The 67591-nt window shown below is 56.8% G+C and overlaps 1 protein-coding gene across 1 annotated transcript; it reads left to right on the plus strand.

Moving 5' to 3' along the window:
- Positions 1–1399: 1399 nt before the first annotated feature.
- On the plus strand, positions 1400–59965 carry RUNX3 (RUNX family transcription factor 3). The gene is made up of 7 exons (XM_036257076.1): positions 1400–1523; positions 1701–1846; positions 35427–35701; positions 37519–37675; positions 45001–45105; positions 54735–54893; positions 59421–59965. Exons 2-7 carry the CDS (start codon positions 1789–1791, stop codon positions 59963–59965), a joined length of 1299 nt encoding a protein of 432 aa, XP_036112969.1. The 5' UTR covers positions 1400–1523; positions 1701–1788.
- The last annotated feature ends 7626 nt before the right edge of the window (positions 59966–67591 follow it).

A 67591-nucleotide genomic window follows, 5' to 3' on the forward strand; every position in this document is an offset into this window, starting at 1 on the left:
GCCTTCAGACACCATCATGGGCCTGAGGCTGGTGCGGGGGCCTGGTCCCAAGTGTGGGCTCCCTGGAGAGGTCAGGGGGCAGGGCCAGGCTGCTGAGGGTTTGCTGAAGTCTCAGGACTTGGCTTAGAGCCCTCTAAGGGTGCTGTGGTCACGGCTGATGCCGGAGCTGGTGAGTCAGATGGGCATTCCAGTCCCACTCAGAGCTCTGTGGCCTTGCACAGTTGACTTCAACATCCTGGGCCTCGATGGTCTGGCCTATGAAATGGGAGAATAGAGCATGCAAGGGAAATAGTGCAAGCCACCACCCTCCCCCGTGCCTGAACGAGCTTCTGGGAACATGAAGTGTAGGGTTGACTCATCTTCCATGTCTTGTGTACTTTTGAATCCCTCTGAGCCCCATACCCTCTGGGATGGGACAGACTCAAAAAGGGACTGACAAAGGCACATGGAGGGCACAGCATGAGCAAGGCCTGGAGGCAGGAAAGCCCAGGCACGTTGGGCTAGAGCAGGGGACCCAGAGGGGGATGCACAGGTGAGCAAGATGAGCAAAAGGCCTTAATGACAAGCTCGGCCTCAGAGCCCCAGCTCTGCGGAGCCCTTGGCACCGTGCTGCTGGCTTTCACAAGGAAGCCCTTCTGGGTGGCTAGGCCTCGGTGAGGCGTGAGCTGGAGATGCTGCTTCATGTGTTTCCCATTTGTACTTAATCCCAGCTCCCATAAAACCCCCCTGAAGTGCCACCCAGCCACACGTGCGTGGACGCCTCTCTCGGCAACAGGGGTGAGGACAATGGCGGTGTCGGCACAGCCAGGAGTGGGAGGCGCAGAGAGAAGCCCTCTGCCCGCTGGTGGGCCCAGGCTCCCCGTGCCCGGTGAGGTCCCTGCAGAGCTCCTAGACCGCCCGGGCCAACGCTGGCCTTAATTACAAAGGAGTCTCCCACAGGATCCAAACCACCGCCCCAGCCACCCCCATTCCAACTGCTTTCAGTTCTGTTTCTGGGCCGCGTGCTGAGGCCAGCCCCACAAATAAAAGCCATCGCTTTTTTCTCTCTTTCTGTTTTTTTTCCAGAAAGAGAGAAAGGAGCCACAAGATCCTCTAAGAGACCGTGACATCACGGCCCAGGTGACCGCTGCACAGCCAATGGGCCAAGGCCGCGAGCTGGCTTCTTGCATCCTGTGAGCTGAGGTTGGGTTGACACTGTGAAGGCCTGGTCCCTCAACCACAGAACCACAAGGCCAGGCCCTCCGCTGCCTGCAGGGCCCTGCGCGGGCGCTGGTTGGCTCCCGGTCCTCCCCACCCCCGGGCCACCCTTGCACCCTCCGGAGCCTGGCTCTGCCGGGGGCGAGCCTCATTCATTCATTCCCGTGGCGCTGATGCTGGTCTGGCTTTGCGCTCACTGCCCCGCGAGCTCTTCCGCCCTGGCTGCCGAAGGCCCCTTCCCGCCATCTAATGATACACTCTGCATACGCTTCTGTTGAAAATTTGTGGCTAGACATTCCTGTGGGACCGAGAATCCAAATTCTTGGGTACAAACAGAAACTTACTTTCCTTGGGGATTTTTTTTCTCTCTCGCTCACACACACACTCTCGCGTTCTTTCCTTTTTTCTTTTTTGTAGCAGTGGGGGTGGGGGGAGAGACAAAACAAAACACACAAAAAAACAAACAAAAAGCAACACCACCACCACCCCTTTATTTTCAAAAGTAGCTAGGAAAAAATAAAACAACAGCCAACCAAATCAATCCCAACCCACCCCTGAAGGGCCGAGTGCTCGCCTTCCTCAGAGCAGGGCATGGCATCAAACAGCATCTTCGATTCCTTCCCGACCTACACGCCGACCTTCATCCGCGGTGAGTAACTATCGCCCAGGGCCCTGGGCTGGTCCTTTGGGTGGGGAGCGGCGGCCAGGCCCCGGGTCACGTCCCTCCACCGACTCTCCTGGCTGCCTTCAAGCTCACAGCCTGTCTCCCTAAATCCGCTGGCCTCTGAAAGCCTGAGGTGGGAAGAGGGCTTGGTGGCCTCCGTGGTCTCCTGGAGCAAAGTGGACTTTTATCCTCAGCTGGTGGGGACAGTTAGTGGTGGGGACAATAGGTACCGTAAGACCTCAAGACCTCAAAGAACAGGTCTTGGAGGGTCCTGGGGTACAGAGGATTTGGGGGGTGTCCCTGTCACCCGTGGCTTCCTGCGTCACTAACAGGCTCCTGGGTCCTGCAGCCACAGCTCCTGGCCCTCCCGGAGCGCCTGGACCCTCCACCTGGCTCAGGCAGACACAGACTCAAGGAGACACTTAGTTCTCCCTGGGCCCGGCCAGCTGCTGAGGGCCGTGGGGCGGCCGAGAGCCAGGCCACCCCTGCCTGAGACCCTCCTGGGGACCTTGCCCATGTCCCCCGATGACCTGGGGTGAGGCCAGCAGCGAGAGGAGGAGGAGGCTTTTATTGAGAACGTGTGTAGCTCTCGGTACTGAAACTGGACGGCATGGGGGGGAGCAGGCCTTGGGAAGGTTTGCAAACTCGGTTATAGAGGACAAGAAAGGGTTCCTGGGCAGCGTTTGCCTCCATTCATGGCCTAAAGAGACCCAGAGGTGTGGCTTGAGTGGATCAACAAAGGATAGGGGTCCGGACCCCCAACTTAGAACCTCCGATTGAGGCTGGAACTCGGGGGGGGGGGCTTTCCTTGACTCTTTCTGGTCTGTGGGGCTGATGTGCCGTGACCTCAGACACTCCCGACCGCCTGCCTCCCCCTTTCCCAGCCAGGAGCCCAGATGGGCCTGAGGCACCTGGGATTGGGGGTCAAGAGTCCCTGAGCTGGAGTCTCAACTCCGGGGCTGCCTTGCTGAGTGCCCTGGTCAAGTTGCTTGGCCTCTCTGTGCCACAGACAGAGGCCCTGGCTGTGACATGCTGACGGTCCGAGGCTGGGCATGGGCTGTGTGTGAAGGCAGTGCCTCTGGCTGGACATGGACACAGCTGCCTCCCCAAGTAGAGGGGCTGAGGAGACTCCAGAGCTCCAGGGTTTGGGGGCTGGTGTTGCTGTTACCCAGCTGAGATGCTCAAGTCCGTCGGACTAGCCGTCTGCCCTTCTGCCCGTCTGCCTGCCCTGCAGCTGGCTCTGGTGGGACTGAGGCATATTTGGGTGCTTATTGCCCAAAGGGCTTGCCTGATGGCGGGCGGTGCCTCCTCCCTGGAGAAAAGCTGGGGCAGGCTGCAGACGGGGACCGAGGGGGACCGGAGGACCTGCCATCCCTGCAGCGGGGACACTCCCACCAAACCTGGCTGTCGCTGGTGACAGCAGCAGCCCCAGCCCAGGAGCCAAGAGCCGTGGGCTCTTTCCTTTAAGCCGCTCCTATTATAACGCTGCTCCTTTGTAGTCCTCGGAGCTAATTAAAGGCAGTTCTGTGGCAAGAAAATAAGAGTTTATAAAAACCATTTGCTGGGTCTTTGCAATCTGTATTTCCCCCTCCATGAGCAAAATGAAGAAACGTAGAGTTTAAAACCAAGGAACACTGCGAGCCGGGGCTGACCCACCTAGGATGGGCTCCTGACGCTCTGTAGCCCAGGAGATGCAGACGGCGGTAGGAAGGGAGGAGACAGCTGGAGGACGGTGGCCCACTGTGCGCCCAGGGACAGGAAGCCACTGGGCAGAGCAGGCTGATCCCCGGTGGATGGGGACACTGATGTGCCTTGTGGGCCTGGGGTCTGGGGTCTCAGGCTTTCCCTGCAATTCCACGGAGAAGTTCTGTCCACCCTGTTGGTACCCTCCCTCCTGCCCAAGTCTGTTCTCCGTGCTCCGCTTACAGTCCCTTCAGGCGCTCTGTCTCCTGGATTCTGTCTCCGGAGGCTCACAGGGCTGTTGCTGCCCATTCAGTGCCCACAGAGATCCAAGCCCTGGTCCTGCCGAGCTCAGCTCCGTGCTGTCCCACACAGGGTCCTTAACCCTTCTGCTCCACGGACCTTTCTGGAGTCTCGGGAAATCTACGGACTCCTCAGAATTGCATTTTTAAATGCATAAAACCACATTCGTAGGATGACACAGAAAACCAAATCTTTGGGAATGTAGTTAGCAAACTGTACGAGAGCAAGGCTGTGAAGCTGTGGCCATGTGACCCTTCGGTAACAGTGATGAAAGGTCTCAGCAGCTCCAGCAATCGCCGCGACACAGTGGGGTTGGGCGATGAGCACACCCAGTATTTCAAGATCATCTTGACAAGTCCAGTGAGACTGGACAATATCTGTGATTTCCACGGTGACAAAGTCCGTGGGAAAAGGTGCTCATTTCAGTGAGTGGTCAGTGAAAGGAAAGACGTCTTTGTGTTTCCTGCCCAAGTGCACAGACCCCCTGAATTCTATATGAGCAGAAACTCCAGCAGGAGGTGATGGAGCCAATGAGTCTGGGACATCACCACCCCTGGAGAGCTTTTAAACACCTGGGTTCCCAATTCCCACCTCTGACTGTGGAATCAGAATCTCTTGAGTGGGCGCCTGGGACTTTTGAAAGTCCCCTTAAGGTGATTCTGACACACAGCCTGACCAGGAACCCTGTACTCTGCCTGGCTCTGCCACCCATGTGCCGTGTGACTCCATCTGAGTCACTTGACATCTCTGGGTGACCATTCTTTCATAGGTAAAAGGGGAACAGTGAGTTGGATTTGATGCCCAGCCCCCAGTGTGGCCTTCTCTATCTTCATGCCCCGACCCACCCATCCAGGGTGGTTGCCAGCACCAGCACCAAGCTACCTGTGTCCCCACAGACCAAAGGGAGGTGGCTGCCCTTTTGTTTGCACTGGCAAAGGCAGGGGATGCTGAAGCACCTTACCCATTCCCCTGCCTTAGGGCATCCACACCCACCTAGTGACAAGGGGCCTGCTCAGGCGACTCTCGGAAGCAGTAAGGCAGAACCCTGGATCCCCTGAAGAGTCTGACTCCTTGTGAGTAACATCCGACAACTGCCCCCACCACGCCTCTTCTAGGTTTCTCTGACTCAGAGAGCAGGGAGCATTCATTTTGAGCCAAGGACCAGCACTCCCTCAGTTCATTGTGGAGAAGAGGTTCGGGAAGAGGGCAGAGAGGCACGTGAGTCCACCCTGCAGGAGAGGGCGAGGAGGAGAGCGGGAGAGAGCAACGCTTTCCCCCCAGGGCTGGCAGACAGGTGGCAGAGTTGCAGACACTGAGGTGGAGGCCTCTGGGGAGCTGCTTGGCCCTCAACCCTTCATCCTCCTCCCATCTCTGCTCCTAGGATGCTCCCAGGCCGGACGAGGGATACCCGTTCCTCTCTTTGACAAATGGGGAAGCTGAGGCCTAATGGCTGTGACTTGGCCATACGGGGTGACTGTGGGCAGGTCCCCTCCTCTCTTTGGGCCTTGGCTTCCCCTTCTGACAAATGTAGGCAATGGCCTTAGGATGCCTGAAGGCTCACCCACAGCTCCGGCAAGGGCTAGCACCTCTATCCTAAAGCCCCATGAGGTCCTCTCTGCATCCTCAGGGGCGACCTCTCACAGCAGGTCCCCATCACAGCACCCCTAAACTCACCCCATGGGCAGAAGTGCTCCCCCAGGACAGGGAGCCAGAGAAAATGGCCCTCAACTACGACATGCAGGATGTAGAAGAAACTGGAGAGGCCGTGGCTTTCATTTGTTCATTCATTCTTCGGAAGCGTATCAAGGAGCAGAGTGGAGAGACCCCGCCTTGGGCCCTGGAATCAGATTCTCCGGGTTCAGGTCTCGACTCTGCCTTTTACTAGCTGTGTAGCCTGGGGCAAGTTACTTCACCTCTCTGTTTCTCTGTTTCTCCATCTGTGAAATGGGGCTGATGATTATCCCCCTCATGGAGCTCTGGGGAGGATGAGGAGCAGGCTGCCTGGCACAGTCAGTGCTCAGTCAGTGTTTCCAGTACTACGAGCCCGGCCTTGTGCTGGGGCTCGGGTACTAGGGTGATTGACGAGGTCAGCTCCCTGCCCTTGAAGAGCTCACGGGCTGGTGTGGAAAGAGACGGGTAAACTGAAAACTGCACTGGGGTGTAATATATGTTATGGGGGGCACTGGGGCTGGAGATCAAAGATGAGTACAAACCCACCTCAGGGCAGAGAAGCATCTCCCTGGAGAAGGGACACCCCGGAATCTAGCAGGGTGAGGAGGTGACCGTGGGGATGTCCCAGGCAGAGGAATGGCCGGGGCAAAGGTGTGGAAGGAGCAAAGAGCAGGACGATCGTGGGCGCCCCTGGGACGGCTGGAGGGCGCACACGGCGGGGTGCTGGGAGACCACCAGGCCGGCTCCGCTGCTGGCCAAGGTTCTCTGAGCGGCGGGAGCTCCTCCCCGAAGGTGCCTGGGAGAAATGGAAATGGCCTCCGAGGTGAGGAGGCCTCTGTGGAGGCCGGGTGGGCACAATGACCCTGGGCAGTCTCACTGGGATGGTCTGACTCAGAGGTCACTGGACAGGAAGGAAGCTGCCCAGACCAGAGCGGGGTCACTGTCCTTCCCTGAACTCTGGGCAGTGGCCAATAGCAGGGGACTCTCTGGGTTCTAACACTGCAAGTCTCGAGTCCCAGGCACCCCAGGATGGCTGGTCACCCTGAGTAGTGCGCCCATGGCGGCCACCCCCACCCCACCAACCCCGGGAGATTCATGGACTGACCACCAGCCATCCCGCCACCACTATGGCGCTCGCCTGGCGCCACCTCTGCCGGGCCCCTTTGATGGCAGCTCCTAAGGCCTCCCTGCACACATCCGTCTCCCCAGACCACCCTGCCTGTCCAAAGTGCCCCCCAGGCTGGAAGGAGCCCCCCACCGGCCACAGGGTCTGGGCGGGCCTGAGCGGGCCCCACACAGTGGGACTGTGTGTCCAGGCCTCACCGCGCCCACTACGGCCAGCGGCCCCACTGGTCACATAGAGGGCCCATTGACAGTGCGGCCTTGAGGTGGCCGCATCAAAGCTGAGGCTTTCTCAGTTACCTGAGGGGGTGGGGAGCTACCCGAGGGGAGGGGGGCCGGGAGATGGATGCCCCTGAGCAACTGGGCCTGAAAACCTGATCTTCCAGAAGGCTCTGAGTGGCAGGAAGATAGCACCGTCCCCCGACTCCAGCCAGTCCAGACTCCTCCATTGATGGGGTAACGGAGGCCTGGGCTCAGGGTTCAGTGGGGCAGCGAAACGCCAGCTCCTGGAGATGCCTCCTCGGCAGACCCTTCCTCAAATCCACCACCCGGAGTGGGTGAAGAATCTCACCCCATCTCCAAGACTGAACTCAGCCCTTCTGCCCAGAGTCTTCCCGGGAGCACCTGTGGCCACCAGGGAGCCTGGCATTCTCTGAACTTCCTGTCCCCGGCCAGCCTGGGGCTCAGCCAGTCGTTCCCACCTTAGTGCTGAGTGCCTGTCTCCCTCGGTGCAGATGCGGGGGCTGGAGGGCCGGCTTTAGCCAGTGGATTTGGAAGTCAGGCCTCCATCACCGGCCTTGAAACAGCGCCTCCTGGAGGAAGCACCTGGCACAGCGGGGTTAGGAACCCAGGGCCTGGGGCTGGGAGTGGGACTCAGTCACACCGTGAACAGTCACAGGAATCAGGAACTGTGAGCAAATTCAGGAGAGGCTCTGAGTTCCAAACAGGGGTTGAATTGGGCAGCAGGAAAACTGACTTTTCTCAGCTACCTGGGCACCGACCCTCTGCTTTGCACATGGTTGAGGAATCAGACCGGATTTAAGCTGTTTATACTGGGGTGACCCAACGGGTTAATTCGCCTCTTTGAGTCTGTTTCCTCCTCTAAGATGAGGCTAGGAGCACGGACCTCACAGGCTGGTTGGACAGAGTGAGGGGACCGGCCCTGCAGCCCTGCACACTGTCCCGGTGAGCCCTGAGCACATGCAGCCTCCTTGGGCCCTCGGCCTGCCTCCGGTTTGATCACTTGCCACTTGGCAGATGCTCCCTCTCCGACACTGACCCCCTGGTGGGCACAGGGGACACTCTAGGGGGACTGTCAGTGCCCTTGTCAATAGCTTCCAAGATGGGGGGAAGCAGAGGTGCTTTTTGGGGAGGAGACCCAGGCCTCACCACTTTCTCGCTGTGTGGCCTTGGACCAAGTGCTTCCCTTCTCTGAGCTCAGTTTTCTCATCTGTTTAATGGGGAGAACAAACAGTACCCCCGTCGAGACCTGTTGGGTGGATTTAATGTGATAATGTACATTACGTGCTTCTTACAGGGCCTGGGGCAGAGGCAAGCCCTCCAGAAATGCTATATTCACTATGTAATAAATACTATGTTACGTTCTTCCTCCTCCTGGGCTGAAGAGGCTCTCTGACTGAGCGGAACGGGGAAGGTGAGAGACCTGCCCCTCTGGGGCGCCTTCCCAGGCCCTCCCTGCTCCTGTCCAGGCCTGCGAGCGCTCACCCTGCCCTCACACCCGCACCTCCACTGGTCAGAGGGCGGCCCCAGGGAGCAGGAGCCCGTTTCTTGCCAAGTGGAGGGAGGGAGGGAGGGAGGGTGAATGAATAAATGAACGAACAAATGACTGGCCAGCCCCAGAGGTTTCCAGCTTCTCCCTTCACTTCCCCTTCGCCGTCTGGCTTGTTCTTTGAAACGCTTGCTGGTGACGCCTGAGCTCTCAAGTCCAGTCGTCCAATCCGAGCAGCGGCGTGAAGGTTTAGGTTCCTCTTTGGGGTTTTCCTTTGCGTCTGGGAAAAGTGTTTTTGGCAAAAGGTTCAGACTTACATGTGGGCGGAAAAGGCAGACGCCATAACTTATGATTTGCAGAGGTGACCAAAGTCTGCCCCCCTCAAAACATCCTTCACTGTGACACAGTGACTAAAATGCCACCATGAGCACTCGGCCCCTTTGGGCTGGCGCATTGCCCATCTGGGCTTTACAAATACAGGCCCGTTCTAGTCATGGGCACCTCCTGTCTCCCAGTCCACCTTTGTTAAGAGAGGAAAGGTGACTGGTGTTAAGTGAAGAAAGACTTGGACACTCAAATGGACAAGAGGGTGAGATGACAAGGGTAAAAGAGGGCCATGCCCCCTCCCCCAAACTCAACTTGCCTGGGTGCTCGGTGATGGAGGACCAACACTCCACAGCCCCAAGGAGTGCCCCCTCCCTGAGGGTTTTCCTTCAGCCCTCCCTCAGTGAGCTGAAGTTATGATCCTGCCCACAGAGAGCAGGGGCAGAGGGCTAGACTCTCCCCACCCACAAAGAAAGCAGGAACAGTAGGCTAGACCTTCCCCACCCATGGAGAAAGCAGGGGCAGAAGGCTAGACCTTCCCCACCCATGGAGAAAGTGGGACAGAAGGCTAGACCTTCCCCACCATGGAGAAAGTGGGGGAAGAAGGCTAGACCTTCCCCACCATGGAGAAAGCAGGGGCAGAAGGCTAGACCTTCCCCACCCATGGAGAAAGTGGGACAGAAGGCTAGACCTTCCCCACCATGGAGAAAGTGGGGGAAGAAGGCTAGACCTTCCCCACCCATGGAGAAAGCAGGGGCAGAAGGCTAGACCTTCCCCACCATGGAGAAAGCGGGGGCAGAAGGCTAGACCTTCCCCATCCATGGAGAAAGCAGGGGCAGAAGGCTAGACCTTCCCCATCCATGGAGAAAGTGGGGGCAGAAGGCTAGACCTTCCCCATCCATGGAGAAAGTGGGGGCAGAAGGCTAGACCTTCCCCATCCATGGAGAAAGTGGGGGCAGAAGGCTAGACCTTCCTCACCATGGAGAAAGCGGGAGCAGAAGGCTAGACCTTCCCCATCCATGGAGAAAGCAGGGGCAGAAGGCTAGACCTTCCCCACCCATGGAGAAAGCAGGGGCAGAAGGCTAGACCTTCCCCACCATGGAGAAAGCAGGGACAGAAGGCTAGACCTTCCCCATCCATGGAGAAAGTGGGGGCAGAAGGCTAGACCTTCCCCATCCATGGAGAAAGTGGGACAGAAGGCTAGACCTTCCCCATCCATGGAGAAAGTGGGACAGAAGGCTAGACCTTCCCCACCATGGAGAAAGTGGGGGCAGAAGGCTAGACCTTCCCCATCCATGGAGAAAGTGGGACAGAAGGCTAGACCTGCTGACACTCCTCCCACAGCTCTGCGCACCCTCTGTGCACATCTTAGGAAGATGTGTCAAGTCCAGAATGGTTGGAGTAAGGGCCCCATGTTAGGGGTAGTGGGAGCCCCAGAGGAGAGCCCAGCCCTCCTCCACAAGCACCCATATCCCTTCCCAAGGGACAAAGACCAAGTCTACCTTAGAAAAAATATTGGAAGGAAAACACTAAAATGCCACAGCTAATGTGCACATTACACTAATACCTTATTTCTAATTCTTCTGGTGATTGTGTATTTTCCAAACCTTTAAACACTGAACATGTATGACTTGTAGATTTAGGGAGAAAACGGTTTTATTTTTCAAAGAAAGAAAGAGGAAGAGGCAGCCCCACCCTCCCAGGAGCAGGTGAGCAGGGCCTCCCTCTGGCCAGACTGCAGCCGGGAGGGGCCTGTTCCTGCCGGGCCAAGGCCCTGCTGGCCACCCCTCCTCTCTCTTCCTCTTCCCAGGTCGTGTGTCTGCCATCTTACCCCCTGGCCCGGCCCTGCCAGGCTGTGGAGCAAGGCTTTGCCCTGAGCTGGGCGGAGCCCCGCATACAGCTGGTGCTCAGGAAATGCTTGGGGCTTGCATTGTGGTCTGAATCTGGAGACAGTCTCCCCGGAAAGGGCTGGTCTCCTTGGATTCTCGCATTCTCAGGGTCTGGGATGTGATAGGGGCCAGTTGGTGCAGCTGATCATTCAACAGACCTGTGTTGAGCACCACACCACGAACTGTTCTACACACTGGGGATTCGGGAGCAAACAAAACCCACAGAGGGCTGCCCTCCAGGAACTGGCGTCCTGGCGACGTGGAAAGAGTCCACCTCAGGAGAGCACCCTGGTGAGAGGCCAGCACCCCCCCACTTCCCGCCCGTGTCCTGCCTATCGAAGTCGATCTCAGCCTTCTGGAACTTCAAATGCCTCCACTGCAGATGAGACTCAGAGTAACGAGGTGACCTGCTGAAACGAATATTTAAGAAGAGAAAAGGCAACGAGGGAGGAAGGGAGGAAGGAACCGCATTGCCTCCTGCAGTTCAGGCCCTTCCCAAATACTGTCGGAAGGCTTCCCAGACAGGGTGGATCCTGACATGGGTCTGGAAGAGGTGTCTGAGAAGGAAGGAACATAGGTGGTCCCGGCAAAGTGAATGGCGTGGCAGAGGGATGGAAGAGGGTGGGAGGAGGTGGGCAGGCCTGGAGGCTGGGCACAGTCTCCAAGACAGTCAGTGTCCAGGCAGGATCCGAGCTGGGCTGCAATGTGGGGCAGAGACTCCCATGATGCACTGGGCTGCTCTCTGAAATAGGCCAGTGCAGACGTGCGCCTCGAATGCGTGTGCGTGTGTGACGAGACCACAGGGACCTCCTGCACCCGCTCTCTAGACATGTCTGAGCAGCCGAAGCACAATGTTCTCGGCAGGTAGAGCGCTCCAGGAAGGAGCGCGTCTGTGGTCTGACAAGGACAAGGCTTGGCAGCTCAGAACAGCCAAAAGGAGGCCTAAGACGGGGATGATCCCAGGACCAGTGCCCGTGTGCAGTGCAAAAGGCAAATGTAGGGCCCTGTGTTCAGAAAGCATCAAGAATTTCAGGATGGTGGCTGCAGAACATGAAGTCAAGCATGGGGCTCTTAGCAAAGGACCCCGTGTGACTGCTCGGCCTGTGCTCAGGAAGCAGTCCCGCCGACGACAGCCCTGGGCTGGAGGGGCCCTGGGCCTGCAGACGTGCAAGTCTGCCTTTCTTTCTTCGCTCTTCATTTATTGACTTGTTCGGGCTCCCACTCTTTATGAGTCCTCAATTTGAAAAATAGTAATAGTAACTTAAGCCTCGGGCGACATCATACCTTGAAGATTTAGAAAAGCAAGAACATTAGGGGAAAAGTGAATCCATGACAGCACACCACACCTGCATTTATGTTGTAGCACCCCAAGGGACCCGGACCATTTAAAATTAAAGTCTGTTATCTCAACCCAGGGGAAACCGCTATCATTGGGTGTGTTTCCTTCCAGACTGTTTTTCTGAGTCTCTTCCCTCCATGGGTGAGGCCAGACAGAGACGTATGACATATGCAGGAACCTCATGGAGAATATTAATCATTGTCGCACATATATGTCAGTGTCTAGGAAGAGTCTAGAGCAGCATCGTCCCACTGTGATGATGGCAACATTGTGTCCAGCCCACCTGCGTGGTGGGAATACTCAGTCCTGGCACAACGGAGGGACTGCTGGTTTCATTTTAAATATTTTAGTTGAAATTGCCGCGTGTGGCTCACTGCCACCTCGTCGGACCACACAGATCTGGAAAAGTACTTGTCCACCTGTTAACCTGGGTTACCTCTTGGGGTGAGATTATGGAGTTGCTCATTTTCCAACTCAAAATGTTTGAAAAGTCATATATACAATAAGAACAGATGCCTTTAGTAATCAGAAGAAAGCTACTGAAGATTTTAAGTTTTTAACACAATGTTATCAGGAGAAAAAAACTTTAGGTTTTTTTAAAAGCATGTCACCAGGAAGCAGTGATCCGGCAGAATGGGATCTATTTTTATTTTTCCTATTAATGTACAGAAGAAAGAATGTGGGATTTAGAATCAGAATCTGAGTTTGTCTCCCGGATCTGCCACTTACTAGCTGTGTGGCCGCTCCACGAACCTCAATTTCCTCATCTGTAAGATGGGGATATCGACGCAGGTGACCTCCCCAGGCTTCTGCGGGGACTGAATCAGACCATAAAGGTGAGAACGCGGGGGACCCGCTAGGCGATGGGATCACCTTGTTACTGGAGATGGTTTCTGCAGAAGGAACCCCTCATCTCTGTGAAAGGAGGGTCTGCCATTTCCTAGAAACAAGGAAATGAGGGGCACATCTCCCAACGTATGTTCAGCAGATGTTATCAGGTGTTAAGCAAAATTCAGGGGGCTCTGTGACCAAACAAGATTGGGAATGGCTGTATCAAACATTGTTCTACAGGGTGTTTTGCTGCAGAACTTTTCAGAGCCTTTGAAATGCTAATCAACACAGGCTTCTCCCCCTGGGGGGTGGGCTTCGGGAAGACCACTGTGGTAGCAGAGAATAATCTGTCCAAGGATCTAAGAAACTGTACGAGATTTGAGAGGGAAATATCCTGGGTCCTAATACTAAAAGGAAAAGTACAAAATTGGAATTAGTAAATGCGTAATTGCCCAGAAAATATAAATAATGACAACTCAACTCTTAAATAGTTATAATATTAACAGTAAACTCTCACATGGCTCTCACTCATGCCAGGCACGGCCTAAGCGCTTCGTATGTCTTTGAGCATTTCATCCTCACACCCCTATAAGACCGATTGCTATTACCAAGCCCGTTTTATAGCTGAGGAAACTGAAGTCCTGTCCAAGGTCACCTAGGTGGGGTTCGAACCCAGGGAGCCCGGAGCTGGAGCCTGTACCTCACCACAGCGCAGTAGCTAATCGGGTGAATGAGTTGATCGAGGTTTTCCTGGATCAAGGAACATCCCTTGGCTCCTGCTGGCCCCCTCCTGGAAGCAAGGTGGCACTTCCATGAGCCTGGCCAGTCAGAATCTGGCTTCTCACGAGAAAAGTGGGCCAGTAATCACTTGAGGAGCAAGAGAGAGGAGACTTGTACAACACAGTGCATGGTCCACTCAGCAGGCACTTGATGTGTGGTGGTCCTCTCCTTCACCAGAGCATAGCTGGGGAAACTGAGGCACAGAGAGGGGGACATGGTCAGAGCTGGGCAAAATCCCATGGCTGGCCAGGTCCGCAGCAAAGGGCTTCCTTCTTACTGGGCTGGGACCTATGTTATGCTTCTCAGAACAGCACCTTGTTGGAGGCCTTTCTCCCTGGGCTCCTCTCCCTGGGCCCCCCGTCTCCCAGGGGCCCCTCCCGCCTACTGCAGGTTCTGTCTGACCCTGTATTATGCCCCAGGCCTACTGGGCATCCTGCCGAAGTGCCCTGGAGGTCCCCGCTCGGGTCTCCCGTGTGTGAGAGGGACATGCACACAGACAGGTCTCTGCCCCTGCTCATGGACCTCCATGTTTGCCTGCGGGAGGCCATGCCTCTGCCTGGAGTCACCTCTCCAACTGGCTGAGGGCCAGCATCAAGTTGGGCACTTTATATACATCACTGCTCATTCCCACAACCCCATGGTCAGTATTTTTGTCTGTATTTTGCAGAAGAGGAAAGTGAAGCCCAGAGAAGCAAAGCCACTAGCCAAAGTTCACACAGCTTATGAGTGGTGGGGCTGGGGTTCAAATCCAGGCTCTGCTCACCACTGCCACCGGGTCCCCCGTGGCACAGCCCTGTGCACAGAAGGCAGCTCCTGAATACACGTGCGGACGACACGCCGCACCCCTGCAGACTGCAGTGGGTGGCTGACCTCCCGCCTGAGCTGGGTCGCTCCCTCTGGCAGGCCAGCTCCACAGGCTGTTAGCAGGGGTGGTTCCAGGCCTCCAAGCTCAGAAGAGGGCCCCACAGTTGGGTTCGATGCTCTGCAGTTGCTATCTTGAAATTCTTAATATTTCTATTGTTGGACTGGTGTATTTTAAATGAAGTTGGGTGCATTGGTGACCCCACCATGGGCAAGGCCTGAGCATGCGTGCGAGTCTGGGGAGACAGGGGCTTGTGACCCATATGCCAAGTTTTAGCGTGGTGGGAAGCCAGGTGTCTGTGAGGGTGTGCACTCACCCAAGTACCCCCAAATCCAAGGAAGTACGACATACAAAACCCCATGACCGGTCTAGAGGCTGTGGAAGAAAGCGAAACACTTTCCTCCTTTTCCGTCAGAGGCCCATGTTTCCCTTTGGCTCTGGGTGCCGCCAGTTAGGTAGCTGGTCTTGACTGGGGATTGGAGAGAACACACAGGCCCCCAAACACATGGTGCAGGAGGGCGTCCAGATCAGCCCCGCCGTGTTGCTTTGATCCCAGCTGGTGGAGTCACAGTTCCCTAAGGGTCCTGGGGTGTCCAGGGCCTTGTCAGGAAGAGGAGACCCAGTTGAGGACTCGAGGACATGGAAGCCCTCCAGTGGCTGCCCTGAGCTCAGCAATGCTGCCTGGGGCTGCTGGGGGTGTGCAGAGGCTCATTCGGCCAAGTGCAGAGGGGAGCTGAGCTTCTAGCCCACCCTGGTCAGGCAGGCCCGAGGCCACCCCCAGCCCTAGCTCAGCCCCTGCCCCAGGGAGCCCTGGCCCAGAGTAACAGGCCTGAAGTGGTGGTTGGTGGCCTCCCCGCCCCTGTGTACGGTGGACCTGGTGGGGTGGCTTTTAGACACTTCAAGGCTGATGAAAAGCTCATGGAGGGCCCTGCTGAATGGGGAGGTGGGATCACACCTCAACAGCCACACCTGGACTTGGAATCAGGCTGTGATCAAGGTTGGGGCTTGGGTTGTGGCCATCCGGGGGCTGAGACTGGGGGTTTGTCTGTCTTATTTATGGCTGAGTGCTCAGGGCAGAGCTAGATCTGACTCCTTGGAGGTGCCTGGGAAATCCTGAGGGAGGCGTGAATAAGTGAGCACGGTTTGCCCAGGGGTCTGAGACCCGGACCCTGAGAGGAGGTGCACCTTCGGGTTAGTCAGACCTGGGTTTGAATCTTGGCTCTGCCACTTACTGCCCGAGGGAGATCTTTCCCCTCCCCGTTACTGTTTCCTCCTCTGTACAGTTGGGAGAATAACAGTACAGAGAATTAGGTAGGACAATATTTTAGTTCCACCGGCAGCCCTTGTGAAATGCTTAGTATGTGAGAATTAATATTATTCCATTAAGACCCCAAGACCCCCTACCCTTTCAAAGATGCTCACTCTGGCTCTAAGATTTCAGGCTCCAACAATTTTTAAGTGTTTTTCTGTATTTTCCAAGTTTTATTCATCGTGCTCATATTTTTTGTGTCACATGGGCGTGTGTGTGTGTGTGTGTGTGTGAGAGAGAGAGATTCAATTAATGTTATTTATTAACAGTATTGTTTTAAGTAGACAATAAATAAAAGGAGGCAAGTCCAAGTCAGTTCTCCTCAAGCAGTTTCTAGGTTTCCAGCTCCCTAGAGGCCCTCACAGCATTTGGGTCCTTTACCCTCCCAACATTCACCCCCTCCTTGCAAGCACCCCTCTCCCACATGCGCCCCTCCCCCGCATGCACCCCTCTCCCACATGCGCCCCTCCCCCGCATGCACCCCTCTCCCACATGTGCCCCTCCTCTGCATGCACCCCTCTCCCACATGCGCCCCTCCCCTGCATGCACCCCTCTCCCACATGTGCCCCTCCCCTGCATGCACCCCTCTCCCACATGTGCCCCTCCCCCGCATGCACCCCTCTCCCGCATGCACCCCTCTCCCGCATGCACCCCTCCCCCGCATGCACCCCTCTCCCCATGTACCCCTCTCCCGCATGCACCCATCCCCTGCATGCACCCCTCTCCTGCATGTACCCCTCCCCTGCATGCACTCCTCTCCCCATGCACCCCTCTCCCGCATGCACCCATCCTCTGCATGCACCCCTCTCCCGCATGCACCCATCCCCTGTATGCACCCCTCTCCCACATGCACCTATCCCCTGTATGCACCCCTCTCCTGCATGCACCCCTCTCGCACATGCACCACTCCCCTGAATGCACCCCTCTCCTGCATGCACCCCTCTCCCACATGTGCCCCTCCCCATGTGCACTCACTCTAAGGTTAGACCAGCACCAGCAGAGAGGTTCTGGGTAGGAACTGTGGGTCTGATGGGGCCTCTGTCACAAGCTGTGCCAGCTTAGCAACCAAAGTCTGGTCCCGCCCTCACCTGTGCCCACCAACCCCCCATGCTTACCCCACCCCTACCCCACATGGGAGCACACATCCTCACACAGAGTAACACACATCAGAGGCCGCACCCACTGCGACAGACAACCAACTTTTCAGGAACCCCTTGCCTGTGGGGACCAAGGGACACCTGGTGGTGTGGTCTGAGGGAGGCCGCAGTGGGAAGCTGCTTTTCTCTGCCCAGGCTGGTCCCTGCTTCTCAAAAAGTCCCTCCTCTTCCTGAGGTCCCCAGACACTTTCCACTGGTCCCTGTCCATGGGGCTCATGCCCCTGGAGGAAACCCAGGACTGATGGGACAGAGTGGAGGCCCTGCTCAGAAGAGCTTTCCTATCTGGTGGAGGCCACATCACCTGCCGGGGGGGGAACTGAGGCTGGGAGGATCAGGGTCCCCCGAGAAGGTGGAGGCAGAGGAGGTGACCTAGCCCTGGGGAAGTGCATAGAGGGACGGCGGTGAGCAAGGCAGGCTGTTCAGACCTCCCTGGGCTTGTTTCCTCCCCATCAACTTGGGCCAGTTTGGGACAACCAGCCCCAGCAGTCTGGTTGCTGGGAGCTCTGGGAGGCTCCAAGGAGCTCCAGGTGAAGGCCACACAGCTCCTGGCTGGTAGGGGGAAGAGGGTACAAATAAGGAGGGTCCCCAGGGACCTGGGTTAACCCCCTTGAACTCATTTCTGGCTTCTTCTTCCTGTGTGGCTGGTTAAAAAATAGCCTCCCATCTGCAGAGACTGAGGGGCCGGGCTCCATCTGGGGCTGTCAGATCCTCCCAGCACAGCCTGGGACTGAGACCTGCCCACTCCAAACCCCCCAAGACCAGGCTTGGCTGCCTGTGGCGAGGTGGCCTGTCTGGCTGTTCTTTCTCCCTTTGACTCAGCGCTCAGTAGCACCACTGCTCTGCCCAAGCCGCCGCGAGCCCAAGGGCTACCATCTGGGTCCCTGGTCTTTTTTACAGATGGAGAGGGTGCGGCACAGTGACCTCCCAGGACACACGTGGAGTCAGGACAGGGGACAGGATCGGGCCTTGCTTCCCAGTGATGCTAGGACTCTGTCCTCCTGGGTAGCAGCCAGTAGGTGTAGAGGGGCAGGGTCTCTGCACCCCCAGATTACAAGGCCCACGGCTCAGTGGTCTACATGGGCAGAACCAGTGGTCTAAACAGGTGCAGCCCTTGGAGGGCAGGAAAATTAGCCGCACGCCACGTCAGCCCAGCCTAGGGTGGACCCCAGTGCCTGTTTCCCTGCTCTGTGACCTCCGCTAGGCCACTGAGTTCTCAGACCCTCAGTGTTCTCGTCGGTAACTGAGAGACGGTCGGCCTGCTTCCAAGGGCGACTGCGAGGACACGCTGAGAGGCACAGGGCCCGATCGGAGGAGGGCTCGGCAATGAATTAACAAGCGTGGTGTCTACACGGGCCTGAGGTCACGAGCACCCATCCACGGTCATCTCTGAGGCTGTGTTGGATGGAACCGAGTGTCTGAGAAGGACACCATGATCCTGAGGCCATAATGTGAACAAACGGCTGATAAAATGGGTGTTTTCAGCCAAGGTGGAACCAGGGAGGCCTTGGGTGTAAACTGAGCTTTTCTTCAAAGGAGGTCAAATAATTTCCCTGGTTTTCCTGCCCGGCCCAGAAGGCCAAGGCTGCCAGTGGGCTGGAGAGCCCAACAGTGTCCACACTGGGCTCCCCCTTGAACTTGACCTGAGGAAGGGATCAGGGACGTGGCTAGGACGTGCATACCAGGGTGTTCCTAACTGAAATCCAGAAACACTCTACAGGCCAGCCACGAGGGAGCCCCACAGTGGTCCGGCTGGTGTTGGGGGGTCTCCACACCCCTATCCCCGCCGGCACAGGCACTTCCCCCGCCATCAGGAAGAGGATTACATGTTGGGGGGTTTCAAAAGCAGGTTCAAAACAACATGTACTGTATGTCCCCCACATTCTAAAAGGAGGAAGGCAGGGAGGGAGGGAGGAGAGAAAGGAGAGAAGAAATTAAATCTATACGTATAATAAGAACACCAGAAGGCTAAAAACCAAAATGTTAGCAACTATTCTGGGTGGCAGGATTATGGGTGGTTTTAATTTTCTTCTTCATAATTTTATTATTTTTCAATTTTTCTTTAATGAATGCGTATTATTCTTATAATCAGGGGGGAAAATGTGTTTTGTTTTAAGAGATGGAGGGGGTTTAGAGATTGTTCTTCCCCTTTCATAGACTCTAAAACTGAGACCCAGAGTGAGAAAGATGTCCATTCGTTCACTCACTCATTCATTCATTTATTCATCCTCAAATGCTCTGGGAACCCCCGCTAGAGCCAGGCTCAGTTCTAAGTTCTATGGCCAAAGAACTGAAAGTGACCCATGTCTGTTCAGAGGGAGGTCAGTCTTGGGGAGAAAAGGATAGAACAGCAAGTCCTTAACATGCATTCCAACAAGGGGCCATGGGCTAGTAAAGAGAGAGGGGCCCAGTCCTCCTGGGGCGTCAGAGATGGTCTCACAACAAAGGGAAATTAGGACAGGGCTTTGGTGTGCAAGCTGACTTCTGCAGTCAGAGAAGGGGGGGGGGCACCCCTTGCAAAGGCACCACGGGCTGTTAGAGAGAAAGAATCTGCTGTGTGGGGAGGAGTATGTCAGGACGTAAAACTAGAATGTTCTGTGAGCCAGGTTCTTCAAGGGCCTGCCTCTGTCACTTAATGGTTGTGTGGCTCTGAGCAAGTCACTGACCCTCCTGGGTCTCAGTTTCCTCATCTGGAAAGTGGTCTAACGACCCCACTGGGTTCCTGCAAGAACTGCGTGAGTGAATAATTGTAATGCACTCAGAGCAGTGTCTGGCATATAAGAAGGGCTATGAAGCTGTTCACTTTTATTATTTGCTATTATTTACACTTATACCTGCAGGTATTCTGAAAGCCACACAGAGTTTTAAGCTAGAAATTAAGGTTCATTCATTCATTTATTTATTCCATTCATTCAACAAATATTTATTGAGATCCTAGAATGAACCCAAGCACTTTTTCGGAGATAGAGTTGCCAGACAAAATACAAGACACTTAAAATGCTTGGATTTCAGACAAACCACAAATAATTGCAACATTTGGGACAATGTGATTCTAAAAAAGTGTACGCTGGTTATCTGAAATTCAACTTAACTGAGTTTTCTGTATTTTTATTTATTTATTTTCCTGTATTTTTATTTTTAAGAACCTGGCAACTCTATTTGGGAATGCAATATCAAATGAAAAAACCAAAACCCTGCCCTCCTTTTGTGGGGGAAAGATACAACATTCAGAAGTAAAGGTATAATTGCTCAGGCAGCAACAAATGTGTTGGAGAAATACAAATCAGAGAAGAGGGGTGTATTCGTTTTCTGTTGCTGCGATAACCAATCACCACGCTCAATACAACACAATTTATTACCTTACGATTTGGAGGTTCAGAAGTCATAAGTGAGTCTCTTTGGACTAGATCAAGGTGTTGGCAGGGCTGCATTTCTGGAGCTTCTGGGAGGGTCTGTTTCCTCACCTTGTCCAGCTTCTAAAGCCCACCCACTTTCCTAGGTTGGGGGCCGCTTCCTCTGTCTTCACAGCCAGCCACACTGGGTCAAGTTCCTCTCATCTGTCCGGTTCTCCGACTGGTTTTCCATATCACATCTCCCTCTGACTGTCCTGTCTGCCCCCTCTTCCACTGATAAGGACCCTTGTGATATACTGGGCCCACTCGGATAATCCAGAAAAATCTCCCCATCTCAGAGTCCTTAACCTTCACCATATCTGCAAAGTCCCTTTTGCCACGTAAGGTGGCATATTCACGGGTTTCAGGGGTTGGGATGTGGACATCTTTGGGGGTCATTATTCTGCCTAGCACAGAAGCTCACAGAAGGCACCTCCCAGGGGGTACAAGGACCTGAATGAGGTGGGAAGTTGAGCCATGCGGACAGAGTGTGCAGGACAGGATGTGCAAAGGCCCTGTGGTGGGAGTGTGACTGTTGTGCTGAGAACCAGAGAGGAGGCCAGTGTGGCCAGAGCAGGAGGAGGGCAGGGGAGAATGGAAGGAGATGAGGACAGAGAGAAGGAAGGGGCCGGTCACTCAGATCCCCACAGGGCTGACTGGAAGGAAGAACTGGTGATGCCCCGCCCCACTCAGGCCCTCCGCTGCCCCCAACCCCTGCCCCCGGTACCATCCTGTTCTGCTAAGCTGACAGCCATTCCAAGAGTGTTTACATCAAAGGCCAATTCCTCTCACTGCAGGATTGGGAGGAAGAGGGTTTCCCTGACACACCGGGGCTTCAGATTGGAAGTGTAAAGGAACTTCCGGTGTGCCAGCAGGAAACTGTCATGGTTACCAACCAGAAAGACTGGTAACATGTGAGACCAGGACTTGACTGAGGGTCAAGGGGGCCAGTGCCCTCAGGGACCTCACACTCAGGGGCCAGCCAAGCTCCCGAGATGGCGTGGAGGGGTGGTGGGTCCTGACATTGGATTCTCCTTGGCTGTTGGTCATCCTGTGACCTCAAAAAGCCCTGTCCCCTCCCCAGACCTGTTTCTCCAACACGAGGGAGTTGTTCTCAAGGATCTCCGAGGTCCTCCCAGCACTAACCACAGCGCTTCCCACACGCTAAGACTTTCTGATGTAGGGATCTTATATGTCAGACAAAACTTCGTATCTGGGTGACCTCAGGCAGGTTGCTTAACCCCGTTCAGCCTCAGTTTCCCCTTAGAATCCACCTCCCAGGGTGGAGTGAGGATGAGGAATTAAGCCCTAGAAGGTGCCCAGCACTGTGCCTGGCACAGTGAGAGCTCAGATAAACGTGAACCCGTCTGACAACGGAGATCCTAACCTTCTGGGATCCCAGAGCCCACGACCTTGCCCCAGGAGCCTGACATCGGCTGGATGTGGGATTCCAATTCTCCAGTCCCCCTACTGCCAGCATGCCCCCAACGCCGGCCTCCCCCACGTGCTGGGTGGCAGACCTACCCCATAACCACATGAAAAGCCATTCCCCCAGGGTGTCCCCACACCTGGGAAAACCGGCAGCCTGCCCGGTGCTGGCCCCGCCCGGTGGCTGGAACACCGGGCAAGATCAATGAAGCCCGGCTGGGCTCCCAGTGCTGCCACCTTGTTCCAATCAGCGCTGGGCGCCTTCCGATCCGGACCCCCGCCCAGCCCCTCCCGGGCCCTGCCCAGCAGCCCACGTTTCCAGCCCCGTGACCCCTGGGAAGCGGTGCCCACAGCCTGACTCCATTCTGGCTGCAGCCTGCCTGGACTTGGGCTGTTGAAGAACATGCTGAATAATGGGGTGGCCCAAGCAGCACCAGGCCAGAGGTGGGGCCAGGTCTAGCCTTGGCATCCAGGCACCAAGTAATGCTCCGCCCATCTCTGGCCTCAGTTTCCTCAGCTGCCAGTGGGCTACTTAAATTTACCCCATCTAACCCTGGCCTGGTGGCTCAGTTGGTTGGAGCATTGTCCCATACGCCAAAGGTGGGTTCAATTCCCAGTCAGGGCACATACCAGGGTTTAGGGTTCGATCCCCGGTCAGTGCAAGTATGGGAGGCAGCTGATCAATGTTTCTCTCTCTCTCTCTCTCTCTCTCTCTCTCTCTCTCTCTCTCTCTCTAAAAATCAATAAAAACATATCACCCCACCTGGGGCTGTTGTGGGAGAAGCAAAGCAAAAGAAACAAAGAGGAGAACAGGGTTTTAGAAGTGGGGGCCGTGCCCGGTGCGGTCGGGGAGAAAGCCTGTGGGACCGCCTTGCCCGCCGCCGTGCAGCGGACCCTCCTACCAGTCCCTCTCCCTTCCTCTAGCCGGACCTTCTCAGCCTTCAGATCTCAGCTCTGATATCACCTCAAAGAGGCCTTCGCCGACCACCCTGCCTGAAGTCTTAGTGACCACCCCCTCGCCACACCCGCCCACCCAGTCACTCTATCCCTATGCCCAGGCCGCTCTCTTCGCCATCGGGAGACTGTCGAGTTCTGGCGTGTTTATGTATCTGCCTCCTTGTCTGTCTTCTGCCTTCTCTGCTGGAGTCGAAGCTCCACGGAGCCCCGTGGCTGTCTTGTCCATTGCTGTAACTCCAGCATCTAAAACAACCCCTGGCACATAGTAGGTGCTCAATGAATGTTTGTTGACTGAACAAATGTGGTACCTCCTCCTCCATCTGTGTCTTATTTCTCCTTTTCCTTCAATCCCAGCTTTTTCCCCACTAAGTGCATGGCTCCCCAAGGACAGGCCTGGGAACACTTCCCCTGTGCTCCTGAGGTGGGCCAGGCCTCTGTGAGCTAAGGACCTTGAGACTCTCAAGCCCACCCCTGATTTGACTGAGGATCAGAAATGAGGCAGTACGAGGGCCCAGCCCCCACCCTGGGCCTGAGCACATTGTATGATCCCCTTCCAGAAGGCAACTCAGGGGCAGCCAGAGACGCACACACAATGCACGTCACGTTCTTGCCAGTTACAAAGCCATGCCAACAGTGAATGACAAAGAGTGCCCAGTGTCTGAGCCTGTGGCCTAGACATGCCAGGCGGGATTTATGAGCCTGCTCTAGCATCTATTCGGCTCTGCCCACATCCTCAGCACCTCCCCAAGGGCCACAGGCCTAGTCAGTAAGGAGGGGAGACAGCCCATTGCATAGGGCTGGCCTCACTCTGGGAGCAGATCTCCCTGACTGCATCCCCCAGCTCCAGCCTTCCACTCTTGCTGACCTCTGGTCCCTGGGGGTCATCGGTGGACCTGGGCCTATGTCTTGCTTCTGTGGTGTCTGTGCTTCCCATGGGCCGGGCCAGGCAGCACAGGCTGCCTAGGTCCAAAGCTCAGCTCTGACAGTCACCTGCTGTGTAACCTGGGGCAAGATACTAACCTCTCTGTGCCTCAGTTCTCCTAGTGCTATAATGGCAGTGATAACATAGGTGCCTGGGCGGATTAAATGGAATAATACGTGTGAAGTGTAGATAGCATTAGTTATCATAACTGAGGGGCCTGGCCCTGCTACAGACAGCAGGGCAAAATTTCAGCATCAATAGGTCTTGGTTCAAATCCCAGCTCTGCCCCCACTAGCTGGTTCAGGAGACTCGCTCAGTGAACTTCAGTTCCTCATCTATAAAGTAGTCCAGGGACAGGTACCTGAAAGGCTGTAGTAATATTTAAGAGGCTGGATAGGGAGCCTGCCCGGTGGGGGCTGGGGATCCAGAAACACCCCCCATGGGGGTTGCCATGATGAGGAGGGGCTTCGAGGGCCACCAGATGCATCAGCTGACAGTGATCTGGTGGACGGGACAACCTAGTAGAAACAGTGATTTGGCCGAGAATAAACACCCCAGCCCTGCTGCACCCCAGCACTTCTGTGACTATGCAAATGTAAACATTTTTGTCCATTCTTTTTTCAGAGGTTTGGGGGAAGGGCACTTTCTCTATTTTTTATCTTTTGCTTTTCTTTTTAAATATTTTATTGTAAAATATCATAACAGTGAGTATATAAATATAAATATTGTGTAGGGGAACATAATAAAACAGAAATTCATATACCCACCACCTAGCTTTTAAAAACCCCCTCTGAGAGGACCTTAGGGCCCCTACCAGTCTCCGCGCCCGAATCACATCTCCCCTGGGAACCACTCTCCTGGTCTTTGTATTAACCATTCTTTTGCATGTCTGTATGCTTTTTGCTTTCAATGTCATTTTCTATTTATAAAAGCAGAAATCTGGGGATGAACTAAAAGGCATTAATAGGGGATGTGAACTACTGGAGAAGTTCACATGGGGGTTAAATCTCCCCATTTTACAGATGAAAAAAATACTGAGGCTTGAGGAGGCTCAAGGTCACCCAGACAGAAGGTGAAGATGCCAGGGCGGGAACTCAGAGCTGGCACAAACTGAACTGCAGATGTCAGGTCATAAATGGACCTTTGGTTTCACTGTCTCATTTGATCAGTAAATGTTTACTATGAGCCAATCCTGCACTGAACACCAGTATCTGGTCCAGCCTCCTGCCCCTTCCAACACTTTGAACTTCCTCTACAATATCCTGGCCTCAGCTTGCATATCTCCCATGATGGGAGGCTCTCTACCAGAGGCATGTGTCTCATTCTCCCTCTAGCTGGCGCTCAGTGCTTCTTTTCCTTGTTTGTTGCCCAATACGCAGTGGCTCTAGTTCCGCGCCCAGCATCCACATGGTCCCCTTCCACCCAGGAGCTCTCCCCAGGTCTGGAAGTGGCGCTCTCAGCCCCCAAGCCTGCTCTTCTCCAGGACAAAGGCCCAGCTGCTTTAACAGTTCATCACGTGACATGGTTTCAATACTATTCCCCATGCTGAGGTCCCTGGAGGTATCATTCAGGCCCTACAGAGGGGCTCAGGCTGACTTGTCCTCCAGGGTGACAGCTGCTGTTTTGAAGCTCCCACTGCGTGTCAGCCCCTTCATTCCCCCTCTGAGCAGTAATTATCTCCATTTTACAGGTGAGGGGGCTGAGGCTCAGGGAGGCCATGCGTCCCTGACCCAGGGCTTTGAGCCCCCAGACTGCCACTCTACCCTCCAGCCCCGGCTGCCTCGGGAACCCTCTGCACAACCCCCTTGTTCCGCTACCATCCCTGGACCAGGAGGACAGGCTCTCCTCGCGCCCCGACAATGGGGGATGAGAAGGGTTAAAAGTCAGATGCTGGGAAAGAGTCTGGAGACCTGAGACCAACAAACTACCCAGAAGTCAATACCCCTGAATGGAGGCAAAGCGGACACTTCCATGGCCAGGTCTCCACTCCTGCCGGGCTGACCGAGATCACAGGTCCAAACGCTGAGCCTTCCACACCTGCCTCAGCGCGCGTGGGTCCAGCCCCAGGATGGTCTGTCTGCACAACTCTGACGTGCACCTCCGGCTGGGTGTGTGTCTTAAATGAAGGCCACTCTGCAGCTACACCAATGGGTCTGCGCGTGTCTCCTCGTGAGTGTCCTTGCACACATGTGCACTTAACTGTTCACACATGTGGCTGCATCATAACAGGGTTGGCCTCCGCGAGGGCTTGTCCACACAGGTGTGTGTGAGTGGCCAGTGAGTGTGTGAGTGTGCCCACGAGCACATGTGCATGCTGGGAGTGTCCACGAGAAGAGGTGTGTGCGTGAGTGTGGGCACGTGGGCATGCCCTGTGTGCCAGGGTCCAGTGGAGTCTTTCCCATCCTGGCTCCCAGTACTTGCCCTCACCTGCTCCTCAGATCTGAGAGTCTGACTCTTCCTCCCCATTTTCTAGCCAAAGTATAACCCGTGGAAAGGGGTCTTTATTATGGAAATGGTGCCACAGGAATCCAAGGCTTGGAAAGGCCTAAATGTGGATGGGGGGAAAGATGTTGCCATCACTGGGCACATTTTTTTCTAAAGCGAGTCTTAAGTTCCTACCAAAGATCTTTAGCTGTGGACTCCAGACTTGGGCACTTAGGGTGTATGACAGGTCAAGGTGGGCCGGGGTGAGGGGGAGGAGGACCAAAGCAAGGCTGGGCCCCCAAAGGCTTTCACAGAGAAGAGCTGGGCCTGCAGGCAGTCCCTTGGAGTCGGGCCAACTGCCAGTGAGCATCCTGGTGACCTTGAGCAAGTCCCTAACCTTTCCTCGGACTCCGTTTTTCCAGACCTGTCATAGATTAACATGGAATTCTAGAACATGGGGATCAAGTGTGGTCCAATGCACTTATCTCCCCGATGGGGTGTCTGAGGCCTAGAGAGGAAAGGGATTGTCCCAGGGTCACCCCAGCAAGAAATAAGGGGAAGGCTTCCCTGGAGCGAGCAGGCAGGTCCATGAGCCCGAGGCCCAGCCCAGGTTACAGGTCATGACTGTTCTTAGGCTCCATTCAGCCCCAACTCTAGGATCCATGGGGGGCTGGGGACTTGTTTGAGTTTATCAAGGCATAAGGCCCAACCGCTTCCCCATCAGCGCGGGCGGCGGAGGAAAACCGGAGCGTGAAGGAGTGGAGGAAGTCGCAAAGAAGGACTTGCAGATGTTTAGAACGGAGAGCTGCAGGGGCCAGGACTCCTGCTACGTCCCGGGCCAGACTAAGGCAGTGAGCCACATAGAGGGAGCTAGTAAATTTATAAGCGGAACAAACAACTATAAAACTGGGACCCGCCCCCCGCCCCCCAGCCCTATGGAGGCAGGCCCAGGCCCAGGTTCGCTGTTGCACAGCCTGGTACTGAGGGCTCGATTCGTCACTGACTGTGTCTGACCATGAGCACCTTCGCCTCTGTGGCCTCAGTCATCTCTTCTGTTATTTGGGAGTAAAAGGACCTAACGCGTGCATCGCCGCTGCCCGGGCGACGAAGGTGAGACACTGCAGAATGTGGAGTGGTTAGGGGACTTGCTTTAGAGTCAGAGGTCCCTGACTCCAAATCCAGCTTCCTTGCCACCTGGAAACCTCTCTGAGCCTCAGTTTCTAGAACTGCTCAATTCATAAGGTTGTTTTAAAGTTCATCTCAGACAATATAAGCAAAGCAGGTGCTCAAAAACACTACTCCCCAGGCCTGGGCACGTGGTAGGAGCCAGGAAACATGTGGCAATTGGCTGATGGGGTAATCTGTGGGCAAGACCGGTTACATAATTTGGGGGGGCCCAGCGCAAAATGAAATTGCAGGCCCCTTGTTCAATAAGTATTTAAAAATTCAAGGCAGTGATGGCAGAGCAGTGAACCAAGGGCAGGATCCTTCTGGGAGCAGGGCCCTGTGTGACTGCAGGGGTCCCAGCCAGGAAGCTGATCCTGCCTGCGGGACATCTGCAGCGGCTCAAACCCTGTTCACGTGAAGGGGCTGAGGCCCTTCCACTGTGCCGTCCATCACTGTGCTGAGGGCCACCCCCTTCTCCCCAGGGCCGCAGCTGGGATCGTGACTGCTGGGCCCTGCCACTCTCGGTGGCCATCAGAGGCAGCATAAAAGACCAACTGTTCTCCACCTCGTTATGCCCTGTTTTTATCTCCTGCCATGCATAGAGCACATAGTTGATTTCTTTCCGCAAAGGGCTGCGCTTTTTTTCTTTTCCAAGGGCGACGCTGGAAAGCCATGTGGCTTTTATTGCTGGCAGGAATGTCTGAGGCGTTCCTTCGCCACCACATGAAATGGAGCCGTAATCTTCATCTGCGTAAGGCCAAAGCCCCTGGTCTCCTCCGAGCCATCGGCCTCTGAGATTAATTAAGGCTTCACAAGGACTGACAGTCATTAGGACCTTTTTGGGGAGGTGGAAAATCCCTAATAGGACTGGCTGAGCCCAGGAGCCCCTGGGTGGGCGGTGGGGTGAGGAGGGCCTGCCATGAAGAGGAAGGCATTCTGGGACCAGAGTCCTAGGGAGGTGGCAGGAGGGGGTTCCAGACTCTGCCCCTGGCCTAGGTTGTGACCTAAGTGTCACCGTTCCCCTCCCGGGGCCTCAGTTCCACCATTTGATAAATGGGAGGTTTGGATATACTATCTCAGAGAACAGTTGAGTCTGACATTATAAAATTCCGAATCTTGCCCACAATCCTCTTGCCAGGATTCTAATTCTATTCCATGACTGTAACTTCAAGCATCTGATTCTCGTCCATGAGAACAGAGCCTGGTGGTCAGGAACGTGGGCTCTGGGGCCAGGCTGCCTGGTTGGAATCCTAGCTGCTCACTTTCCCAGCTGTGTGTCCTTGAGCAAATTACTGAACCTCTCTGTCTTCAGTTTTTTTACTTGGAAAATGGGGGTGATACTGCACCTCTCCCATAAGATTACTGTGAGGCATAATGATGTCTAAAGTGTGGAATGAGGCCTGGCATGCCATGAGAGCTTACCTGTTGTCAGAAAAGATTGATAGAGGTCAGGATTCTACTCCTGTGGTTCCAATCCTATCCCCAAATTTGGTTTCTTACTGGCTCCTATTTTGCTACCTGATTAAGGTTTGGAGGCACTTGGAACCTGGAAATCCTCCCGTCTTTCCTCCACCATAGCGGATGTCAGGGGAGCCCTTTCTCTCTCTGGCTGCCAGAGCTGAAGCCCATCCTGGGCTGGGCAAAGGGCACATCCTTCCCAGAACCCTCTTGGGCTCCACGCTGCCCAGGTTCCTCTCTCTCCCCACCTTGCCCATAGAAGAATCCTCTGATCTGACGGCTCTGCCAGCAGGCAGCTCTGCACCTACCCGCGGCTGTGGGTGGAGAGTCTACGGCACCGTGGCCTCCAGCAGGGCAGACGTGGCGCTTGGGTCAAGTCATGTTGAAAGAAGAGCCCTCAGGTTCTGAAGCCCAGACCCAAGAAGCTCTTTTCTCTCTGAGCCTCAGTGTACCCACCTATAAAATGGAGAGAATATAATACCTACCACGAGGGTTAGCGATAACTGGGGTAAAACTCCCAGCACATGGCAGAAGTCCAATAAATTAGAGCAAGTATTAGTCATAGGCTAAAGGGCTCTACCAGAACTATTTCTTTATTTTATAGATGACCAAAGTGAGAAGTGGGGAGGATGAAAAGAATTCCAGACTCAGTGGTGGAAGCTAAAACCAGAACTCACTTCCCTGGGGCCTGCCTTCCCTCCCTGTGCCAGGACCCCACTAAGACCACCTCTCTCTCCCTCCTTCCCTCCCTTTCTCCCTCTCATTCCCTGAGCCGGGCACCCTCTCAAGATGCATCTACAGTGGGGTGGGAGTGGGAGTTAGGGGTTCCTCCACCACAAGGACACAAGGACCTGAGGAAGTGATGAGTGGTCTGGGGGCGCTCCAACCCGTGGTCACAGTGAAACTCAGCGGGGCCCCTCTGGGAGCCCTGGTGCCTAGCGGGAGCGCGGAAGTGCACTCCATCATTCAGAACGGGACTCTGGCCTCCCCCCCCCCCCCGGGGGTGGGAGCACAGGGGTTGCATCCAGACATGAGGCGGTGACCTCAGGACCACTGTTTGGGTCCTGGCTTGGGCTCCACCTTCACCTGCCAGCCCCAGGAGGGCGGGCAGGAGTCTGGGCAGGCAAAGGTCAAAGTCCCCTCTTTGGGCCCCACCATGCTGCCCCCTGGCCTTGCCCAACCTCAATCTCAGTCTAGCTTCTTCCTTGGTTACTCACGTGACGTCTCTCCCCTTTCCTGGGCCCCAGTGTTCCCATCTGTAAATTGGGGGCTACAGCTGAGTCTACCTCTTCAGTGGTTCGGAGACTGAAGGAGAGCACACGGTGGGAGGGCCTCGGCAGATGACCCCGCAGCACCCTTCTGTCCCCCAGGCTGGGTTTGGAGGGCCTGCTGATTTCCAAGTCCATGGCTGTTCAACTGATTTTATTGCCCCTCGTTCCACCACCAGGGTAATGGCAAGCATTTGCCGAGCACTTGCAATATCTACACGCCTGGCTCTGCCCGGTATTTTATTCAATCAAGGACGAGGGTGTGCATAACCAGGTGGTGCCTCCGCTCCCCAAAGTCTGAGTCAGATGGAGCTTTTCACCTGCTCTGGTTCTTCCTAGCCCAGAAAACCCTGGGCAACGCGCCTCTTCGTTTAAGTGGTGTAACACCTACCAGATGCAGCGGCTGTGAGGATGGCACTTAAAGCCCAAACACAGTGCCTGGACATGGTGACACCCGAGCAAGTGTGACTGGCACCGTTCTTCCCATTACACCGACCAGGGCACCCAGGCTCGAGGTGGTGCAAAAGGGACAGTGGGCCAATGGCACAGCTGGGAGCTGCACCCTAACCACAGTGCTCTCCCCAGCTCCCTCTTCTCCCCTTGGAGTCTGGCCCTTTACAAACAAAAACCAAAAACTCTGTAATTTGAGAAGTACACTTGTCTGCCTGCATCCTCTGGGGTGAGGGCCCCCAACCCTGAGGCAACAACCCTTCAAACATAATACAGTTTCTTTACCACCCTTTCTAAATTTATATATATTTTATATGTAATATTAATATAATATATATTATATGTAATATATATGCAATTATATATGTATAAATATATATCTGAAACCCGGAGCAGGAAGTGCTGGTTTAATCAGCAGTATTGTCTTTTTTTTCTTTATTGATTTGAGAGAGAGAGGAAGGGAGGAGAGAGAAATATAGAAACATCAGTGAGAGAGAACATCTCTTGGCCACCTCCTGCATGCCCCCCACTGGGGATTTGACCCACAACCTGGGCATGTGCCCTGACTAGGAATTGAACCGGGGACCTCTTGGTGCATGGGTCGATGCTCAACCACTGAGCCACACTGGCCGGGCTTTCTTTTTCTTTTACACGAAATGACTGATGGCATTTTAGATCCAGTGAAGCTCAATGTCCCTCCCCTCCTGGATGGGGTCTTTTATCTTTGGATTTGTAAAATGGAGCAATTAGAACACCCTCCATTCACAGAAGAGGAAACTCAAGCTCAGTGAGGGACAGCAGTGTCCCACCTTGAGTTCCAGGCACCAGGCCGGAGGGTGACTTGGTGATATGTATCCCTCCGGAGTTGGGGCATGGAGGCCAGCGTGGGAGAAGTCATTAGTTTCTAGAAGACAGTCCTCTGTACGAGTCACTGAGACTTGGGATAAAGGGAATAGATGCCTCCTGGGGAAGGCAGGAGTGGGGAGGTGGCTAACAGTGTCAGCTGAGGCCAGTTCCTACTCAGGAAAGTGTCTGCCTGTGGGGGGAGGGGGGAAGAGATGGGGGTCAGTGGGTTTCTAGAGTGAGGGTCTGAGAGCCTAAGGAGGGTGAATTGTCAAGATCCACAGACAGCCCTGTGATGGATGCTGGAAGCCCTCCTACAAGCTGCTGTGGAGCCAAGACACGATCTTTACCTCCCCAGGCAGTCCCCAGGTAAACCAAGGGGGCAGGCGACCACGGACTAGGCTCCCAGTCCTGGCAAGCTTTAAACATGAGAATTGGATATTTCACAATGGAAAGTGTGAGGCCCAGAGAGGAGAGAGGACTTGCCGAAGGCCCCTGACAAGGAGTGATTAGGCCTTATTTTTACAGTATCACGACAGCTCGCATGGGTGGAGCACCCCCTACATGCCACGTCTGTGCTAAGCACTTTACACACAATTCTACGAAGAGACCACTATTATTCCCACCCCACCCCCACCCCCGCTTTCAGATAACGGATTAGGCTCAGAGAGGATTTAAGCGTGTCTCCCTAGATCAGAGTAGGTGGTGGAAGTCAAACTCGGGAAGTGGAACTGCAGAACCAATCTCCCTCAACTAGGGGACCTCTTAGGTTTTCCAGAGTATATATATCCCTTCACCCTCCCCAAGCACCAGGACTCTCCAGGAACCAGATCTGCCCTTGGAAGCTCTCTGGCCAGCAGCCCACTACCAGGAAAGCATGTAGAGCGCACTCCTAAACAGTTCCGGGGCAGAAGGAGGGCCATTCTCACCCCATGGGTCCTCCCCCAGGGGTGAAGGACAGGGTGGAAGGAGCAACCCCCAGAATCCCAGCTCTGCAGGCCCCAGGCTGGGTCCCTGTTTACCCAGCTCTTGGCCAAGGTAGGCCCAGACTTCCTGGCTTACTCATCCTGCTGCAGACAATTCAGGGTGTTCTCAGGTGGGAGTCATTTGAAAGAAAGCTGGGTGTCCATCGGTCTAGTGGAAGAGAGAGGAGATGGCTGTCCATACAAGATGGGGAAGGGAGAGGGTATCCACGTGTTCCATTTAAGGGAGTGGGAACTATTGAACTATCTTTCCAAATGGTAAAGAGGGAGGGAGGGAGGGAGGGAGGAAAAGTAGATGAGGGAGGAGAAAGTGGTGGGGGAGGAGATAGAGAGAGTGCCCTAGGTCTGTCGGTCTTGGATGGGAAAGAAGTAGGTAGATATTGGGAACGAGCTGATCTGTTCTGTGCATCCTCCTCACCCCTGCCCCCCCCCCCGCTCCGAATGGGACAGGAAAAGACTGCATTTCTGTCGGGAAGAATGTTCTGCTGGTGGGAAGGTGCAGGGACCCTAGGATGTTTGAGATGCGAACGCAGAACGCTCCAGTGTCAAAGCGTTCTGTCTGTCCATCGCGGGCGGGGAGGGCAGCCTTCGGTATGACACAAAGCCTTTGGTTTGTTTGAAATGTGGCCGCACAGATGGTGAGGAGTCGGACGGGACGTCTGTCCAGAAAGGGTAGCTCTTAAGGAGAAGACCCCCTGCGCCTGGACATGAGGATCGCAGCTGGCGCACATGTGTGCGCAGGCCCTGCAGGGGCAATACCGCGGCTGGCAGAGTGCAGGCGCCAACTAGCGGTGGCTCCCGCAACTGCTCCAGCTTCTCCGGCCCGGAGACCTCCAGCTGGGGACCCAAACGCCAACAACCAGGGTCCTTTGGTTCCAGCGCCCACCTTCAGTGAGCACCCTCGCGAGGGCTGGTGCCGAGCTGGGTTCCGCGCCAGGTGCCGAGACACATAGGAACCCCATTCTCAGGAAACCCGTTTGTAAACTCCCCGTCGGATGAGAGGGAGAAATCAGGCGGAGGGGCAAGTAAGGACACGAGTACAAACCGAAATCATTAGACGAATCGAATTTACAAACCCTGCGTGAAGTGGATCCTGGCCCCACAGCCGCTCCAGGGCAGCATGAGTCGACCGCCCTCCCTGGCCTCGAGCCTTACCTGGCCACGACGCGGTGGACCTTTCGTCGGGAAGCGCCCAGAAGTAGGACGCAATAAGGCCCAGGTCCCTCGCTTTCTTCTGGCCCCGCTGCTACGCCAGCGCTCCCGAGAGCGCGCGGGACTTGGTGTACGCTCTATAGAAAGTCCAGTGACGGGTCCTCACTATCCCTGCTTTCGAAATGGCCCAGGGAGCTGAAAGAAGGCTCCGAGAGGGGTAGGGACCAGCTCTCCCGATGGTCGAATTTGGTTGGGTGAGATTCCTTCTGCTCTGCAGTGCACGCTGGGCTCGATTTCGTTTGTCGTCGACGAAATGACCGAGGTCAGATACAGGGCGGGATCTTGCAGTCACCGTCGGAGCCTATGCTTCCTTGCTACTGAGGCTTGGAATTCGTCGTTTTGCACCTGTCGAGGGCCAATAACAACGAATACCCAGCCCAATCTCCAAAACGGCGGGGTCACTCAGCACGCGTTCGTTCCCCAGACACCAGGGAGTGCATCTGGGGCGATAATCCACAGTGAATGAGTCTTGACCTTTTCCTATTCCCCTCTCCTCTGTGGCCGGTCTCTACGCCCGCTTGCCTGGCCTAGGAGGCGGGAAAGGAAGGGATAGTTTGACGTGAAGCCCCGGGAGTGGGAAGGAGGACCCCAGGCCGGTGAGCAGATCGTGCCTCGGCAGAGCTGTCAGCATTCCTGCGGTGCGGCCGAGCGCACTGCCCTGGAAGACGTGGGCTTAGACCCGCGGGAGCCAGTTTGCATCTACGTGGAGGAAGAAAATCCCCTCCTTTGGAAGCCGGGGCCCTTAGCCTTGCGGCCATTCCCGTTCTCCGCACAGTTTTCTTCTCGCCGTGAATTAGCGTCCTTTTCCACGATGCAGGACCGTGGTTACAAGCCCGGGGGTTGGGGGTGGGGGGTTGGAGGATCAAGGAAAAGCACCCGCATTTTTCAGGCCCCATTGTGTTTTTCAAGAAGCCACAGGCCTCCACAACGAAGAACAATGCAGCGAGGCCTGCGCGATCCTGACAGTTGTTTCGACGGGGTAGGGTTGGGGAACCGGGTTAGTCGCCCGCAAGCCTGATGAGGGCCCGTAGGGGACACCCTTCCCTCTGTCCCCGGGTTGGCACCAGGGCCTCCGAGGCCGAGACCAAAGCCGCACAGGGCTGGGAGCTGCAGAGGCCGCTGGTGCGCGCAATCTGTAAGGCGGGGGAGACTCTTGGGTCAAAATAATTTGCGGGCGGGGCGGTGTGAAGCCTCTTTAGAGCAGCTCCCCGCGCGATGTCACCCGCCTCGGAGCCCCCGCGGCTCCCCACTGAAGGTGCAGGCACCACAGGCCGAAAGCAGCTGGAGTTGGGGAGGCCCGACCGCAGGCAGCAGAGAAGGGGGAGAGAAGGGGCGGCGTGGGTCGGAGACGGCGGCAAAAGAGCCTTCTGTAGGACTCGGACGTTTTAAGCACATTTTTAGCCTCGGCCCCGGTTCCCCAGAACCCTCGAGGAGCCCTGGGCTTTCGAGTTGGGGCACCGACCCCGACCGTCCTCCGCTAGGCGGGGCCTTCCGCCCCTCCCGGTGGGGCGGCCTTCGGCGGTCCCAGGTCCTCCCCCCGCGAGCGCTGCCGAGGTGCCCGCGATGGGGGCGCCGATTGGCTGCGAAACGCGTCGCTCGGGCCGGCCCCGCCCCACGGGCCCCGAGGTACTAACCCGGCGCGCGGGCAGCCGCTGCGCCGCCACTTGATTCTCGAGGATTTGTTCTGGGGCTGCGGCCGCGTAGTTTGTGGGGCAACCGCGAGCGGGCTGCGGGGGCGGAAGACGGCGGCGGCACAGTCCGCGCGGGCCGCGCCACGGTCGAAGCTGCCAGGACCGGCGCGAGGGGCGGCCGCCGAAGGGCCGCGCGCCCAGAATGCGGGACTAGCAGTCAGGCTGCTCGGGGCCGTCGGGGCTGCGCGGCTTCGCTGCGGGTGGACCCCGGCGGGGCTGCCCCCTGCGCCCTGAGGCCCCGGCCCGGCCGCTTCTGCTTTCCCGCTTCTCGCTGCAGCGGGGGCAGAGGAGGCGCCCGAGCCGGCTGCCCCCGGGGGAGCCGCGCCGCCGCCGCCCGACCGGCGCCCTGACGGCCGCTGTTATGCGTATTCCTGTAGACCCCAGCACCAGCCGCCGCTTCACACCTCCCTCCACGGCCTTCCCCTGCGGCGGCGGCGGCGGCGGCGGCGGCAAGATGGGCGAGAACAGCGGCACGCTGAGCGCGCAGGCGGCCGTGGGGCCCGGCGGGCGCGCCCGGCCCGAGGTGCGCTCGATGGTGGATGTGCTGGCGGACCACGCGGGCGAGCTCGTGCGCACCGACAGCCCCAACTTCCTCTGCTCTGTGCTGCCCTCGCACTGGCGCTGCAACAAGACGCTGCCTGTCGCCTTTAAGGTGAGTGCGGGGCCCGGGGAGGGAGGACGCCGTCCCTGGGGCTCCCGGCATCTCGGCTGCACGAGCTCGGGCCAGGGAACGGAGGGGAGGAGACGGTCCCGCAGCGAAAGCCAGGCAACGGGCCACTAAGCCCTTTTGGTCACGCTGCGCGCTCCACCCGGAGACATCGGCGTTGCCTCTTGGATGCACCCCGCACTGGTGACTTTTAGGGAGGTTTGTCCCCTCTACCTTCCGGGAACCCTGCGAAGAAACATTGATATAGAAACGAGCAGATGGGGCTCCCCTCTAACCCGGGTCCTTCGGACACAGCGCTGCGGGCAGGGGAGAAGAGGAGTCCAGGAACCAGGGCGAGGACACGGGAGGTGGGGTGCGGAGGGTGGATAGGGCCTACTCTCCTCTGCCGGCACCTCTCCTCCTGCACCGCTTCTGAAACACTTCCTGCTCACACCCTCAACCTCTGGCTTCAGAAACTTTATACTGGGCGACTCTGGGCCAGGATCAGAGACAATATCCTTAAAAGTTGCGCCTGGGATCCCAAATGTAAGGCAAAAGTTGGGGGCGCTCCCACCCCTGGCCCCCGTCATTCAGAGGATCTTTTTCTCTTTGCCAGGGAGTAGGCGACCGTTTCATTTTCATTTTTTTAAGGGGGCAGCGAGATGAAACGAAAACGCCTTGGTTTTCCCCTAAACCTCTCGCAGCTGCCGTGAGAAAGGGCAGGGCAGGAAGGGCCGGGTGGCTGGGGGTGGCAGGGCCTGAGGTGGCTGGAAACAAGGCTCCTGGCAGCTGAGGCCGTGCTTGCTCCCATTAAGAGGACTCCAAATTGAAAGAAAAAAAAGATGAGTGGCTCTTTGAGGTCTCCCGGGTGACATCTTAAAATACCAGTGGGGAAAATCTCCCGGGGGTCGGGGGAGGCCCGCGTGATTTTAATCCTCAGATCGGAGGTTTTACTGTCACTTGGAGCTTAAAAGGAATCTTTGAAATTAAAAGAAGACAGGATGTTGACAGGAAATCTGGCCTTTTTAATCAGACCCCAAACATTTTCTCCTTGAAATTTTTACCATCTGGATCCCTAGTCCCTGCACGCGGTGGCCACGTTCAAATGGCTGTGACTGTGTTTGCAGTCCTGATTCCTTTTCAAAAGGCATCTGCCTCTCCATGCTCCTTGGGGTGAGGGGTGGGGGAGACTCTACTAGGGGGGCATCTCCACCTCCATCTTGCAATTCCTAGCAGGTGCAATCTTCTGTTATCAAAAGCCCCTCCAGCACTTTAAAGAGGTTTTCTGTACAAACCCTCTCAAAATGCCAGTTTGTTTTACATTTTGCATTTCCCCTGCATAACGAATTCAGTCTATGCAGAGGCTGATAAACTGGGCCGAGGCCACATTTCAGGGCCAAATTTCATACCCCAAAGGGCTCTTGCATTATTATTGTTGTTGATATTATTTTTTACTTAGAGACTTGGTTGCTAGAGGCAATGTTGATTCCTCTTTTGCTCAAGCAAAGGGAAGAAGGAAACTGCACCCTACATCATAGTTACTGAGCTCATTCCCAGCCGTTGCTTAGATTTAATTGAAAGGATAATTTCGCAGGACATGGCTTAACCAGTTTATCTAGGATTATGGTACAGAATGTAGAGATCTTTTTGTTTTTGTTATATTTGGGGGAAGGTCTCTATTGCTTTAAAGCCTCTTCTCCGCCCCACATTTGAGAAATCCGCAGTGCGCCTGGGACCTAGGGGAGCTGCCCGCTCCAGCCCCTCCCCCCTTTCCCTTGCCTCCCCCTACCTTTCTAAGCTGACCCCACGCCCCATGCCCTCAGGTGGTGGCACTGGGGGATGTGCCAGATGGAACGGTGGTGACTGTGATGGCAGGCAACGATGAGAACTACTCAGCTGAACTGCGCAATGCCTCTGCCGTCATGAAGAACCAGGTGGCCAGGTTCAACGACCTTCGCTTCGTGGGCCGCAGTGGGCGAGGTGAGCGGAAGGGAGGCTGTGCCAGCCCAACATTGGCAGTAACAAAGGTTGGGGGGAAGGAAGTTGAGAATGAGACCTCGGGGGTCCCAATGGGAGCCCCCAGAAACAGGTCCGAGCCCAGTTCTGTGTAAAATAGCGGTTTGGAACCCTTGAGGGTGTTACAGACCCCTTTGAAAATGTGAGGGGAAAAGCCACAATTTTCTCCCAGGTTTCTGGGTTTGCTAACTCCTGAAGCCTGCCTTGCCTCCCCTTTCCTAATTAAGTGCCCTGATGTCACCAGCGATGCTGGGGGAAATAACAAGCTAAAAAAGGGGCCTTATAAGTCTTTCTGCAGGCAGTTTAGAGGACAGATCCTTGGGCTTCAGGGCCCAAGCACCCACACCATTCTCCCGACTGGGGCAGACTCTCCCCCACACTTTGAGGGTGCCTCTCCGCAGCTGTGGTCTCCCAAAGCCACAGTTTCCCCAGCCCTTTGAGCCTTAACGTGGTTTAGAAAAGAAACAAATGCAGTACAGGATGCTGAATACTGGAAAGCGTAGCTCGAAAGCTGCCATCTCCCACCCCAGAATCAAGGCTGGCGTGCCACCCTGCCTGTCTGATCTACCTTGGGCGGTATGAAGGAAGGTAGGACCAATGAACTATGGCTGCCGACTGGGGCTGTTGGGTAGGAGGAGCTGCTAGGACCTGAAACCCATCGCTGCTTCTGGGGGGAGAAGTCCTAGAAATCCTGCCCAGGAGAAATGGAGAACTGAGGGCTCGCTGGCCCTTTAAGACCAACCTGCTGAAAAGTGGGGAGTGCCCTTCCCTAGCACCTGGCCTGCCCATCCAGCTTTGTTAAGAAAGTACGCTAGGTTCCCTCTGCTCCCACTCTCAACAGAGGCCGAGGCAGAATTGTACTTTTCATCACCAATAAACAAGACCTTTTACGGTTTTAGTTCGCTCTGAGCTGCCAGCCCTGCTCGGAAGTGGGCATCTGGGCACCATTTTTCCCTCTTCAACCATTCAGTGTATACATACAAATGTCAAGCATATTTTGACTTTTCAGCATTAATTAAAACCAGGGCATTATTTGCATGTAATAACTGTTTACTTGTTACTTTTTATGAAACTGAAATAGTTTACATTCTTTCAAACATTTCCTGTTCCTGTTGGCTCCCTTCCCCATGCACAGATTTCTTTCAAACGTTGCCCTTAACTGGTTGCAGGTTGATGGATGGAAAATGTTTGCTTTTATGAATTAAGCTTTCATTGCTGCTCCTAATTAGTCTCCAAGCCCCCTTTGTCATCCCCAATATCTCAAGCCTTTTGCAACTTAATCCCAGCCTCAGCCCTGGGTGCAGAGTTGCTAGTGCCACTGGTTGGCAGTGGCTTGCTCGGATGCAGCTCCACTGTGGGGCAGAGAGGGAGACCCACTATAGCTGCAGCCCCGAGGAAGCAGGCAGAAGGGAAGAGCAGTCCCTGGAGCCCACTGCGGCATCAGAAACGTGGCATTGTACCCCCTCTTCTAGGAGGTGTGATATAGAAAAAGAAAAGAGCTACCTGAGACCTTGCCTGGCCATTCTGCTGCTGAAAATGGTTTCCTTGTGGCATTTATGCCCATAGACCTGTGCCCACCCGCAGGGCCAGCTGGGAGGGAGATGGGTTTTCAAAGCAGTGCTGGGCAGCACGCTCTTGGAGCAGGCACAGCCGCAGCTGGACTGTGGTTCTGGAAAATAGATGCAGGAGACTGAGGTTCCCTACGAGTCTCAGTGGTCCTGGGAGGCAGGAAGAGGCCCGAGTGGGAGTTCTGATGCCTGTGGAATTCTACGGGACTTTCAGATCTCGGAGGCTCGTGGTATTAAACAGCCTGGGCTCTAAAACGAGCCGACCTGGATTTCAGTCCCAGCTGCACCAGTGACTTGCTGGATGACATTGGGCAGATGGCTTAATCGCTCTGTGCCTCAGTTTTCTCATCTGTAAAATAGAAATCATAATGGTACCTCATGGGATTTTGTGAGAGTTAAGGAATGTGGTACAAGTGTCTCAGTTGGCACATACTGAGAGCTGGATACATGTTAGAGATTTTTGTTACTTCAAATGCCTGGGACTAGAAGAGATCTTTGAAGTCCCTTTGAGTGGTGACAGTCACTGATTCTCTGATTCTGGTGCGGTTTGGGCGGGGGTGGGGGAAACCCAGAAGGTGTGAATTGTTGAGTGGGAGAAGTGGAGGCGGTGATAGTGAGGAAGGAGGGCGAGGGGTCCTGTGGCAAGCAGCAGCTCATTGCTGTGCCCATCCTCCCACTGGGAAAGTCCCCTGGTGAGAACAAATCAGTGATTGACACGGACAGGTTGGGCCACTTCAGGAGTGGGGAAGGTTGGGATTTAGGACCCCAGAGCCTTTCCCTGGCTCTCTTGACTTCTGCAGGACTAAGAAGCCAGAGGGAAACTTCTGCTTGTTTCCTTGCTTTTCATTCCTCGATCTGTCTTAATTCAAGGAAGATTACCTTTCCATGAAAGACATAACACACCACAGAGCTCTCATGATTAGCCTGCAAGTGTGAAACAGGAAAAGGAAGGGAAGGAAACCAAGCCACTGGTATCTCCTGCAGTGATTAAGGTGATTAAGGCCGAGGTCCCCGCCCCTCAGTCATTTGTATCGTCCTGTACCATCTCACAGTGAAGTGTGTGATGACGTAGCCACTTACATGCAGTTTCAAAATCTGTACAACTCCATAGCCCTAATGAAAAAAAACGAGGGAAAGTGATTTTTAATAAAATATCTACTTGACTATGGAAATGCTGGGTGCGACCCCACCGTGTGACGAACAGGTACTTGCCCCTCTGACAGAAGGCCGTGACCCCACGGCAGGCCAGGCCGGCGAGGAGCGCACGACTTAAAGTCTCAACACCGCATCACCGTCAATGACGTGATTTTCTGAAGTTGTGAACAATCCATGGCGAAGTTCTGAGCCAAAAAAAAAATATCTAACTGTCTTTCCTCCTGGAAAATTCACTAGACGTTAGAAGTGTGCACAAATATTTTGCCTTTTTTTATGCAAAATCTAAATTTTGGCTCAGATCATCTTCATCAGCACGTTCTGCACAGACGGGGAGGGTGAAGACTTCACTGCTCCGTGCAGTGCTGGACATGGGCACCCCCAGCCTTCCTCTTGAGACCCACACACCCCAGTCTCCAGAACGCCCTCTAGAAGGCGGCCACGGGCCTCGGTGGAAGCGAGAGGGGCTTGAGTTCCCAAACCGTGAGATGGGACATGTGGTCGCAGGCTTAGGGGGAACACTGGTGCAGAGGAGACAGATGGCTTCCTGGCCAGCGTGGAGAAAAGCCCGAGATTTCCTGAGACGAGTCCCCTCCCGCGACCCGTCACCCCGGTGGTTGGGGCATCTCACACAGGAACCCTGGCTGAGAGGGACAGGGACTTGCCCAAGGTCACACAGCCAGACCCAGTTGTGTGTACTGACTGGTCCAGGGCCCCATATACTGCAGGAATGTCTGGGGCCACTCAGAACCCCAAGGGGCAGCTATTTCCAGACTAGAACGTCTCCCCCTCCAATCAGGAGTGCCTTGATTGACAATTCCTGGACGCCCGGCTGACTGCACGTTTGCCTGGGGTTCCTGCGCAAGGCTGTCCACCTCCTTTGTCTTCTCAGCTCCCACCTCCAGGAGCGGGAGAGCTGTGATGGATGGGTTTGCTGCTAGGCAGAGAGGGGCAAGGGACACCCAGGAGACAGCTTCCCCTCACCCCTGGTTCAAGGGGTCCCTGCCTCTTGGGTTACCTGCCACCTGCCCTGCCTTCCCACTCCCGCTCCCAAGTCCCAGCCTCTCCCTTCCTTCCTCCCCCCCTCCTCTCTGGGAGTACCTGGGACAGGTAGTGCCAGGCTTGGAAACAGAGGAAGCTGTAGAGGAGGGCTGGTGGCCTCAGGGGTGGCCTGTGGTTTGCTGCCTGGTGGGGATGGGGCTTCTCACAGCAGGTCCTTAGCACCTGTGTAGGAGGGCTGGCTCCATCACATTCTAACCTTTCTGGGCTCTGCCTGGATCCTATGTGACCTGGTCTGCTCATTGCCTCTGTCTCAGTTTTCTCATCTCTAAAGTGAGAGCAGTAATCTCTGCCCTTAATTCATTTAACAAACATTTACTGAGCACCTACTATGTTCCAGATGCTGTCCTAGGGGCTGGGGAAACAACAGTGAACAACACAAAAATGCTGGCCCCCAGGGAGCTTACAGTCTAATAATGAGAGACAAAATAAATGAGTATATGAATTATTAGAAGTAATAAGCATTTGGAGGAAATTCGAGTGGGAGGGGAAGAGTCTATGATGCTTCTGATTGAGTATCTTTCTTCGCCCCACAGACCCCTTTGACAGTCTCAGAATAATGTTTTTTAAGGAACAAAATAAAATACAAAGGATTACAATGGAAACCAATTATATTAAAACATATTTAGCAAGATGCCTTTTAAAATGGTGATAAATGTGCCCACTTTGTTAACTTATTAAATAATAAGATCTAGCCATGGGTCCGATGACGACCATGATTTTGAAGTTGTGACGAACATAAAAGATATTTAGAGAAATCTGCACTGTCTGTAATATGATATGTAAATGTCTGTGACGTCTGTGTGACAAGGTCACAGGGACTTCTATAACGTTCTGTGGCTTGTTGCCTATGTTTGTACTCGAGAGAGATGCTAAATTTCATTTAGAGGTTAGGGACAACCTCTAAATGCCGTTTTGTTTCCTATCCTGGTTCATGGCACACTCAGTTCTAAGAGGAGGCCACAGACATCAAGTTAAAAACTACTTTAGAGAAAGTGACAAGGGAGGGCCTCACTGAGAAGGTGACTTCAGTGGAGACCTGGGGAAGGAGAGGGGAGAAACAGGAGCACTTGGAGGGGGTGGGGCCACCAGGCCTGGTAGCCCTCCGGCTGCCTCCAGCTCCAGGCTGCTGTCCCCTCAGCTCCCCATCGCTGGGCGCCCTCAGCACCAAGGAAGTGGTGGATGGAGAGGCCCCGGGACCCCCAGAGAGTGCTGAATGGTTGGGGACAGGGGTCTCCAGGAAGGAAATGACCTCAGAGTGAGGGAAAGCAGTAGGAGGGTCCCCTGGAAGGAGCAGGCAGGGAGCCCAAGCCCACCTGCCTGGCATTTCCCTAGACCTCTGCACGTCCTGTTTCCAGAAACCGTGGTCTGAGAGCAAGGGGTCACATTTGTCCTCTGACTCAGGACTCCACTCTTTCCAGTTCCAGTCATACTTCAGTTTGGGCCCCATCCTGCCCCCGCCCTGCTGTCTCAGAGCCCTTGGGTCCCTTGATGTGGCCCCAGCTGCCTGGCCGGTTTACTTCAGTTCTGGAGTCTCCTGTTTGTGGGACTGGAGTTTTCACTTGGTCACTGGACCAACAGGTACCCAGAAAGAACCATGCGGAGAGGACTGTAAGCTGTCAGTGCTGCCCTGAGTTCTCATTTCCCGTGTGAGGCGGGGCTGTCAGAACCCACCTGCCGGCCCTGGAGAGTTGTTGGGAGCACAGGCACAGCAGAGGGGCCCACTGGGCAGCCTCCCCCGGAGCCCACCCGGAGCCAGCCCTGGGGGCACAGGTGCACTGGGCCAGTGGCCCCCGCCCTCAGGACTCCCCAGGCCCGTAACTGAGATCCGGAGATAGGGGTGCTCAGACAGGGGCCACGTTTGACTTGGATCAGCGAAGCTCCCCCACACCCTCCCAGTCTCATTTGTGTGGAGGCTTTGATGGTAACAGAGAAGGAGGGGGCGGGGTTCTCATTCCAGGGACGGTGCTGGGAAAACCAGGGTTGCCCTTTGAGGAAAAATCTTTGCCTTATACCACACCGACCAGTAATCCCCCAGAAGAGTCAAAGAATTAGAGGTGGAAAATAAAGAGAACACTGTTTATCAGAGACAAACCTTCATCTGCTTTGTTACATGGGGAACCTGCCCAAACAAAAATGCTGTAGGAGAAATCAAGAACCAGAGATAGAACTGAAAATGCAAAACAGCTTGGAGTCAGAAAGCGCAATGTAAAGACCAGCGGCCTGGGACACTGACCGCCACACGCAGGGCATGGGAAGCGTTAACAGGCTTATTACAGAGGACCTTTTAAAGGCACTAAAACCTTAATAGGAAACTGTAAAAGAACACGGAGCCGTAATTTGTGTTGGGTTCGGAATGACGATAAACATATAAAAAGCATCATTCTCACTAGTAACAGAGAAAGGCAGGTTCAGTCAGGAGTGTTTAAAAGATCTTCCGCCTCCATGCCGTGGTCACGATGCTGATGGCCCCAGGGGGACATGTGGCCTTACAGCAGTCACGGTGACCCTCCCTGGAGAGTCATCTCACTAGAGAGATCTGTGCCCCTGCGTATGTCCCAACCCTCAGATGCGGTGAACTCCCTCACTTCTTGGAATCTATGTTAAGGAAATAAGCAGAGATGTAGACAAAGATTTTCATAAACAAAAGGTCATTCTCGTTTTATTTCAAATGGTAAAAAAATAAATTATTATTTAAAAAGTTTTTTTCCTCTCTTAGGAATTTTGAATGGAGACTTTGGAGCCAAATGTCTATTTAAAAATAGAACAGAGTTCTGGAAATAACAGTTGTGTCTACAAATGAAATGTCTACAGCTCCCAAATCAGCCCTTTTCCAGCCCCAGCTGCACACACCAATAAGAAATTAGCAGCGTAGCTACCCGAGAGTAAGGAGATGGAGAAATAAAAGAGGAGGCGTCTGTGAGCTGCAGTATTTTGCAGCCATTAAAAATGAAGTTGATGAAGAATTTTTAATGACATGGAAAGGTGCTTAGGATGTGATATTAAGTGAAAAAAAATCAAGGTACAAAAATATATATTTCAGAATCACTGCAAGTATCTAAATATACATACCCACACAAATAGGATTAGAGGAGAAAACACCCAAATAGTAACAGTGTTTATCTCTGGCTAGTGGGATTATAGGTATTTTCTTCTTCTTTTTTACATCTACGTATGTGTTTAAAATCCCCATCCTTGCTCCCACCCCCAGATCGCAAGGGTCTCAGGAGAGAAGGAACAGCACAAACCAGATAGGAGGCAGAGAGGAAATAGGCAGGGCAGCTGGGGGGGGGGGGGGGCAATAAAGTTGGTGCCATGCCTCTCAGAGCCTAGAATGCCATCCCCAGCCGCTTGAACTTCACCCAGAGCCCCATCTTCTGCCCAGGTTCAAAGGAAAAAGACCTGCCCCTTCTGGAAAGTGAGGGGCTTAGGGAGGCAAACGAGGCGGGAAACCAGCATGTTGTGAATGGCTCCAGGTACCAACCTCCTGCCTTTTCCCCACTCCCCCAGGGAAGAGTTTCACACTGACCATCACCGTGTTCACCAACCCCACCCAAGTGGCCACCTACCACCGAGCCATCAAGGTGACTGTGGATGGACCCCGGGAGCCCAGACGTAAGTGCCAGAGCCACTGAGTCCCCCAGGTGGGGGAAGGAGGGTCCAGAGGGGGAAGGGCAGCAGCCGAGATCAGACAGATGGCACTGGGACCTGGGAGTACTCCTGTGGGGGGTTGTGGTCCTCTGCTGTACACCCCTAGACGCTGTGTGCCTGCCAACAGAGCCCCAAACCCTCTGTGCTGGCCTGGACTTTGGGAGGCCAGTGAGGAGGCTCAGATGGGAGAGAATGGGATCAACTGACCCCCTCCAGTGGGATGACTGCCACTGGGGGTTGCTGGGGAGTATGGACTTTGCATCCTTAAGGAAAGGAAGAGGTCAGGAAAGGCTTGAGAGAGAGAGAGAGAGAGAGAGAGTGTGTGTGTGTGTGTGTGTGTGTGTGTGCACGCGCCTGAAGGAAACCGGATCCTCTCCTTGGAAACCCTTTTTTTTAATCTAGTATGACTTACCTAAGTTGCACAGAGCTCAGGCACTCTGACTCCAGGACCCACCCTGTCAAGCTCAGGAATGCAAATTTGATTCTGCAGATATTTATTGAGCACCTGCTATGTGTAGGGAGCCCTGATCTGTGCATTTTAGCATCAAAGAAAGTTTGTGTTTAATTGCCTCTGCCTGCTGAAGGACCTGGAGTTTGCAGGTTTAGATTGGGGAACTGGAGGGGCAGCTGCACAGAGTGGGCCAGAGGCCCGTGTTCCTGGGTGAGTGAGGAGTGAGTGAGTGAGTGAGTGAGGAGTGAGTGAGTGCACGAAGCAAGGAACCAGCTGGCCATCTCTGGGCTGGTTGCCTCCCGAACTCTGAGCAGAGCTCTTGTCTGGACTGTCTCTCACTCGCGCGTGCTCGCCTGGTGTATTGAGAGCTGCCCTGTCCTTCTCTTTCTTTGTAATTGTGACCCTATGCAGTTAGGCAGCCCTCTCACCTTTGTTGTCTCAGGTGGGATCCCCCTGACAGCAGTGCCAAAGGGTCCTCGAGTTCCAGTGAGGAGAGAGTGCAGGCCTGGGGACCTTGAGACCCGGCCGAGAGCAGAGAGCAGATTCTAAGCCTCACGCTGTCTTAGCTTCGGGAGGCGTCCGGTGTCCCAGCGACAGCCTTTGATCCCAGTTCTGGGTGGAGGAGTCCTGGGGAAGGAGGCTCACAATGTGAGCGTGACTGCCCGGGCATGTTCATTGCGGGCCACTCAGGCCTGGCCCTGGACTGGCACCTCCATTCTTGGGAATCAAGTAGGCCTTGTTGCCCATCTATCCAATTCCTAGGTCCACTGCAGTGTCTGACTACTCGGGAAAGGCTCAGAGCTGGGCCCAGTGGCCCTGGAAGAGTTCTCTCCCGGCCTCCCAGGGGTACTTTTCACAGCCTCCCCTGAGCTCTGGCACATGGTCATCAGGCCCGAAGGCAGGCAGCTCCCAGCAGGCACCTGGTCTGGCCAAATTCCTGCTCAGATTGGACATGGATGTGTCCATGCCCTGGCCTTGGGCTTCATAGCCCCGGACAAGCCATGTCTCCTTTTTGGCCTCAGTTTTGTCATCAATGAACTGGGTCAGTGATCCCCAAAGTCTCCAGGTAATGGTGGCCAGGACGCCCTTGTGAGCCATAGGCCATTGTGCAGAGAGCAGATTCTAAGCCAGCCTGCCTGGCTGGGGGACCTTGGACAAGTTGCTGACCCCTCTGGCCTCAGCTGCCTCCTCCAGGAAGTGGGATAGTACCACCCACCCTGCAGGCCCGATGATCAGCCCAGCAGGCGGAGGGCCTCTGGCTGTGGCAGGGGGAGGCTCCTTCTGCGTCACTGGATTGTGGTGTTCTGCTATCTCTGGTACTTGGCCATCCCCCTGGGCTCCCACCGCCTCCACCATTAGGGTGGCGGCTGAGAACCCCAGGCCACGGCAGCAGAGGTATAAGTTTCTGTTGAAGGAGGTGGTGTTTTGCTCTGAGTCTCTAGGGGTAGAGTGAGAATGCACAGGGGCCTCAGTTGGGCTCAGTGTGACCGACGCCACTCACAGGAGCCATTCCGCCAAGCAGTGAGCGCCCAGTGTGGAGAGGCATGTGAGTGGGGCTCAGAGCCTGGTGGGAAGGGTCCCAGGGGCCGGCAGCGCCCGGAATCCCTCAGAGCCCTCCGTATTCAGCCCGCCCACCCAGAGCTGCCCACTGGCCCCACTGAGGCCCCTGGCTGTGGGTGGAGACTTGGCCCCCACTCAACCCCTTCGCCTGCTCTTTTCTCCTCGGGTCCCCCAGACCTGAGACAGCCCCTCCTTGGAGTGAGCTGTTGAGGGATGGGGTGGCATAGGAAAAGGCAGCAAGAAGGGAAGGCCAGGCTTGCTGTGTGACCTGAGGCAGGTGGCGTCCCTCTCTGGGCCTTGGCAGACCAGATGAGTGGTTTTAAAGTGACTTGTTCAAACAAAATCTTAGCAAAAGCTCATTTACAGAAAAGCGCAGCTGTGGGGTGGGGGCAGTTCTGCAGGTCTTCCATCCTGAGGGCCTGCTTGCCCTGCCCCTGCCCCACCCGGCCCTCAGACCAGGTCTCAGCAGCACCCTGGGTTCCCGTCTCAGCCTAACCTTCAGCCTGTGATTCTCCCCCTTTGCAGGCCTCAGTTTTCACACCTATAAGAGATAAGAGGCCACGCCCTGGCCAGTTTGGCTCATCAGTTAGAGTGTCAGCCTGTGGTCCAGGGAGACCCAGGTTCAGTTCCCGCTAAGGGCGCGTACCTCGGTTGCAGTTTGTCCCCGGCCCTGGTTGGGTCTTGTGGGAGGCAGCCACTTGATGTGTCCCTTTCACGTCGATGTTTCTCTCTCTCTCTTCCTCTCTCTCCCTCCCACTCTATCTGAACAAAAAAAAGGAAAAATATCCTCAAGTGAGGATTAAAAAAAGAGAGAGATAAGAGGCCAGCTGAACCGCCGCTGGTCTTCGAGCCCTCCCCGAGTGCCAGGCCCTGTGCAGCCTTCGTTCATGGATCCTTAGCGGCCCCAGGAGGAGACAGGCCAAGAGGCAAAGCCACTTGCTCAGGGGTGAGCTTCGGTGCACCCAGGGCTCCCCCTGGGGCTGAGGAAAGCCACCCACTTGGGAGAGGTCATTTCATGTGCTCATCTGTAAAATGGGGATGACATTAGTGTCTTCTCTGGGGAGTTCTTATGAGCATGAAACCAGCCTACAGCTGCCAGCCTGCAGGAGGTGCCCAAGAACCCCCATGGGTTATCACAGGATTTTCTTCTGGGCTTTTCTCCTGCTTTGTGACCCCAGCCCCGTGTAAGGACTGAGCTCTTGTGGGGTGTGGTGGGAGTAGGGGCTGGTCCAGGGAGCCAGGGAGTGGAGCCTGCAGATCCCTGAGGCCACTGTGGGTTCTGTGGCTGGGTCGTTCCCCTCTGGTGCCCTGCAGAGCGCGCCCGATCTGCAGCCAGGTGGGCGGCTCGGTTTGAAGGCTGGCTTGGTGGCTTCCTGCCTGTGTGGCCTTGGTTTCTGAGGTTCTCGATGCTGGTGTCCCTCACTGTCACTGGGGGCTAGTTAAAAAGCAGGTGGCTGTGTGAGAGCCAGGATCTGGGCAGGCGGCATGCAGTGCCTGGCGATCCTGGCGTGGACCACGCTTGAGAACTGCTCACGCCACGTCTTCCAGGCTTAGCAGGTGCTGATACCTGAAAGGGTAGGACCCAGGTTCTGCATCCTGCCTGAGGCCAAGAGAGGGCAGCCCTGGCATCTCGCCTGTGGGCCCTTCCCAAAAATGCACATGGAATGATTTCAACAAATATTTTCCTAGGCACCTACCATGAGCCAGGCACTGTTCTAGAAGCTGAGGACACCACAGTGAACCCAACAGATGGGCTCTGGCTCTCTTGGGTCTCACTCACAGGGGTGGGGAGAGAAGGTAAACAGTTCTGTTATCACCATGGCAACAAGGCCCCACCTGATCTGAGTCTTTCTCTCAAGCACCTCCTCCTCACTCACCCCACCCTGGCTTCCTGGCTGGTCTTCAAACTGGGTGGCCACACTCCTGCCTCCGGGCCTTTGCACTACCATTCCCTCTACCTGGAACACCCCCCCAGGCACCCCTAGATTCAAGGCTCTCTCCTTCCCACCCTGAAGTCTTTCCTCAGACGCTGCAGTGAGCCCCTTCCTGATCACCCTGTTGCAAATCAGACACACGGCAATGCTCCCAGTCCCCCTCGCGCTTCCGGCTTTAATTTCACCGCGAGCCCTTCTCATCTAAGGTGCTGTGTAGCTCACTCATTTACTTGCGGTCTTCCTCATCCCCCTGGTGTACACGTCCCGCAGGGGGAGAGTGTCCCCCTGCTTTGCCACCCTGCTGCAGACCCTGTAAGACAGACTCGGGCACTCAGTAGGTGCCCGGTAAATATTTGTGGGGTAACAAAGTGAACAAATGATTGGCTAATTTAACTTTAGGTCATATAAAGTCTTATGACTAAAAGTGAAACGGGGATAAGGGAGCATGGCAGGGCTGAGGGACAGGGGAGACCTCTTGAAGAGGTGACATTTGAGCAGGGACCTGAAGGAAGTGAGCAAACAGCCATTGTGGCTGCTGGGGGCTCGGGGGGACATGGGCAAGAATAGCTACCCGAAGTCTGCAGCTGGGCCTTGGAGGGATCTAAGGGTGCTACCGTGTTGTCCTCAGCTCCAGGTGTGGGGAGGGGGAGGGGGAGGGATGCCCCAATTAAGGAGAGCCAACTGCTCCTGACCCTAGCCCCCAGGTCCCCCACAACCCCCAGGGGAGTGTGCCAGCAGGAGGGAAGGGGTTAACCTCAGACCTCCCCGGTTCCCCTAATCAACCCCAGGCCGCTGGAAGCCCCAGTTGCAGCCCTGGGAAGGAGAAGCTTGCCTCCCTGCCCGCTGGACCCCCGCCAGCCACCTCCAGCTTTCATCTGCTCACAGGGGGCCGATTCACGGCAGACCACCCGGGGCCCAGCACCCGCCTGCGATTCCACGCGGTTGTTAAGAGTCGGGTGTAAATCTCCTGACAGGCCGCAGAGCGGGCCTAGGGCCCGGGTGCCCCACCCCATGGCTAGGCAGACAGTGGCTGCTGTGTCTGGGTTGTGGCCGCACCAGATCCGGGCCAGGCAGCCGAGGAGGCAGCTGAATGGCTTCATATGGGTGAAGGGCCTTATAATTGGGGCCCACATTGTTCCCCACCGATGACCCTGTTCCTGTGGCCCTGCCCAGCTCCTCTGCCCCCTGCTCTCTGCCCTTGTTGACCTCCTGCCTCCTGTCCCCCTCCACCCAGCTGAGACAGGACACTGAGCTGGCCTCTTGCCAGTCAGACCTCATTGCCAGGCAACCAGCTCTCCTCTCTTGGAGGTCTTGGGAAGCCAAGACCTTAGCAGCCAAGCTCCGTGCAGCGTGCTGACCATCTTAGGTTTGACCTTGACCACATACCTCCACTTTCCCATCTGTAAAATGAGGTGACTGTAACAGCCTCTCAGAGGGTCTTGGAGACAATATGCATGGCCCACGTGGCACAGTGCTTGGTGACATTGGAGGGACTATCAGTGATTTGAGCCCAGCTGCTGACTGGCACCTAAACCAGGTCCTGGGTGCTCCCCAGCCTCCCCACAAAGTGCTCTACTTTTAAACTCTGGAGTCTGTCCACTGTTCGATAGTATGATAACCATTTTATAGGTGTGGAAACTGACTCCCGGAGGCGAAGAGGGGCTTGGGTTAGAGATGGGTGTGCTTCGCGTTGGCCTGGCAGCCTGAGCTTCAGAGCAGGGCAGGGCTCCTGATAAAGTCCCCTGACACCCTGTCATCTCCTCCCCAAAGCCGTGCGGGGCTCAGTGTCCGGAGTGGGGCTCCTGGAGCAGAGCCTCTGGGGCTGAGTCCCAAAGGGCGGGAAAACATCCCTGGCCTGGGCTGTGCCTGCGCTGTGAGGCCGAGAATACTCGAGAAACCCTGGGCATAGCAGCAGCAGGAGGAGGGGATACAGGTGCACCCTGGAGCAAGCACCCCTGCCTCTTCATCCTGGGGCCCCAGTCTGGCCAGTGGCTGGTTCTTGCGATCTTAAGTCAGGGGCTTACAGAGCTAGAGGGGTCTCAGGGAGCAGCTTGTGCAGAGGGGAAACTGAGACCCAGCGAGAGATCCCCACTCCACTGCCACTATGGATAGCCACAGGAAGGAGGTCTGTTCTGCAGGCCCGTCCTCCCTTGGGCACAGGAAGTTCCATTATGCTCCCAGAAAGAAGGCCTGGGCCCCGTGGCACTGAGACTCTGGCGCCCTGGCCATGTGGCGCCACCTCATCTTCCCTTCGCCCCTCCCTGGCAGTGGCCCCAGACTTCCACCACAGCGAGGAAGCAATTCCCAAAGTGCTATTAAAACCCCCTCCTCCAGAAAGTCTGCCCTATGTGAGGGCAGAACCACACATGCTGGGAGCGTGTGCTCTGGGGCCAGTTTCCTGATCTATATCCCAGACCAAGCTCTAGCAGAGGCTCATCTTAAAGTCTCAGTGGCCCGATCTGTACAATGGCAGCAAACTGGAAAGTGCCCAGAGAAAGAACACTGGACTTGGAGTTCTTGGGTTCTGGATGGACAGTGCTGCTGTCCTGGCTTTGCGTCCTGGCTTTGCGTCCCAGACATGACTTACCATTCTGGTCAGCGTCCTGGTCGCCACCGTGAGGACGAGCATGTGGGTGGAGAGTGTTCACAGGACCTGTTCGGCCAGCACCACCACCTGTGAGGACGCCGTGGCAGGACACTGGCTTCAGGCGGGGTAAAGGGAGTATGACTTTGGTGAGGCCACCAGGCTGCAAGCAGCAGGCCCATCCTCGAACCCCAGCCTGCTGTGAACCCCGCCCTCTTTCTGCGGGGCCACAAGAGGAACTGTAAACGCCGTGTGCACGGTGTGACTCAGAAACGGGACCTGATTCGCCGGTGACGACCATAACAAGGCCTGAGGTTTTGCACCAGCTTTCGTGCTGCCCCATTGGCTCGCGTCAGGCTTGTGGCTGACTAAGACCCCCAGATCCTTGGCACCAGGCTGCTGCCAGGTCAGTGTGCGGTCTCCAGGTCCATCCGGGGCTTCCTGCCCGTTGAGATGGTCCTCGACGCATTGTCTCCCCGTTTGTCCACTCCGCCCTGCCTTTTTCAGCTGCCTGGGCAGCAAGGGCGAGATTGCCGCCGGGCTGAGGCCGAGCCTGTCCGCACGCCCCTGGAAACCACCTCCTGAGGGGTGCCCATTAGCCAGTTCTCTGTGGCTGAGGTTACGTAACTCGCCAGATAATGACATTTTGAACTCAGAGGTTACAGCTGGCAGCCCCTGGGCAGGACACGTCCTCCACAGTGGTCAGTTTGGTTTTTGTTGTTGTTGTTCAGGTTTTGAATGAATTGCCAACATATGAAATAAAAGAGATTTCATATAAAGTCAGGGTTATGGTTTCTCCTGGTCAGTTGGAAGCTCTGGCGACACCGGGACCACCCCGGTCAGAGCACCAGGTCGCTGGCCTAGGTGGTAGCTGTCCCTCTTAGAGGCAACACTCTCTAGTCTGCCCCGTCCCCACCCGTCCTGTGTGCCCCATTCACTGGACTTGCGCAGCTCCCATAGGGTCTGAATTTTCAGCCCTAGCTTTAACCGAGCTCACCCCCAACCCACATTTTCCGCTCTGCTGCCTAGGGTTCTGGGAGGCAGCAGCGAGGGGCCTGTCTGGAGGCCAGTGGTCTCATTCCAGCTGCCACGTGTCCCCTGGGCTCCAGGCCCGGGGCCTCAGAGGAGGAGGACGTGGGTTTCCCGGTCTCGGTGACTTGCTGAGCCCACTGTGGCCCCCAGGATGACCTGTCCCATTCCCAAGGACTCTCAGGTGCCCATTTGAGCTTGTGGCAGAGGTGCGGAGAGTCTGGGAGTCTGGGGTCCCGGAATCCACCACCTTCCCATTTTGAAAACCAGAAATGAGGCCCAGTCCTAGCCCTCTAACTCTGTCCGCTCATTCCCAGTGGTGGTCAACACTCCGGGCTCCAAGAATGCCATTTTCCAGGCCTCAGGAAGACGGTGAGGAGTTCTGTTTGACCTCCCACCTACTTTCTTCTCTCTGTTAATCTAGAAAATTCTGCAAGACTTAGGCAAGCCTTGCTTTCTCCCTTGGCCCCTCCCCACAGTCTTTTCTGAGACACGTCAGTCCAGATCTTTCCTCCTTCCTCACCCTGTGACCTCGGGCAAACCTCTCCACCTCTCTGAGCCCCCGTTTCTCTTGCCTGTAAAAAGACGAAAGGGCCACCAAGCGTGCCTGGCCTCCTTCCTCCGGGGTTGGGTGGGGCAGCATGAGCCAGCCTTGTGTTGGGCTGAGTAGTAGAACCCAGGCGTGTTCAGCCCGCTGCCTGAGCCGTTCATCCAGTGTCTGCCTTGCAGAAGTCCCCAGAAACGGAGGTGTGGACAGGGACGTTCCTGGGAGTATCACACCCAGGGGAATAATGCAAGAAATTTGGAAACAACTGAAGTGTCCATCGAGAAGATGGGCCGAGTAAACTTAGTGTCCAGTGGATGTGACAGCAGGAGCGAGGGCTGTCCCCTCGGGCTGTCCCCCTCGGGCTCCCTCGGGCTGTCCCCTCAGGCTTTCTGCAGGAACGCTGTTGTTTTCGTGGGACCGGCTCACCCTCCCCATTTAGAGACAAGAAAACTGAGGCGGTGCTCCGGGGCGCGCTACTGGAAAAGCAGGCTGAGACCAGGCTGAGACCTTCGAGAAAGTTCCCTGAGAAACTTGCTGTGTGTTTTCCATGTGTGTGAAGCCAGAAAGAGAAGGGAAGCCCTCACTGGGGACTTCTGGGGAGGGGTTAGGGTAGCTCAAGGAGCCATAGCCGGGTCTGTAGTGCTTTTATTTTTGTAGATGTTCACGTGTTGCTTGTGAAATGTAAAATGAGTCATTGGAAAGGTGTGTGTGTGTGTGTGTGTGTGTGTGTGTGTGGTCCTGTAAGCGTGATGTCTTTCTAGAAGCCTGAGGAAGGCCTCAGCTAGCTGCATGAAGGCCGGGACGTGGCCCCCTGTGACCCTGCCAGCACCTCCGGGCCTGGGAGAAGAGGCTGGGGCCCTTCCTCTGGGCCATGGCAGAGGGGTGATGGGAAATGCTGCAGTTTCTCCAGGTGCAGTGCCCCAGGCGGGTGCACAGGTCCCTGTCCCCAGCCTCCAGTCAGAGATGGGATCCAGCCCTCAGGGAGGGGCCCTCAGCCTTTTCTCAGCATCCTGGTGAATTTTCCTTCCGTGTGAGGCCCAGAGAGGAGAAGGCATATGGGTCCCATGGTGACTCAGGGCTGGACGGGGCAACAGTCCCATTCCAGGGCCACCTCCCAGGGGTGGGGGGTGGGGTCCAGAGGCTGGGAGCAGAGGATGGCAGCACTCCTGGATTCTCCCCCAACCCCCCAGGAACCTGCCGGGGTCACTTGCCCATGCCTGTTGCCAGTTTCCCCTGTGCCAAACAGTGTGCTGTAGAGGTTCAGGTGTGAGGATGAGTGTCCCTGCTCAAGAAGACAGGGCGAGATCATCAGGCCGTCCCAGGGCAGTGCCTGTGACCACGCTCTGTTCAGAAAACCTCTGGAGACCTAAGGGTTCTGCCTGCGGAGGCTACGGGTAGACCTCAGGGAGAACTTCCCAGCGGAGCGAGGCCTCGCTGTCGCCGCGTCCCTCGGGAACCAGCTGCTGACGGGCTCCCCATGCTCTGCAGGGCATCGGCAGAAGCTGGAGGACCAGACCAAGGCGTTCTCCGACCGCTTCGGGGACCTGGAACGGGTGCGCATGCGGGTGACACCGAGCATGCCCAGCCCCCGCGGCTCGCTCAGCACCACAAGCCACTTCAACAGCCAGGCCCAGACCCCCATCCAAGGTACAGCACAGCGGGGGCTGCGGTGGGGGGAGGTGGATGAGGACCGGGGCGTGGTCCTTGTGCTGCAGACCAAAAGCTCATCCAGAGGTCGGTCACTGCCTCGCCCTTGTGTTACGAAGGAGGCCGCTGTGCTCATTTGCTCCTACGGCTGTTTTCTGAGGGATGCTCTGGACCAGGCCTTTCATTCATTCACACAGCAGACGTTTGCTGACACCCACCACCTGCCAGGCCGCTGCCTGGGCCCGGGGATCAGCATGAGCAGACACGATTCCTGTCCTCCAGGAGCTCACTGTCCCCCAGGGAAGTGGGTGTTAATCTCCTAGTGCATCTGTTAAAATTGGAGCATGACTTGTCCAAAGAACCTGTGGCAGACATGACCCTGCTGAAGACACCTCGCACCCAAGCCTCGGCTTTCTCATCTGAAAGTGGGGTGGTGATGGGTGCCTCTGCCCAGGGCTGGGGTGATGTTCAAATGCTGGTACTGTGCCCAAACAAACTTTGTGAACTGTAAAGTGGTGTTGCAGTCCTGGGGAGAGACATAGCATCCCCGGGAAAGGTCCCGCGGGCCGAGAGGCACCTCCCAAACTGAAGGGAGGAGAAGGCCTCTGGTCTGAGGCCCAAAAAGTGGTCTCTATCCCCATTGCCTGGATGGATCCAGCAGGCATGATCAAAGCTAGATCTCAGGCAGGCCTTCCAGAGTAGACAGATGCCTGACACGTAGCAAGTGCTCAGTAAATGGCTGGTGATGAATATTTACTCTGCTCCAGGCTCTGTCAGCCAGGGGCTGGGGCACAGGAGGCGGAGTGCCCTGCTGGCCCTTGGGCCAGGCGGAGCAGAGCGTACCCGCCGGCAGCACTGAACACAGGCAGGAGGGCTGTCATCATGCACTGTGGGTGTCATTCCTTCTCACTCCTGCAGGGCTTGGTTGAAACCCATTTGGCAGATCAGTGATGGTGGCACTGATGCAGCCCCTTAGAGTAAAGAGAAGGTCCCGGGCCATGGTGAGGCGGGGAGGGCCCTCAGGTCCAGCTGCTCCAAGTTTGTGGGCTAGCAAGTTTGAGATGCTCAGCAGCTCTTGAGCCGGGGAGGGGAGGGGTGCAGGTGGAGGGGTGCTGGCGCTGCAGGGTCTGACCTCAGGAGGCCGTGGGAGGTACTCTGCGCTCGGGGCTCACGCCCGCCCCTGCCCGGAAGTGGTCTGTGCTCCTGTCTCCCACAGGCCAGCATCTGTCAAGGTACAGCAGCCTGACACTCCAGACCTTACCCTGCCACGGGTGAGCTGGGGCCCGGTGGGGTACTGGGGCCCAGCCAGGGAGCCCCAGAATCCAGCAGGTGGGGGTGAACAGTACCTTCCTGTTCAGCAGCTCCCGTGGAAGGAGAGCCCACCTCTGCCCCCCACGGTTGTGCGGACATGGCTGGGGACTCAGTGCCCTGGGGAGCCTGAGGCAGGCTGCCCACCCTCTGGCCAACCCCCAAGGGCCAGGTCTAGCCAGGCAGCAGGTAGAGCCCCCACCTCCACTCCGGGGCTGGGAGGAAAGGTGGACCTGTGTAGGGTGTGGCTGACCCAGGCCTTCCCTTTCTGCTGGCCCCTCCCGGACCACCCACAGCACTAGGCCTTAGGCTGCTTATGTGGCTCTCGATCCCAGCCAGACCTTCCCCCCAGGCCTGTCCCCTTTGGAGGGAGAGGAAGGGCTCCTGACAACCAGGACCCGGGAAGGAGTGCGAACTTTGCAATCAGGTGGACCAGGCTTGGAATTCTGCATCTTCCAGGCACTGGCTGTGTGTTCCTGGGCTAGTCACTTCACCTCTCTGACTCAGTTTTCTCTGTGAAGTAGGAAGAAGGAGGTACCTGGCACAGAGGGGTGTTGGCAGGGCTGGGTTTGGGGCCCTCTCACTGCTTCCCCTTCTGGTGGTACCAGCCTCTGCCTTCAGACCCCATCCTGGGGATTCCGTCGGGACACCCCACCACCACTTCTCCTGGTGCCTGTTAATAGCTTTGACCCCCAGCTTTGGTCACTGGCAAGCGGTGCTGAGGCCCCATCCCCTCCGTACCCCAGCCCCAGGCCCCCCCAGCTGCGGCCGCCCACAATGGGGGCTTCTAACAGCTCAAAGGGCTCATTCAGCCACCACGCAGCAGCTGGGGCAATTTGGAGAAGAAAATAAACATTTCCTTCCAGTGTTGGGATTGGCTGCTCGACAGCCAGCCAGCTCCGGTTTCCTGGGGCTACTGGGCTGGGAGGGGCTGGGGGGCAGGAGCCTCAGGGGTGCTAAGGGCAGACACAGCCTCACCACCCTGAGCAGGGGGAGGGAGGCAGGAGGGGACAGTAGCCGTCTGGGCAGGCCCAGCTCCGAGTCCAGAGCCCATGCAAACTCCAGGGACCACGCGCACCAGGCCCAGGCCCACCTTGCCTGGCTTTTCCCGGGCTGCAGCCCTGCTGTCTCGTCCTCGGGTCCCTGTTTGGGTTTCCTTTGCTTTGGTCATGGGGTTCCTGTCAGGTGGACAGGACTCACTTCCTGGGTTCAGAGCAGAGGAGTCAGCTTCATGTTTGGCTGTGTTTGGGGTGCCAGGCAATGCGAACAAGACCTCTGGGGTTCTGAGGGCGGGCAGCCAGGCCCTCTGGCCATCAAGGTTCAAGGCAGCACTGACCAGCCAAGGAACCTACTAGGGAGGGTACCAGACATTCCAGGAGGACCCTGCCCCCCGCATCCCCCAGCCTTGAGCCAGGGAGCATCATTCCAATTCCGTTCAGATCCACAGCCAGGACCAGAGAGCCCATTGCCGAGGAAACACTCCCCGGCTGAGTCGGGAGGGCTCCAAAGCCCAGAGAACTTATAAGTCTCACCCGAGGTCACACAGCGCCTCGGGCAGATCTGGGGAAGCAAGACACCTGAGGGCAGCTGCAGCCATCTGCCCTTAGCCAAGCCTCAGACACAACAGGCAGTGCCCACCTGGAGCTGCCCGGGGCACAGGCTGGTCTCCTTGAGTCCTCTTTGGTGGGGTGGTGTAGAGAGGGTGAGGCCAGACTTTCCCTTGGGGTCACTGCTGGGGGCTCATCCACCTCCCCACTGCTGCCAGAGCCACCCCCTTGGCCAGGATACAGGGATGGCTCAGGATCAGGGGATCATCTCTGCAGGGCCCTGAATGGGCCATTCTCCTGTGTGCCCAGAGCACGAGGTCTCCCAGCCACCACCGCAGGGCAGACCCTCGTCAGGCCTCTGCTCTCTGCCTGGTCTAAGCACTTCGCATGTATTAACCGATTTAATTCCTAGGATCTGTTACTGTCTTCATTTCTCATGTGGAAAGATTGGTGCACAGAGAGGTTAAGTGACTTGCCCAGGGACACAGCTAGTGAGTGTCAGAAGCAGGCTAAGTAACCAGCTGTAGGGCCACACAGTTAACCTTTGTTCTGTGCTGCCTCAGAGACGGGACAGCTACCTATCAGGCCCATATCAGGGCTCAGGACTGGAACCCTAGGACTTTGTGCCAAGTCCAGTGTACTGTGTGACCCTTACGCAAGTGCCTCACCCTCTCTGGGCCTCAGTTTTCCTACCAAGGGAGTTAGACTCAATCCCAAAGCCCCTTTGAAAGCTGAGGTTTGAGGGGGTCTGTGAATATAAAAGTAGGGGGCAGAGGCTAAGATGCCCTTGTCTTAGAGTCCAGTGAGGGGCCAAACTGGAGGATCTGGGGCAGGACCTGGGCCGGACACTGGTCTGTCATTGACAAGGGCAGGGTCCGGGCCACCAAGCCCCTCTGGCTGCCATTTCTCTTTACTGCCAAGGCAAATGAAGCCAGCCCTGGAGACACAGCCCAGGACAAGGAGTGTGGGGCTGGGGGCACACAGAGCTGCTCTGGCCTGGCCCCCAGCACACAGGCAGGAGCTCCGCACGAGCAGAAAGCAGAGCCTCATGAGGAGCTTGAGTCCTTTCTGCAGTATCTGGAAAATTCATCTCTCTCTGCCTGTTTCCGTATCTGCCGAAGCAAGCCCCAGATGCCCATCTCACAGGGCCGCTGCAGGCCTCTCCACCCCACGGTCTTGCCAGCTCTCAACCGGAGGGAGGTAGAAGCTGTCAGGCCAGGCCTGTCCCTGTCGGTCCCCCACACAGGGGGACCCCAACAGCCCTGGTGGGGCCCACCCTCACCCCTCGACAGGTGTCTGCACCGCTAGGCTGTCCTGAGGATTCCATGGGTAAAGAAGAGCGTCCCTCCTCTCTGTCTGCCCGGGGAGGCCCAGGCCACCTTCGGCCCGGCCGCCTGCTCCCACCTGCTTCACAGGCAGGGCCTGTGAGCCAGAGCCCTGAAGTCATTCTGTTTTAAAATTAAATTTGGGGGGGGCAACATTGGTTAATAAGATGCATAAACTTCAGGCATGCAGCTTTATGATACATCGTATACTCCACGGCGAGCTCACCACCCGAAGCCCAGTCTCTCCCCGTCACCACGCATGTGACCCCCTTGGCCGAGGTCGTTTTCAAAGCAGTCCGCCGGGTGGTGTCAGGCTGCGACTGACCGTCTTCCTTGCTGTCCCCCAGGCACCTCGGACCTGAACCCTTTCTCCGACCCCCGCCAGTTCGACCGCTCCTTCCCAGCGCTGCAGACCCTCACGGAGAGCCGCTTCCCGGACCCCAGGATGCATTACCCGGGGACCATGTCAGCTGCCTTCCCCTACAGTGCCACACCCTCGGGCACGAGCATCAGCAGCCTCAGCGTGGCCAGCATGCCAGCCACCAGCCGCTTCCACCCCACCTACCTCCCTCCGCCCTACCCTGGGGCCCCACAGAACCAGAGCGGGCCCTTCCAGGCCAACCCGTCCCCTTACCATCTCTACTACGGCGCGTCCTCGGGCTCTTACCAGTTCTCCATGGTGGCGGGCAGCAGCAGCGGGGGCGACCGCTCACCCACCCGCATGCTGGCCTCCTGCACCAGCAGCGCCGCGTCCGTGGCCGCGGGCAACCTCATGAACCCCAGCCTGGGCGGCCAGAGCGACGGCGTGGAGGCGGACGGCAGCCACAGCAACTCGCCCACCGCCTTGAGCACGCCGGGCCGCATGGACGAGGCCGTGTGGCGGCCCTACTGACCTCCGGGCCCAACGGACTGCTCCCGGTGGAGGCAGGGGCCCGGGAACCCTCCCAACAAGTGGCTGGCCCAGCTCCGAGGCTCAGGGCAGGAGCGGGACCTATGCCCCACGGTAGCCACGAGCAGGGTCCACAGGTCCTGGGGCCCAGAGCTGGCGGGTGGCTCCAGCGTCCAGTCCAGCCCTGTCTTTGTACAGAGGCGGGAACCGCCCCCAGGACGCTGCCCAGCCCTGTCCTCCTCATCTCATCCCCTCCCTGTGGGCCATGTCCTCCTGTCCCCTGCCCTGGTGACCTGGCTGTCCCCAGGGGTGCCCGCGGTTGTCACAGGGCCCAGGTCTCCTGGGGCAGAGACCATCTCTGTTCCGGAAGGAGGCAGCGTTTGCCCACACGGTTCGACCTCTTACCCATAGCGCCCTGGAAAGACCTCCCCACCCCACATCCTCGGAGATCCCGCCCCAGGGGTGCAGCCCTTCTTCCACATTTACACACATTGAGGCAGAACTGGAATGCCCCCCGCCCTGAGAGGGGGTTCCCCTCATTGTGGAGCCAGGGAAGGGACCCATCCAGAGTTCCAAAAAAGTCACTGGCGCAGATGGGGTGAGGGCACCACGCCAGTCCCCCCACAGCTAAGAAGCCCCCGTCCCCGTCCAGCTGCCCGGGGTCCAGGCCCGGAGACTAGCCGACGGCAGCAGGCTTCCCGAACCGGGGGCACCTGCAGTGGGCCCTCCATGCACTTTACCAGCCCGAGGCATTCGCCCGCTCTTCTCCCACCGGGGTGCAGGGACCCCCGTCACCCGAGGCTGGAGAGAGCACACGGGCCAGCTAGGTTCCAGCAGAAAGCACTGAGGTGAGGAGTCATGAGGTCAGATGTCAACATCCCTGTCCCAGCTGGGCCCAGCCCACCTCGTGGGAAGACCGGCATACCTCCCGGCCTCTGCCACACCATCTCCATCTTAACCAGTCCGTGGCCCCAAAGCCATCTTGAACAAAAACTAGTTTTTAAAGCTGGTTTCAGCAAAAAGCTTCAGTCAGACATTTTCAAACACACAGTCCCGTCCAGGTAAAGCTCCATGACAGCAAACGTGGTCCCCGCCCCTTCTGAGTGTGGAATTGTTGGGACTTCAGTACCTCCCCAGGAGGTCACATGCCTTCGGCAGCCTGCCACCAGCGTGGGAACCAAGGGGAACGCTGGAGCGGTGCTGGGGTCTCCTCAGTGGCTCTTGGGCTCGTCCAAGAGGATGCTCCGGGCGTTCCGTCGGGTGGGGGGGATGGGAGAGGTGGGGAGCAGTGGCTAGGTGATGGCAGAGCAGGACAGGGTCAAGGGCTCCCCAGCCTCAGCTCGGCACCCCTCCCCGTGCTCAGAGGTGAGGCACTGCCCCTTCCGTCTGCAAACGGAGAGCAAGCCTTGCGCAAGGGTTCAGGCTGCGGGGAGTCCCGTGCCCAGTTCTCCAGGACGGCCTGCGCTCAGGAGGAAAGGGGCAGGAAGACTCACCAGGAGTAGACAGCACGTGGTTTCTAGCCGTCGTTTCAGCCACATGCCCTGTGGATGTGGGACTGTCCCCTGCACGGTGCTCCTTAGTGGTTTCTCTGTCCTAGCACTTGGCCTGCCGTTCTGCCCCAACCTGAGCAACAGGCGGGTCTGCGCCGTTACACGCTGGCAGGTTCGAGGGTGCTGGGGAGCCGACCCTTCAAGCCCTTCCTGCTCTGGTTCTCTTGTCCTGCCCTCGCTGGGAAAGCAGTCTCCATCTCTCCAAAAGCTGCTGCGGGTGTCCAGCTGACTCCCCACATCCAGGGGGGCTCCCCGCCCCTCTTCAGGGAGCAGCTACAAATCCTTGTCCTTGGATCTTCACTCCTGTTCTCTGTGGTTGTAGACTGGCCCAGACCTGTGTGGGAAGCACCCTCGGGCTCCCAGTGCCCAGCACTTTGTAGCCTCACCCCAAAGTACGACCCCTTCCTGATATCCAAGCCCTGGTCGGAGCAGGGACAGGAAATAAATTGACCCTACCCCCGGACTAAAAGTGACAGCAGCCATGCTGAGTCTTAGGCCCACAGTGGGTACAGACAGCCCAGGCTTGTAGAAATGGGTCCTTATTTACAAGGCTGCTTAGGAGTTACTCTAGGCCAGCACCAATGTAGGAAGCACAAGGGAATGAAGGGTTTGATACCATCTTGCTGTAAGCCTGTTGGTGGTGGGTACAGATCTATTGTGACATATTGTCATGCTGAGGTGTTAATACCTGTTACACTCACATCTTTCCAAGAAACTTGTCCAGAGCTGGGAAGAGGGTGGGGAGGGGTGGAAACTGCTTTGCACTATAATTTGCTTGATGTGTTTGTTTTTAATGCACAAGTTGCTTGTACAGTAAACCGTCTGTCTTCTGTACTATTTAACTGTAAGATGGAATTTGACTGATTTGTTATAATAATATAACTCAGATGTGTTTGAGGGTTCCATTGCCAGGCTTCTGGGGTTGTGTGCATGGGGGGGGGGCTGGAGACCCCCGCTGTGGCAGGGGAGGAATGGGGCAGGGCCTCGGACAGGAATAGGACTGAACCCACCGCTGTGGAGACCCCCCCCCCAGCACCTTGGCCTCCCTGCACCAGCTCCCTCAGGAATGGCCACAGAACCCAGCCCGGGCAAGTGCACCGGTGAGGCCTCCTCCCAGTGTGGCTGGGACGCCAAAGGAACGTCAAACAGGTCTTCGGGGTGCCACCACCCCTTCTCCCCTCACAAGTTTTCATGAGTGAACAGAAGAAATAGTGCATCTCTTCCAGCGTGTTCCCAGGCTCAGAGCTGGGGAGAGGGCAGAGGCAGGGGCTGCAACGCGGCCCGGGTGAGAGCCGCCTCTGGGCCCTCGCTGGCTGGCACGGTGGCGAGTCGGCAGCCATCGGCTGCACACTGAGCGCTGTGTCAGCTCCCGTTTGCAGACGAGGCCGAGGTGCAGAGCGGATGTCATCTGGCTTCACATCTCCCTGGAGTTGTTTGTGGCTGAGCTCGGACCACAGCCTGATGGTGGGGGCTGTGGGTGTAATGGTTTGGGACCTGTCTTGGCAGCACCCCTCCCCCCTGCCCCAGCAGGAGGCTTGGCCCACCATGCCTGTCTAGTGGGGACTTGTGGAGGGGAACTTTCATAAGACACCTTATTTTCAAGTGAAAGTAACCACTTCAAAAGCTAATCCCAAGATTTAGCCCCGTTCAGTTAGGTCGGTCTGCCTGAAACCCAACATCCAGTAGGAAGTTCCATTTCCCCAGACACCCCCCCCCCCCCCCAGCATCCCTTCTGCCTGAGGGGGCAGCAGTTTCTCTGAGCAGGATCCAGCCATAGGTGCGGAGTTCTCTCTGGGAGGTGCTCTGAGTAGCGTCTGCCTCCGTGAGCAGGGCCGGCCAACACTGCTTCCGTATATGTGTTTATTTGGGAGTCACTTTGTAGGGATGACGGCGATTATAAGGTGACCACAGTTCAAGCCTCTCCCCACCAGGCATCCTGTGTTGCCACAGCTGATGGGAGAGGATCTGTGTTCTCCAAGCTCCATCACCTTCACCCCACCAGGCACAGTCCAGTGCACCCAAGGTGAAAACTGAGACCCAGAGAAGGGGGGACTTGCCCCAGGTCACAGTTTGAGGGCTTTGGGGGGAATGCACTGCACTGCTGTAACCACAGCGGCCTGCAGGTGGCAGCAGGTGGGGCGTGGACGTTCCCTGCCGGGGGCGAGAAGGGAATGCAGCCAGAATCAGGTTAGGTGTTAGAACTTTCTAACCTCGGGAGGGTCACCCCTGCAGGGGCCTGGAAAACGTCTTAATGGGGAAGAAGGGTTTTCTTTCCTCATTTCCTGTGTGGCTGTGGCCGGGCCCTGTTAATCTCTGAGCCTCTTCCTCATTCAGATCTTACATGGGCACCTCCTGTACGCCAGGTGTGCCGCAGAATCACAGGCCCCGTGCTCCCCAAAGGCCCTACTTAGTGGCAGGGGTTTACTCCCCTTGAAGGGAAGGTGGACACCTCTAGCCCAGTGACCCCTGCCTTGCGGCCTCCCCAGTGCCACCAGCAGGCGCTGAGGACATAGCCGCCAGGCCAGGGTCAGGAGGCCATCTTGTCCAGAGGCCTCGAGCCCTTGAACCCCAGGACTCAATTTCAGAGGCTCTAAGAGTCACCTCAATTTGGGCAGTGCCTGAAGATTCTCCAGCCCTACAGCCCTACAGCCCCCATGGCCCCCACAGCCCACGGCCTACACAGCCCACACAGCCCACAGCCCCACAGCCCACGGCCCCACAGCCCCACAGCCCCACAGCCCCTCAGCCCCACAGCCCACAGCCCCACAGCCCACAGCCCCACAGCCCTCAGCCCCACAGCCCAAACCCCACAGCCCCACAGCCCCACAGCCCCTCAGCCCACAGCCCCAACCCCACAGCCCCACAGCCCCTCAGCCCACAGCCCAAACCCCACAGCCCACAGCCCCACAGCCCCACAGCCCACAGCCCCACAGCCCTCAGCCCCACAGCCCCACAGCCCTCAGCCCCACAGCCCCACAGCCCCACAGCCCACAGCCCCACAGCCCCACAGCCCCACAGCCCTCAGCCCCACAGCCCCACAGCCCTCAGCCCCTCAGCCCCACAGCCCTCAGCCCCTCAGCCCCACAGCCCCTCAGCCCACAGCCCAAACCCCACAGCCCCACAGCCCCACAGCCCCACAGCCCTCAGCCCCACAGCCCCACAGCCCCACAGCCCTCAGCCCCACAGCCCCACAGCCCACAGCCCCACAGCCCCACAGCCCCACAGCCCACAGCCCCACAGCCCCACAGCCCTCAGCCCCACAGCCCCACAGCCCCACAGCCCCACAGCCCTCAGCCCCTCAGCCCCACAGCCCCACAGCCCCTCAGCCCCACAGCCCCATAGCCCCACAGCCCTCAGCCTCACAGCCCCACAGCCCCACAGCCCCACAGCCCTCAGCCCCACAGCCCCACAGCCCTCAGCCCCTCAGCCCCACAGCCCCACAGCCCTCAGCCCCACAGCCCCACAGCCCACAGCCCCACAGCCCTCAGCCCCACAGCCCCTCAGCCCCACAGCCCCTCAGCCCCTCAGCCCCACAGCCCCACAGCCCACAGCCCCTCAGCCCCACAGCCCCTCAGCCCCTCAGCCCCACAGCCCCACAGCCCTCAGCCCCACAGCCCACAGCCCCACAGCCCTCAGCCCCACAGCCCCTCAGCCCCACAGCCCCTCAGCCCCTCAGCCCCACAGCCCCTCAGCCCCTCAGCCCCACAGCCCCACAGCCCCTCTGCCCCACAGCCCACAGCCCCTCAGCCCACAGCCCCACAGCCCTCAGCCCCACAGCCCCACAGCCCCACAGCCTACAGCCCCACGGCCCTCAGCCCCACGGCCCACAGCCCCACGGCTCTCAGCCCCACAGCCCCACAGCCCCACAGCCCCACAGCCCCTCAGCCCACAGCCCCACAGCCCTCAGCCCCACAGCCCCACAGCCCCACAGCCCCACAGCCCACGGCCCCTCAGCCCCACAGCCCCACAGCCCACGGCCCCACAGCCCACAGCCCCACAGCCCCACAGCCCCTCAGCCCCACAGCCCCACAGCCCACAGCCCCTCAGCCCCACAGCCCACAGCCCCACAGCCCACGGCCCCACAGCCCACAGCCCACAGCCCCACAGCCCACAGTCCCCCGGCCCCACGGCCCCCATAGCCCCACGGCCCCCATAGCCCCACAGCCCACAGCCCCACAGCCCACGGCTGGCCATGATAGGCTGAGAAAGGTGGTACAGGCCTTGGGCACTGGGCTGTTCTTGGCACCTCCTGAGAGGTGAAGTGGCCCTGGACAGACCTGGCCCACAGGCCTTGGAGCAGCCCGGCACCACCAGGCTTCTCGCCGTGATGGCTTTGGCTTTGTGTCTGAGAAACAGATGTCCTGGCAAGTTTTCCAGGCCTAAGATGATGGTGTGTGCCCACGGGGAAGATTGTGAGGGTCTGAGGAGACAGCTGTGAGGGGCTGTCCCCGCGCAGGGCAGCACCAGCTATGGGGAAGGACCAGACTGGACACAGACCCAGGCCTGCCTTGCTCCTCCCTTGCCCCAGACTGAACCCCATAAACACAGCCACCCAGGTCCCCCCAGCATGGCCCAGGGAGCAGCAGCTCTCCGCCACACCAGACACCCAGCTTGGCCACGTGAGCAGGGAATGCGCCTCAGTGGGTTGGTTCATTTTAGGGTCATTAATGAAATGAGCTGTCAAACGGACAAGGGTTGGGGGGGAGCCATAGAGAAAGAATAAACTGTTCCTTGTGGAAACCCAGAGTGCTCCCCACCCCCCCACCCCATGAGGATGGGGAGCTGGCAGGGGGTGAGGGGTCATATCCCCCCAACATTTGCACCCACACTGTGTGGTCCAGCGGCTAGAGGAGCCCGGGGAGCCGGATTCCAGGCTTCCTATTTTTAGTTTTGCAGCTACATGCGCACTGTTTGTTTTATATATTTATATTCGCCCGCAGAGCGCCTGCCCTGAGCCCGGCTGGGAGGAAGCCCTCAGGCCGGCGGAGTGGCGGGCGCAGCCGGGAGCCAGCTCTCGAGCCGCCCTTCCTCTGTGCCCATGCCGCCGCTGGAAACCGCGTGGCCTCGTGGTGTCCTAATGGGTGGCCGCTGTTTGGGCCACACCACCCTACTCTGCTCTGTGGTCCTGGTGTCTGCGAGGCCGTGGCCAGGGCTCATTCACTCATTCATCGAACATAGACCCAAGCAGCACCCCACCCCAGTGCTAGACAGCAAGAAGAAAGGGCGCCTAGGTCACAGCCATGCCCTTGAGGAGCGCCGAGGGCAGACAGACGGACACGGTGCCACCCCACGGGGTCCAGGGGGTGGGTGAGACCAGATGGAGAGACAGCAGATATTCACCAGGCAGAGAGGCAGCAGGAAGGCCTTCCAAGTAGAGGGAACTGCATGGCCTGGAGGACGGGAGTGTGGCTGAGCCACAGAGGACGGCGGGGAGGGTGGGAGACGGCGACGGGATAGAGCAGGTGAGCAGGTCACGGGGCCTGAGGCCAGGCTGAGGGACTTGGATTTGGTCCTGGGGGCACTGGGGCGCCCAGCTGAGGGTGGAGGCGTTCCAGTGGGGGTGTGTCGGGGGGATTGCCATGTGGAGCGTGAGCTGCGTGGGGGCACTGAGACCTGCTCACAGGCTACTGCACTAGTCCAAGCACAGGAGGGTGAAGCTTGTGCAAAATGGTGTGAAGAGGAGCTAAGCGTTCCTAAGGCATCTTCAGCACTGACGTTACAGGAAGGACCCCATGCCCCCAACCTCAGGTTTAAGTGTCTCTTGGTTTCTCAGGGTTCGTGGGGTTCGATGGAACCACGGTGGACAAGGTCTTGACAACAGTTTGTTATTGCCGACTGTGCAGTAACAATAACACTCCCCCTCCCTGACTCCCCACCCCACAGGGTTTCACTGAAGCCTTATGTCCTGCTTCATGACAAACCCCTTTTGACTAAAAGGTACAGGGCTCGGAGCCTGGTCCAGCTATCCAACTCTCCTCTGTGACCGAAAGATGTAATGACTGCAAGACTCTGAGACTGAGGTTCCCAGCTTTACATGACGTTTTTAAATCACATTTTAAAATTACACTACTACGTAATT

This window comes from Molossus molossus, unplaced genomic scaffold (assembly GCF_014108415.1).
Source record: "Molossus molossus isolate mMolMol1 unplaced genomic scaffold, mMolMol1.p scaffold_m16_p_12, whole genome shotgun sequence".
Taxonomy (NCBI): Eukaryota; Metazoa; Chordata; class Mammalia; order Chiroptera; family Molossidae; genus Molossus; species Molossus molossus.

Excerpts from the sequence above, each read along its gene's own strand:
- RUNX3 (XM_036257076.1), top strand. The coding sequence starts at position 1,789 with ATGGCATCAAACAGCATCTTCGATTCCTTCCCGACCTACACGCCGACC. Across the intron at positions 1,847-35,426 it reads CACGCCGACCTTCATCCGCG|ACCCCAGCACCAGCCGCCGC; the intron begins GTGAGTAACTAT and ends GTATTCCTGTAG. Across the intron at positions 37,676-45,000 it reads CGTGGGCCGCAGTGGGCGAG|GGAAGAGTTTCACACTGACC; the intron begins GTGAGCGGAAGG and ends CCACTCCCCCAG.